General features: G+C 35.1%; 1 long non-coding RNA gene across 2 annotated transcripts; it reads right to left on the bottom strand.

The window, feature by feature from the left end:
• Window positions 1–18,775: 18,775 nt before the first annotated feature.
• On the bottom strand, window positions 18,776–23,704 carry LOC130215522 (uncharacterized). Of its 2 annotated transcripts, none has more exons than XR_008835716.1 (3): window positions 23,619–23,704; window positions 19,388–19,474; window positions 18,776–19,098 (listed from the first exon to the last, which is right to left on the bottom strand). It is a non-coding gene; the product is annotated as an uncharacterized LOC130215522 (long non-coding RNA). The 2 variants fall into 2 exon arrangements; XR_008835717.1 differs by having other exon boundaries at window positions 19,401–19,474.
• Window positions 23,705–72,089: the final 48,385 nt, after the last annotated feature.

The following is a 72,089-nucleotide window of genomic DNA, read 5'->3' as shown; positions in this document are numbered from 1 at the left end:
AAAAAAAACGTAGCTCCTGGGATGTATTTTGGCACTTTGCAGAAATGTATATAGGGGTACATTTTCAGAATCAGCCTGGGTTGCATTCTTTTCCTCTCCATATGCACCAGACACCTTCTTAGTACTCCATATACTTCGTGGAAAACATTGTGCAATACTGAGTGTGCTCCACACCGGTAAGTGGGCTTGACAAACCTCTCTGTATCTAAAATAACTGGAAAGATTTGTCCTAGAATTTATCTACTGTTGCGACTTAACCCGTGCTCCGGTTTCCCCCACAGTCTAAAGAAATGCGCTTTAGGTGAATTGGGTGAGCTAAATTGTCCGTAGTGTATGTGTGTGAGTGAATGAGAGTGTATGGTGTTTCCCAGTGTGGGTTGCAGCTGGAAGGGTAACCGCAGCGAAAAACATATGCTGGATAAGTTGGCGGTTCATTCCACGGTGGTGACCCCAGTTTAATAAAGATACTAAGCCGAAAAAAATGAAACGAACAACATTCTTAATATAATGTGAATGGGATGTATAATGTTATGAATAGCATTCTAAGGGTGGAACGGTGGCTGAGTGGTTAGCATTGTCGCCTCACAGCAAGAAGGTTGCAAGTTTGAGTCCCGGCTGGGCCAGTTGGCATTTCTGTGTGGAGTTTGCATGTTCTACCCGTGTTAGCATGGGTTTCCTCCAGGTCCTCCGGTTTCCCCCACAGTCCAAAGACATGCGCTATAGGTGAATTGAAAAAAATTAAATTAGCCGTAGTGTACGAGTGTGAATGAGTGTGTATGGGTGTTTCCCAATACTACGTTGCGGCTGGAAGTACATCCACTGTTTAAAAAATATGCTGGAATAATTGGCGGTTTATTCCACTGTGGCGACCTCAGGAAAAGAGACAAAGCCGAAGATAATGAATGAATGACATTTGGAGTACATTCATATTATAACATGACTGAAATGTCTGTGTAATGTTGTTATAACCAAAAATGAATAACATTATAACCAACAATTAACGTTAACACATCGCATTTAAAAAAATGGACATTTTCAATGTTTCGAGTATTCAAATATAACATTATATATCATTTTTGAAACTAAAATTGTTAGCTGGGTAAACATTGGTTTGCATATGATTGTGGCTGGTTTGCTTTGTGTAGTCTGATGGACAAGCGGTTATAAAATATTGAGATTTTAGTGTCTACGGAAGAGAACTGGAGAAAATTAAATCGTCCAAAAACGAAAACCTAGGCAATACATACAATGTATTTTTCTGCAGTCACCTGCTTTCTGCTCTGATCACAAGTTTTCCTATGTGCTGGCAGGTTTCTGTGTTTGTGTGCATGTGGAGCAGAATTGCCGCAAGCCACACACACAAACACATACACACACACACACACACACACAGATATGTGTTGAGAGAAAGCGAGCAGAACGGTGACATTTAGTAAGGCTGAAATCATTGTCACACTAAAGCATTCTGTCAGTTTCTGTCACACCAGCACAGGGCGAGACTGCAGAGAATAAACTGTTTTCCACAGATGGACGTTTACAAGGTTAGCCAGAACAAGAGCGTCAGAAACAAACTATACTTCATTTGACATCTTTGGTTAACAGTCACTTCTTTTGCATGAGAATTTCTGCTCGCTCTTAGTAGTGCTGCCAAAGGGGTTTGCAAACAAAATGCTAAACGTACGGTCTTAACATGTTTGTTTGCGCTTCATGAATTGTAGTGAGAAACATAAAATGCTAAATGTGTGGTTATAACAATGTTTGTGCTTTGTTTAGCGTCTCACCATGAAATCGAAACCTAAAAGGGTAAATTCTGTATATGGACAAGCGACATTTGTATTAAAAAACGAATTCTTTAATGGAGGCTGTTACAGGGTTTGTTTATGACAAATGTACAGTGTGTATCAGCTAGTGTATCACAGTAGCATTTGGTTTGCAAATGACAGTGTCTGCTAAAACAAAAACTGTTTGTTTAAAGGAAAATGATGATTAACTTTGTCTAATTTACACAAAAGGCTGCATATAGTTATAACATAGTTTTTTATTTTAAATTCTGCAAAAAAAGAAACAAAACTACAATATATTAAATAGATACTTATTATTTCAAATAGTGGTTAAAAAAAGAACAATCATAAATTGTTTAGTCTGACTTTTTTTAAATGTATTTGTTCGAAATTACAGTATGTGCATACATATTTACAAAACATTTACACATTTTTGTACTTAAAAATCATTTTAAACTTTCAAACAAAATGTTAAATAGAAAAAAAGAAAGAATTTATATATATATATATATATATATATATATATATATATATATATATATATATATATATATATATATATATATATAATCATAAACATCGTTTTATGGCAAACAAAACAATTATTCCCTAACAACATTAGTATTTTGTAAATTGTTATTGTAATATGTCATGCAGTACACTAAATATCTAAATATTTGTTTAATTTATTTGCTTCATTTATAATCAAACAGTATTTCTTTGCATTTTCAAATTTTTTAGTGAAAAGTCGAACAAACAAACACAAATTTTCCTTCAGCTAAACATTTTGTACTTCTTTATCTTAATGGCAAACGAATTGCTATAAATCAGCTATTAAATGTTATTTTACACTATTTGCAACAAAAATGGCAAGTATGTATATCAACTTTTTTTGTAGTTTTTACAAAAAACATTTGTTTAAACTATCTGTACTATCTATAAGTACTGTCTATAAGTACTGTCATTGGCGGACTTAACCAATAAGTGAGGTAAGCAGCTATTTAGGGCCCAGGGGAATTAGGGGCCCCTAACCAATCCCAACAAGCCTATTATATAGCTCTTTTATACATTTTGTTGTAAAATCTGTCTATAACTGTTAAGATTTTAACGTTAATACTTCTTTTCAAAACCGGGAGCCCCCCATGAATAATGGAACGTTCCTGCTGTATCAACCCCAATCAGACACACCTGGGCTAATTAAGCTCTTACTAGGCTTTTTAGAAACATCCATGCAGGTGTGTTGAGGCAAGTTGGAGCTAAATTCTGCAGGACACCGGCCCAAGTTTGGACACCCCTGCTGTACAGTACATAGTTTGTGAACTTATTTTTTTTTTATTTGTAAATATATTGCATTTAATTTTTACGTTAAGAAGAAAATGTTTCCTTTTAATGTTAAAATGTACTTTAAATATGTTATATACTTAAATTTATTTAAATAGCCTACTTTCAAACATGCAGATTATTTTTCAAAAATGCTAGGGCCCCATACCTGGAATTGCGTAAGGCCCCTAAATCACTAAGTCTGCCCCTGAGTACTACATGCAATTTTCAATGTAAATTAGACAGCTAACCATTATAAATGTACCTTTAGATAAGCAAATTTTACCAGCCAGTGTTATTACAAACAAAATGCAAAACAGCCTTTGTTTGTGTACTTAGTCTCCTCAACCGATTTGTTTTTCAATGCTATCATATAATACATCACTTTTTAGATAACATTTGTATTAAATGGATGTTTTGGTAACAAATTAGTCAGTTTATCAGTTTAAGTACCCTAATACATAAAAAAGCAAAAGTCCCGCAGAAATATCATTAGTATGAGAGCTCTAGTGCGGTCTTTGTGTTTGGCCGAGGCGGTTTTCCTTGTTTACCTGAGGGAAATTCATACGGTGAAATCCAGACACACTGTATGAAGCTGATGGCGACGCTACTGTCAAAACACCCTCACATAAAGCCAGACTCCCCCCTTTAACCTCCCTCTCAAACCCCTTCACACACACACACACGTTTCTGAGGTCTTAACCTGCCTCCATCAACACGCATTACAGACGGCGTGTGTGTTTTAGGCGCTGACAGATAAAGGAAAACGGGGCCGCCGCACGACACCTCTGTAAACACACATGATAATAAATGTAGATCAGATCGACCGTTTCTTCCTCCGAGTGCAACCGCAAACTATATCATATTTCTGAATGTACAATGGGCTTTACGTTGTGGCTGTGTTGTCAATGTGCATTTGTTTATTAGAGTGTATTTAACATTTTGTTTGGTAATTAGGTTGACAAGTGGAACAAAAGTGCCATTTTGTGTTTGGTTTGGTTTGTTGGCGAATTGTTGTGACAAAATAAACCATGAACAAAAAAAAAACAGATAAAAATAGTTAATTCTGATTGGAAAATGAAATACACAAACACATCCACACACATAAATAATAATGAAAAACTAAACCATCAGTCTCATGAAGAACAAAGAAACAACAAAGGCTTTTTTAGTGTTTGTTTGAAGTACAAAGATCATTATATTGGATTTATTTGTAAAGTGCAGTTAAAGCATTTTGTTTAAAAATTCAGTTTAAAAAAACATTTATATTCAGGGTTACATTGTATATTTAGGGTTTGTTTGAAAAATGCAATAACACATTGCAAATTTTAAGGGAAAATGTACCAACCCAGCAGACACACAATGTCATAACTGTGCGTACACACCGAAAGCGGTGAGAGCGTCCAAGGTCGCTATGGCCGCCCTGGCGACAACGCTGTCTACCTACAGCTCCGGCGCCGAGAGCGTCAAAATTCGCTACATTGATCTCGTATTTAAAGGAGCCGTTGCAGCATATCAGTTACATTCCTGCATAAAACATGCTTTCTAGCGTGAAAATGTTGCGCACTTCTTAAATTCATTTAACAATGGAAGATTAAGTTGCATGTGGTGTGGTTTTACTCCACTTTATTATCCAATATGTGTCCATATGTCTGAAATATCCTGAAGCAGCAATACTGTTTTGTACTGTCACGTGAGATTCCCGGTTTTTTAAAGATAAATATATATATAACATTAATGCACATCAGAAACTCGCCAGTAACTTATTTAATGCATGTTCCTGTAAGAAAACATTGTAAATTATTGAAAATCCAGCGACCGCAATAATTAAACCCCTGGGAACAACTGTGGTCGGATCTAAAGTTCACAGGTCTGTGTTCTCTAAACTCCTCTCAAGCGGTGGACTTCTTCATTCTGCCGCCGAACCGCGTCATAAAGTTGACTTGATTTCAACTCTCCTCGATGCCCACACCGGCGAAGACGCACCGCGCTGCTGCTCGCCGCTTATCGCCCCCGGCTCTCATTGAAAATGAATGACTTCCGGCTACTTTGACGCTCTCGCCGCTTTCGGTGTGAACGTACGGTAAGACGTTAATATTAAGTTAGATTTAGGTTGCCAGCATCTAAGGACAATGTTGTTTTGACGTCCAGTAACGACATGAAATGACGTTGATATTTTGTTGATTTTAGGCTCTGTTGGGATGTGACCAAAATCCACCGTCGAGCCAACATCTTAAACCAACATCATATTGACGTCAGATACTGTTGTCAAATACACTTATCGGGTATGGCAACCAAAATTCATCGTCTGATAGACATCATATTGGTAATGTCCCCACAACGTCAAGCTAACCAAAAGTAACCAAAATGCAACGTCTCTCTAACGTTGGACATTGACATCGGCTTGACGTTGGGTTCTGACATCAACTTAATTTTCATTTCCAAACAAAATGCAACGTCCCAAGATGTTGAAGTACAACGTCAATCTGATGTCATGTTGACATCCTGTGCCTGCTGGGAAGTTGAGTGCAAATGAACATTCGTTAAGTAAAATTTTGTTATTTAAAGTTTGTTTGCAAACTCGTAAAAAAAATGAACAAAACTTTAAAGTTTAAGTTTGTAAATTTGGGTATAATTTTAGAGGGCACCTTGATGTCACAGACACAAATAAATTTGATGCCAGGTGACTACCTAGATATCAAAATGACATCAAATTGATATTAAGATTTATGTCAAAAATCGATTATAGGACAAAACATGTTTTTGATACCAATGTTAGATGTCAGTGTAACGTTGACATGTCAAAATGTGCCTACTGCTATAAATTATGCTCGCATTTGAGTGCATCAAGTGACCTTAAATTTGCTAATTTAAATAAAGCTAAAAATATTATAAATAATGTTAAATTACACAGAATGATTATTTCATTTCATAAGATCTAAATCATCTAAAAAGATTTAGAGCAAGACTTAGATTGCAAAATCTAGAATATTAATAAGATTCTAAATCATCAATTGATTTTGAATTGTATGTGTTTTATGTGTATTTTCAGCGCTATCTCACGACAATTCTTAACTTTTTGATTTAGTGGCTAATTCGTATGAATTCATACAATTTCATTCTTACCATTTAGTATGATTAACTTATTTCCCAATGACGGTTGGGTTAGGGGTGGGGTTGGGTGCCACGCCTCCTTTTTAAAATTGTACATTTTCATGACTGAACTCGTCCGAATTCATACGAATTAAACTGACAAAACATAAAATAGTTACATTTCATCATGAGATCAGGCTAGTACATTTAATCTAAAAAAAATTATGATTGACTTGCATTCTACAAATCACCAAGGAATCTCAGCTAAAAAAATCTTCTTTAAAGTCTTTGTGAAATCAAAATTTACCTTTATTTTGCTGGCTATTATTATTTTTCAGATTGAACAATTAATCCACACAAGCTAATCCACCGAAAAATAAAAACAAGTTTGTTTTGGTAATTTTCAATCAAAGTCTGAGCATTTACTTAGGCGTTTGGAGTTTTGGTCTTCTCTGTTGACATCGATTTGATGGTTTCAGCCACAATATTCTTAGCCATGCCCCTCTTACTGTTAGTTTGTTACAAGGGAATGATGTGCAAAAATAAAGCCCCGCCCACTACTCAATATAGTTTCTGAAATAGTTTCAGTATGAAGTACATCAGCATACTTAAATAAAACTCCCAACAACTTCCGGTTCACACAGACTTCAATGTTCTATTAAAGAAATGGCTTGAGGGTGAGTAAATTAACTGTAACGTTTCATTTTAGGGTGAACTATGCCTTGAAGCATTTTTGATCAAAGAACAAAAAGACAAATTATTTAAAAAGTGTGTGTTTTGGGTAAATTGCGCTGACAATGAACAAGCTACAAACAGTGGATGTTCAGTACTTGCCTTGTTGTGACAGTATCAGGAAAAAAACATTCTGTCAGATGAATTGTTGTGTGCTGATAGTCCTAGACAGTAACATTTACTGAACTGGACCCTCACTGTAACTCCCGAAGACCATCGATTTAGAGTCAGTCAAGCGAGAACAACACCAGGTAAAAAAGCACGCACAAACACACACAGTTGTTTTGATGCTGTCTTTCTCTCACGCTCCATCTATCAGCATCTGTATCTGTCTGAAACAGAAGAAACACGTAAGCTTTTTGCGATTTCCTCAAAATAAAGGGCTTTTGTTGAATTTTGTAAAACAATTTTACATGCTATAATCACAATGAAACTCTAAAAGATTACAAAAGAAATCAAGTGTTCTCGAATTTTAATCTGCACCTTATATTTGATTATATTCTATATACAGAACTTAAAGTGATAATTCACCCAAAAATGAAAATTGGGTTCTTGTTCCAAACCTGCTTCTTTCTTCTGTTGAACACAAAAGAAGATATTTTGAAGAATGTTGGAAGCCTGTAATCATTGACTTCCATAGTATTTGTTTGTCCTACTATGTTTGGTCAATGGCTACCGCTTATTAACATACTTTAAAATATCTGTGCCCAACAGACAAACTAAACCAAAACAATTCCACTTGAGGGCGAGTAAATAGTGAATACATTTTTAATTTTGTGTGAACTGCCCCTTTGAGAGCATACATGTGACCCTGCGAAATCAACAAAAAAAAAGCATCAGAAAACATTCATAAGTGTCCAAGCTTTTGGAAATTGAGATTTCTACATCATTTGAAGGCTAAATGAGCATTCCATTGATGTGTACTTAGGACTGGACAATATTGGGAAAAATCTGGAATGTGAGGGAGTTAAAAAAAAAATCTAAATATTGGAAAAAATCGCTTGTAAAGTTATAAATATGTCATGAATTTTATAACTCCTTCATTAATTTTTTTTGTTTCTCAAAAAAAAAACTTCAACTACAGTGGTACAAGCTGAATTTCTGATTAAAATGGCATTAAATATGAATTAATACAAATTATTTGATCGAGTATTGACTTTTAATCAGGCATTTTAACGACAAATACAGTTTGTTCCACTGAAAACGAGTTTAGAAAAATATTCATGATGTAATTATAATGCTTTATGATAATCATGTTTATGACAGATTTATGACAAGTTATGTTATTTTGGTAATGCCAAGTTGTTGTGACAAAAATGAAGACTGGTTGTGATTTATTTGTTTATATCAAGTCAAAAACTGAAACAATTTCATCTTTGCATTTAAAACTAGACAACTGAGCAAATGACACTTAATAACAGCGATCATAAGCATGCATAAAATCTTATTCACATTCATCCCATGATTATAAAGGTTTCATGACAGTCTTATAAACACCCCTTCAAGTAAAGTGTTACCCATAGGACTAATAAAAAACTAAGTTTTTACATATTTACAGCTGAACATTTACAAAATATCATGATCTTTATGTAATATTCAAATGATTTTTGACATAAAAGGAAAATCAATAATTTAGACCCATACAATGTATTTTGGCTATTGCACATACATAGAAGAGCCAAGCTGCTATTCTCTGCTCCCAGCTCTTTAAACGCATCCGAAATATTTTTGTTGTGGAAAACATTTGTTAAAAGTATACATACCACTTGGTTACACTTGGTTATGATTAAACTAGTGTTTCCAAACCCTGTTCCTGGAGACACACCAACAGTACATATTTTGGATGTCTTCCTTATCTGACCCATTCATGTCAGGTATTGGAGTAACTTCTGATGTTCTGATGTGTGGCTTCAGGTGTGTTTGAGTAGTAAAAGGTTGAAAATGTGTACTGCTGGTGTTCCTTCAGGAACAAGGTAAGGAAAAAACTTTGTATTTACCTGATTAAAGTCAAAATGGAGCTCATTTGTTCCTACAACACCTTCATCACTACTTGTAAGTTCAACTTAAAACTGAATTATTAAAATGGAACTTTTAATTCTAAGTATTTACCCAAGAAGAATTAATAGAGAGGTATGCACTGATGACATTGATGATGTTTACAGGGTGTTGACAGAACTGAGTGAGTTGCAAAGGCATTAAAATGCATAAAGTGGATGTAAAAGGAGAAAGGCTCAGTGAATTGCGGTGTGTTTGCTGGCAGACAGTCAGACAGTGGGTGTCCTGGGGCTGATGTCGAGGTACAAACATTGACCTTTATTGTCCAGATGAGAGGAAATATTAGATTATCACTGACCTGATTCGGCTGCTGACTCGTATCACCTGAAATTAACATCACGAGGATTAAACTAAACAAACAAACATGGAGCATACAAAAGCTCATGTTAAATCTTTAATCATGTTAATCTTTAACAACAATATATATATATATATATATATATATATATATATATATACACACACACAGTTGAAATCAGAATTATTAGACCCCTTTTGATTTTTTTCATTTTTAAAAACATTTCCTTTTTAAAATTATGTTTTACAGAGCAAGGAAATTTTCACAGTATGTCTGATAATATTTTATCTTCTGGAGAATGTCTTATTTGTTTTAATTCAGCTAGAATAAAAGCAGTTTTTAATTTTTTAAAATCCATTTTAAGGTCAATATTATTAGCCCCTTTAAGCAAAATTTTTTTTTCGATAGTCTACAGAACAAACCATCGTTATACAATAACTTGCCTAATTACCCTAACCTGCCTAGTTAACCTAATTAACCTAGTTAAGCCTTTAAACGTCACTTTAAGCTGTATAGAAGTGTCTTGAAAAATATCTAGTCTAATATTATTTACTGTCATCATGGCAAAGATTAATTAAAGATTTATTAAAAATATTATGTTTAGAAATGTGTTGCAAAAAATACTTCTCTCTGTTAAGCAGAAATTGGGGGGAAATAAACAGGAGGGCTAATAATTCTGACTTCAACTGTATATATATATGCATTACATTTGGCCAGCGGAGAAATTAAAATGGTCGTGCCCAACTGAGCCTGGTTTCTCTCAAGGTTTTTTTTTCTTCACTTCTGCCATTAGTGAAGTTTTTTTTCCCTCTCCGCTGTCGCCACTGGCTTGCATGGTTCGGGATCTGTAGAGCTGCGCATCGTTGGATTTGCTCTTCAATATTTGGACTCTCAGTAGTGATTATTAAACCACACTGAACTGAGCTAAACTGAACTGAACTTAAACACTACAAACTGAACTACACTGTTCCTATTTACTGTGACCTTTTATGTGAAGCTGCTTTGACACAATCTACATTGTATAAGCGCTATACAAATAAAGGTGAATTGAATTGAATTTTTAAATCAACAATTGAATACAAGATTTGTTTGATTTTTTTAAAGTCTATTTTAACATTTTATAAAAAATTATAACAAACTGTAAAATGGTTTGCATTTAGATGAATAAATGCTTGATTTTGCCCTTAAAGTCTGAAAGTATAAAAATACCAGTTTCAGTTTTTTTAAATCAGTTTTTAAAGTAAATTATGATTTTACATAATAATAATTTTTTTCATTTTAGTAGATTTAAAGTATAAATAATTTTGCAGTTTTTTTGTCTAATATTGTCTAATATTTTGTGTTATGTCTCTATTTTAGATTTACTGGTTGTTTTATTGTGTAGCTTTAATTGTCAATTTTAATAATTTTTTGTGTGCTGTCTATTTTTAGTTTTTACGGTTTAGTTGTTCATTTTTTTTAAAGTTTAAGTAATTTATTTTTATGAATTATTTTACTTATAATTGACTTATTCTTCATTATTTAAAGCTTAATGTGTGATATATACGTTTCAAACATTTATAGATTTTTAAGTTTTAATCCTTTGTTAACGCTTTAATAGTTTTGCTGTGAGTTTCAGTCATTTTAATACATTTTTTCAACTTTTTTCAGTTACACATTTTAAACTTTACCCTTACAATGATGCAATTTATTTAAATTGATTTATATTTAAAGTTAAAGTTTTAGTCATTTTGTTGTATGTTTCTGTCATTTTATGTGTTTTGTTGTGATATTTATACACTACCTGACAAAAGTCTTATCGAGGATCCCAGTTGTAAGAGTAACAAATAATAACTTGACTTCTAGTTGATCATTTAGAAAAGTGGCAGAAGGTAGATTTTTCTGATGAATCATCTGTTAAACTGCATCTCAATCATCACTAATACTGCAGAAGACCTACTCGAACCTGTATGGACCCCAGATTCTCACAGAAATCAGTCAAGTTTGGTGAAGGAAAAATCATAATGTGGGGTTACATTCAGTATGGGGGCATGCGAGAGATCTGCAGAGTGGATGGCAACATCAACAGCCTGAGGTATTAAGACATTTGTGCTGCCCATTATATTACAAACACAGGAGAGGGCAAATTCTTCAGCAGGATAGCACTCCTCATATTTCAGCCTCCACATCAAAGTTGCTGAAAGCAAAGAAGGTCAATGTACTGAAAGGTCAAGATTGGCCAGCCCAGTCACCAGACATGAACATTATTGAGTATGAAGGAGGAGGCATTGAAGAAAAATCAAAAAACTCTTGATGAACTCTGGGAGTCCTGCAGGAACTTTAATTTCCTTTCCCTTAAATACATTTTTACATAAATTTCTAGTCACTCATTTATTTTAGTACTTAACTATTTTAAACTAAAACAAATATTTCAAATAATTAACCTATTTCTTTCATAAAGGCACACTAAAAACACACACATAAAAAGAAAACATTAATTTAACTAGACGAACTGCTCATTATAGCAAGATATGAGAGCGTATTTAACGTGAGAAAGCTTTACGTGCAGCGTCACAGGAGTCTGTCTGTTGTCAAAGCACATCTACATGTCGAGCTTGAACCTTCAGCACTGAAAGCCAAGCAGTTAATGAACGTGTTGGAGAGAAACAGAGCGAGAGTGGAGCCAGAGGACAGAAACGGAGACTGATTAAATGTGAAAAGCCTCGTCTAATTGCAAAGAAGCTGATCTGACAAATGGATCTGCTTGGTGTTATGATGATCTACATGAGGCTTCAGGGTGAAAGACTTACTCTCTGCTGCGGCACTGATAGACTGGTGAAGAAAACACTGCAGGACTGGTGCGCTCTAACAAACTCCAGCTGAAACAAACAAATGAGCAAAAATACATCATGACCGAATGATTGGACTTAGAGTTAATGGACCCTATCATATACAGCAGAGGTCAAAATGATTAGCCTTCCTGTGATTTTTGTTTTTGTCTTATTCAAATATTTCCCGAATGATGTTTAACAGAGCAAGGAATTTTTCACAGTATTTCCTATAATATTTTTTCTTCTCAAGAAACTCTTATTTGTTTTATTATGGCTAGAATAAAAGCAGTATTTAATTTAAAAAAATAATTTTAAGGTCAAAATTATTAGCCTCCTTAAGCAATTTGTTTGTTTGATTGTCTACAGAAAAAAAACATCGTTATACAATGACTTGTCTAATTAACCTAATTAAGCCTTTAAATTGCACTTTAAGCTGAATACTAGTATCTTGAAAAATATCGAGTAAAATATCATGTAGTGTCATCATCGCAAAGTTAATGAAATCAGTTATTAGAAATTAATTAGTTATTAGACCCTTTTCACTACCCAGTGCCGGGGCGTGAAAGAGTTGCCACCAGGAAGCAAGAATGCAAATTTGTCAAATTCAATAAACTCAATGCCATATCGTTTCATTAAGCCAGCAAGAACATATGATTCACACCAAATAGAAATTTAAGTATTCGTACAAGTATATAACATACAAAGTCAATGAAAGCTTGGTGTCGCGAATGACGCGGAATGTGTGATGCCTTATCGCGAAACACGCAGAATTTGCTTTAATCGTGTGTTTAAAATTTACATCATTCAAAAAAGCATCCCGCGGGTAGCTAATCTAGAGTGAGTGACGCGGTGTTTTAAGTAAGAAAGTAATGGATTACAATATTGAGTTACTTCCCAAAAAATTAACTAGTTGCATTACTTAGTCACTTTTTATGGTAAGTAATACATTACGGTACTGTTGCATTACTTTTTCTGACCTGGCTGAGGCTTAATCTCTTTCAAAACTTGCAGGGTTTTTTTCTTCTTCTTTTTTTGCTTTTTAAAATTTTTTTAATAGAGGAGCTCTGCAATTGACAACATATTGTATAACCTTTATTTACCTTAAAAAAACACAAACACAAAAAAGAATGGATAATGTTATCTTTGGAGAATTAACTAAGCTAAAAAGTAACTTGCATTACATTTTTTAAAAAGTAAATATTTTTACTTTTAATAATATTTTACCCAAATATTATTACTTAATTTTTAAAAGTAATGCGTTACTCGTTATTTAGAACGTAACTCATGTCTTACGTACTTATGTCTATATGTACGCTGTTTGAATTGTCACAGTGATTTAATCATAATATTTTTAATATCTTTAGTAATAATTTGTTCCTTTATGCCAAATTTGACCAAATTTATTTAAACATCAAAATTTTGAATTGTCACCATAATTTACCAACCAAATGCTTAATACCCAATTTAGTGATGTTTATTAGTCATTTTTATTCCTAATTTGCGGAAGAGAAACACTTAAAGTTTTCTTTGCCAATGTCTGTTTGTTTTTTGTTAAAACCGTCACCAAAATTTACAATCAAAACACTATAGCTGTACATTTTACAGCTGTATTTTGTTTATTAGTTTAACTATAGAAAAATACGACTTATGATCACACTTTTACGTTTGATTTTATGCTCATTACTGATAGCAAACGCCACTGTTTATTTGTTTTCACATGATTTTCAATAAAAACATTCTTTAACAATATCTGTTTGTATCTTTGTGTTAATCGTCACCAAAGCCTACCAATAAAATCTCCAAACATCCAATCTAGCGATATTCGTTTCGTACATTTTGCCATCATTTGAAAGAAAACAAATAATACAAAAGTACTTTACTGATAATTGTTTACACTTTACATTTTAATATTTCATCTCTGCTAACCTTAAGTTGAAATTCAAATATCTTTATTGTAATGTCGGTTTCAGGTAGTAAACAATGCAGCTTTACCGAACCAAACTCATTAGTCTCCTATAGATCTCGTAACACCCAAAGGACGCAGATTAAAGGGCATAAATGAGTAGACAGTTCAGCTGGACTCATTTAAAAGGCATTATTCAATCCTCACAGGCGTTACACGATAGAGATTCACTGGTCTAGTTTCCTACTGTGAACACCAGAACAAAACATTACTGCCATTTCTGTCTTAATATCCTCAAGCGAACCGCGAAACCATCATGTTTCCAATCAAACGCGTGATGTTTGGGATGAGATTGTTTTTATAGGTGACTGCACACACACACACACACACACACACACACACGCACACACACACACACACACACACACACACACACACTGTATGTACTGTATATCTAAACAACAAGGTGAAGACTAGTGGAGGTTAAACGTAGAGGTTACGACGCCTTTCAGTTTTCCATTAAGAGAGATTGAGGCTACAGAGAAAAGCAAGGCCGCCGTGAAAACTCTTTTTTTCTGATGTGGACGGACCTGCTTAATAAAACACAGTCTGCTGCTCTTTCAAGAAAAACCATTTGATCCTGATGGAAAATAAAGGGCTTTTCTTTTCTGATCTGTCAAAATGAATTTATTTTCTCAATTCGGCTCTTGTGTAAAGCTGCCAGCATTTACACGCTTCACAGAGAAACTCATACTAATGCTTTTCTCTTATTTGTTGACTTGTTTAGTTGTAAAACTGGTGCTTCATTTTTTAAATCATTCAACTGTATTTTTGATCTATTTCATGCTGTAAACTATGCAACAATGAATCCCTCAAAAAGCAGTTTGATGCTAACTAAATGAATGCTAATTACTGATAAACATGACATACTGTACAAACAGCATACAAAACTGCAGCTCGATTTTGTAAATCACTGCATTGTGCAAAATTACTTCATAATTTAACAACAAACTGTCAAAGATATTGCTGCAAACTTATTTTCATATCGTGCGGTCTGCATAGCAAGCTGTAAAGTAAATTTTTTTTTTGTCAAATTTATTTAGCTACGTGGTATATTAGTTACAAAGTATGTAAATTGTTGTAAAGTTTATAACGTAAAGACATTTGCCATATTTTGTTTATATATTATGGAAATTAAGTTTAGTATCTAAAACCATTTTGCATATTTTGTTTATACTGTATATTAAAGGGGGTGTTTATAATATACAAATCAATGTGTGCTCATGCTTCATTTGTAAAAAATCACGTTGTTTTTTCATATATCTTACTTTGACTATATGAAGCTACTCAGCTAACATGAAAACGACTGTCATATTTTTGTTTTCCTCCAAAAGCCCAGCTCTCAAGTGACTCTGATTGGTCAGCTAACACAATGTGCTGTGATTCGTGGATCGGCTCCACGTCACCCGGAAAAGTGTCACGCCTCTACTAGCAGCACGAGCTGTACTGTGTAAATACTGTCAGTCAGTGTAGCCGTGTCAGTGTGAGCCTGAATTAGACAGAAAATGAAAACAGCTGAACCTCACTCCTGCTCTCTAAAATAACATCTGACAAGTGTCTTTCATATATATTTGGGTTATAAGCATGTGTAAGTAATATGAAAATTTCTTATATCTTTTGCTAGTTTGTTATTTGAGATGTAGAACGTAGGGAAAGCGGCTGCATAAAGAGACACTGCAGCGCTGCTGAAGATTGGGGGTGTTTACAGCGGTTTGACTGATAAATATGAATTTGTAGCCAAATTGTTAGCCGTGCCAAACAGCATTTCCCATTGTTTACATCCTTGTTTAAGTCCTCGCTACAACATACTGGTAACGCTAGACATTATGCATGTAATAGATCAATTTTAACAAATAAAATACTTACAGGTTCTGTCTCACAAACCACAGCTTCTTATAGTTGAAGCTGCTTCTTTGAGGAGTTTTCAGCCGAATCCAGCACTGAACTGGGAGAGAATATGGAAGCTCTCCTTTGTCAAATGCTAGTTATATATTTTTATAGTTCTCTGGAACATAATTATAAATAAATTGTAAGCACTTGTCTCTTTGTGTCGTATCCTTTGAAAGCCCAAATACAGAAACAGAAGAAGCTCTGTGGAAATAGCAGTGTTTGGACGGCATTTTAGCTTTCTCTGCTATAACATTACAGCACCTCTGGCCACGCCTCTTTGCTGCACGGGGTGTGTGCAAGTGGTAAATGCACATAACCTGAAGCACTTGTGATCTCATTAACCCGGATGTATTTTTTTTGTAGTCCCCAAACTTCGTTCGTTGTAGGATTTGCTAAGCTAACTCTGTAAAAGCCAATGTTTCCCTTTTGCATTGAACTTTGAGCGTATTACATTTAGAAATGTTGTTTATGTTCACACAGCTACATTACACATCGACTAAAGTTTGAAATATGGTATCATAGTGGACCACCCCTTTAGTGAATTTGTTCTAAAGTTCACAATGTCAATGCAATTAGCATATTTTGCTTAAATGTTATGTAAATTGTTCTTGTTTACAATGTTAAGCCATTTCGCATGTTTTGTTTATAAAGTATGTGATTTGTTCTAAAGTTTACAATGTCAAGCCAAATTGCAAATTATGTTTATTTATTATGTAATCAGCTCCAAAGTTTACGATGTTGTCAATTAGCATATTTTGCTTATATATTATGTAATTAGTTACAAACTTTAAAATGTCTAGGCATTTTGCATATTTTGGTTATAAGCTAAGTGATTATTTCTTGCAACTGCAAGGGCATCCACCACATAGAACATATGCCAGAGTAATTGGCGGTTTATTCCACTGTGCCGACCCCTGATAAATCAGAGACTTAGCCAAAGGATAGTGAGTGATTTGTTCTAAAGTTTACAAAGTCAAGCCATTTTGCCTATTATGCTTATATATTATGTAATTAGCTCTAAAGTTTACGATGTTGTCAATTAGAATATTTTGCTTATATATTATATAATTAGCTCTACAGTTTACAATGTTGTCAAATAGCATATTTTGCTTATATATTATGTAATTAGCTCTAAAGTTTACGATGTTGTCAATTAGAATATTTTGCTTATATATTATGTAATTAGCTCTAAAGTTTACGATGTTGTCAATTAGCATATTTTGCTTATATATTATGTAATTAGCTGTAAAGTTTACGATGTTGTCAATTAGCATATTTTGCTTATATATTATGTAATTAGCTCTAAAGGTTACGATGTTGTCAATTAGCAAATTTTGCTTATATATTATGTAATTAGCTCTAAAGTTTACGATGTTGTCAATTTGCATATTTTGCTTATATATTATGTAATTAGCTCTAAAGTTTACGATGTTGTCAGTTAGAATATTTTGCTTATATATTATGTAATTAGCTCTAAAGTTTACGATGTTGTCAATTAGCATATTTTGCTTATATATTATGTAATTAGCTCTAAAGTTTACGATGTTGTCAATTAGAATATTTTGCTTATATATTATGTAATTAGCTCTAAAGTTTACGATGTTGTCAATTAGAATATTTTGCTTATATATTATGTAATTAGCTCTAAAGTTTACGATGTTGTCAATTAGCATATTTTGCTTATATATTATGTAATTAGTTACAAACTTTAAAATGTCAATCCATTTAGCATATTTTGGTTATATGCTAAGTGATTATTTCTTGCAACTGAAAGGGCATCCACCACATAGAACATACATGAACAAAACATGCAAATTAGCTTGACATTGTAAACTTTAGAACAAATTACATACTTTATAAACAGAACATGCAAAATGGCTTGACATCGTAAACTTTAGAACAAATCACTCACTATATTTGGCTAAGTCTCTGATTTATCAGGGGTTGGCACAGCAGAATGAACCGTCAAATACTCTGGCATACTGTATATTATGTAAATTGTTCTTGTTTACAATGTTAAGCCATTTTGCATGTTTTGTTTATAAAGTATGTGATTTGTTCTAAAGTTTACAATGTCAAGCCATTTTGCATATTATGCTTATATATTATGTAATTAGCTCTAAAATGTATGATGTTGTCAATTAGCATATTTTGCTTATATATTATGTAATTAGCTCCAAAGATTAAAATGTCAATCCATTTAGCATATTTTGGTTATATGCCAAGTGATTATTTCTTGCAACTGGAAGGGCATCCACCACATAGAACATATGCCAGAGTAATTGGCGGTTCATTCTGCTGTGCCGGCTGCTGATAAATCAGAGACTTAGCCATTGAGTCATTTGTTCTAAAGTTTACAATGTCAAGCCATTTTGCATATTTTGTTCATATATTATGTAATTAGTTCTAATTTACAATGTCAAGCCCATTTGCATATTTTGCTTATATATTATGTAACTGGTCCTAAAGTTTACAATGTTAAAACATTTTGCATGCTTTGTGTACATAGCATGTTAATTGTTGGAAATTTTATAATATCAAGCCATTTTGCTAATATTTTTTTATATATATTATGTAATTTGGTCAAAATTTCATGATGTAAAGCCACTTTGTTTATACACCATTTTGCTTTTATTATAGTTCATATTCTATGACAATAAACATATCTTGTGCAATCAAGTAAATTGCCAACCTTTATATTTAAATACTACTTTTGGATATACACAGTAAAAACAGCTTAACATTGTAAACCGTAATGTTTACAACATGTTTAACAACCAATTTTACATGATGATCAGCAAACGTTTTACAACATTAAAGACTGTAGTATAAAAACAATTGTAAACTGCTATTTTACAGCTATATAAATTGTAAAATATGCCTATACAGTTTTTTCAGTGTTTCCTCCAGTGTTCTGTGCTGTATGTGTATTTTGCTCCTCAGTATTGACTTGAGGTTTATTGGAGTTAATTGTGTTGTGCAGGGAAATGGTTTAATCCTCAGCTGATGTTGAGCGAGTGAAGCGCAGGTCATTGATCGTCCTCCAGGGTCACGGATCTTCTGGCTGCCAGATCGATGTCCGTTTCAAGGGCGAAGGTGGGACTCGATAACGGTTTTCTCCTAAATCCACAGTCTGCTGGTCTCCATCAACAAGTGCTGATAAACAGATAGATTCAGAAGAGGGATTTGCAAGGTCAAATTTGCAGAAAAGTTTTGCAAACAAAAGGTTTCAGATCCATATTGGTTTGCATTTGTAATCATGACACCATGACTTATGGTCAATATGTAAAGTTTACAAATAATAAGTAAAATTTATTGCCAATTTATATATTTCACATTAATGATTGAGCAAAATATTTCTATAAAAATATTTTAAAAATGTATTTAAATGTTTTTATTACATTTTTTACTTAATATTTGATGTAACACAACGTGTGTACTGTACAATTTGTCTTCACCGCTTCTGTCATCATGAATGTTTGTTTTCCACATCCTCTGACTTTTGTCCTGGTCTCTTTGTGCTTCCTTGAGCCTGTGAATAAGGGGGAAAAAGAAAGATCTACATTAGGCTGATTTTGTTTGCACAGGTGTCGTTGACTTTTGTTAAGTGATTCACATGTTTGTACAAATGAAACAGGTGTGCTCACAATGCCAATGTGGCCGTTTATGGGAAGTTCGACAAAAGGAAAGCATGCAAATGGCGTTAAAGCAACAAGAACGTTTATATTACTGTAGCAAAAAAATCCCATGTAAACAATCAGCCAATAGTTTTGTTTCCATTTCAGTACTTTAAATTATGCACATTTTGAGTAGATGGAAAATGGTGCGTAAAAATGACCAAGTCTCTCTCTCTCTCTCTCTCTCTATCCATCCATCCATCCATCCATCCATCCATCCATCCATCCATCCATCTATCTATCTATATCACAATTTGGACTTTTCAAGAATTGCGTCTGCAAATTATAACTTTTAAATTGCGATAAAGAAAACTGGTATATCACAAATCTGAGTTTCTCTCTGGCAATTAAATTGTTTTGCTTTATCACAACGTTATATCTTGCCGTTTGAAATTGAAAACTAGCATTTTGGAGTTTTTTTTTTTATTTCTCTCTATAACTCTTGAGATAAAAAAGTTAAAATAGCAAATTAAAAACAATTGGGATTTTTATTTTCCAAGTCTAAGACAAAAGTTATAACTGCGAGATATAAAATTCGCAATTCTGAATTTAAATTGGGTTTATATCTCACAATTCTTACATACATTTGCGACTATATCTTGTGATTTTTAACTGAACAAAACGTTTTTCTTGCAATTCCAAGTTTACGTCTTGCGATTTTTACTTTGTCAAAATGACAATTTTATATCTCGCAACTTCAACTGATAAATTCGCAAGGTGCAAGGTAAAGAAAGGATTATGATAAATAAAATTGTGAAAATAAAGCAGCAATTTAGAGGAAAAAAAAGAACTCTATCTTGCGATTTTTGACCGATATTTTGACTGAAAAACTTTGTGAGTTTATATATTTAAGTATATTCTAAGACAATGGTTACCCAGCAAACAATTTCATGTTTAATAGATGTCTAGTAGACAGTGTAAACAAAGGCTAAACTTGGGCAGTCAGTGAAAATCTAATAGATATCTAAGAATAGCCCAAAAATAGACTAGTCCTCAAATAGACAGATCAGACATACAGTAATTTATATGTGTAGTCATTTATTTCTGTTTATTTTTTTCACTAGTCTCGTTTTGGCCTATTCTTAGGCATCTATTAGATTTTTACTGACAACTCAAATTTAGCCTTGTTTTAGTCAAGACGACTATGTTTAGATGTTTTGATTAGATATCTATACAAGGTTTCCACTCTTTCATGAACAGCAGATTCAAGGACTTTTTAAAGCACCATTAATTTTAAATCAAGCACATTTGTATTTCATACCCCCAGCATATAGTGCCATGAAAGTCCTTACTATACTTAAAATTCCACTTACACTTAATATGTACATTAAAATGTCATAGTAATGATAAACAGTCATGTTCAAAGAACTTCAATACATTTAGTTAAATTCTATACTGATAATATTCAAATATGATCTCTGAAATATTGATAAAATGTGCATTATGTGTCATGATTCTTGTGCAAGGTTTAAATTTAAGTCTTTTTAATTAAGAATTTCTCAGCTTTTTGATTCAGTTTCTGAAAACAGAACAGTACAATTGTTGAAATATCACTATAAACTTTAAATTCAAGCACTTTTCACTTTGTGTTTGTTTTTTTAATAACTTCCCAGGCATTAAGTTCATGTGTCTAAAATTCAAGCATTTTCAAGTACTTTCAAGAAGTGTGGGAACCCTGTCTATTAGACATCTTTTAAAAACAAAAATACTTGCTGGGTAGAATTATGAGATACGAACTTTGAAATGTAAGTTTAAATCATGAGATACAATTTTCTTTAGTTTATATCATACAGTAAGAATTGCAATTCTTTTCTCCTTGAACCGAACTCAACTGAAATGCATTCTTATTATTTTGAGTTAATAATTCAAAACATATTGGGGCAAAAATCCATTTTGTGAGATTTTTTCTAAAATACGCTGCCCAGATTTATAGAATTCATTGAATAAATTCATTGAACTGCAATAAAAAAATTGGAAAACTGGACTAACCAGAGGACCAGTCATATCGACATCGCACATGACATATCAAGGACCAGTCATGTGCGACATTGTTTAAGTGTCACATTGTTTAAGTGTTTTAAAAATGACTAACCAAAGTCTGAAACCTAAATAATTAACGACATTTCCTCTGGAAACTGAATTACACAGTAGTGTGTCCTAAACATAAAGCTAACCTAAACACATTTATAATGGAGAAGAATAGAGCTACAGCGGTTTCCCTGGTTGCAGCAATCCAGATCCATTGTTACGACTGCTAATTTATGCCAGTTTCTCAAAAAAACTGTGCTTTATCATAAACTATTTCCACAGTATTCCACATAAAATTTATTACATCCATTTTACACTACTATTTCCAGTTTACTACAGTCCAACTAAAAGAGTCTACTGGGATGCAAAACTCATGATTCCAATAACACCAAAATTGCCTCCTTTTATTCACCCACAGTAATTGCAGAGAGAAAAAAGCAAATCAAGTCAGTCCACACATCCGTGCACTAACATGCAATTATTTTGAGTCTCAGAAGAGCTCTCCAGTTTCCATTTCTCTAATTGTCAGCCGTGTGTTTGTCCTGCGCAGCGGTGCATTTGGGAGCGGTTAGTAGACAGGTGAAAGACTCTCTGAGGGATGAAGAACAAGACACGGCTTGGGACGCGGAGATGAAGCAGAGGGTCAAGGACTTGAAGATGAAGATGATGATGATGGAGAATGAGAGAAAACACTTTTAATGATGAGGCAGATACTGGAAAAAACCTGCTGTGATCTAGTCATATTTTGAAGTCTCTGAAATAAGATGGCAATACGAGGCCATGTTTTGAACTTATTATAAATATGTGAAAACAGCTAAAAAAATAAGAAAAGAAAAGCAAAAACCCCAAAGTGGCTCAATAACATTTAGATCTGGTGGCTGTGCAGGCCATGGGAGATGTTCAACTTTCATGTTCATCAAACTACTCTGTCTCCATTATCATGTTCATTATCATCTTAATATCCAGCACCGCCTTCAGGATACAAACTTTGAATCATTGGGTGCGCATGGTCCACCAGAATGGTCCGGTAGTCCATGGCCATCTAACACAAGTATTGGGCATAGTAAATGCCATGATATTGCAGCCCAAACCATCACTGATCCACCCTCATGCTTTACTCTGGGCATCAACAGTCTGGGTGACACACTTCTTTGGGGCTTCTCCACACCGTAACTCTCCCAGATGTGGGAAAGTCAGTGAAGGTGGACTCATCAGAGAACAATACATGTTTCACATTTGAAACAGCCCAAGATTTTCACTGCTGCACCATTGAAAAAGACGTTTGGCACTGGCACAAGCGACCAAATATTGGCTATATCACCTGTTGATCGGTCTGTGCAAGAAACTGAACATTATTTACATTATTAATACTTTAAATCCTTGAAAAATAATCATGCGCATTATGAGCAAATGAATTTTTTGAAGTATATATGCCTAAATAAAATAAATTAATTAAGTAAAAGCTTAAATATATCCTTGTCTTGTATTAAATGTGTCAGTTTTCTCTTTCTTTGAGTACAAAAAGGACCTCACACAATAAAATCACACAAGTATGAAACTGTGTTTACCTTCGGGCTCTGTGATGACCTTGTCCAATACAGACGTGACTCTTGCTCACGCTGTCCATTTGAGGCATCTTGGGACATCTCTGTGTGTGTGTGTGTGTGTAAAACCTTTTATTCCTAACATTGTGGGCACCAAATGTCCCCTCAAGTATAGCAATAACAGTCCATTTTGACCTTGTAGGGACATTTTGTGGTCCCCATAAATAAAACAGATCATAAATAACACAACGAAGAAATTCGAAACTGTAAAGATGCATATTGTTTCCTGTGAGAACTAGATAAGGGGTAAGGTAGGGGATAGAATATACAGTGTGTACGGTATAAAATGTATTATGTCTACGGGAAGTCTCCATAAAGATATATGTACACGTGTGTTTGTGTGTGTTCAGGCGTTCTCCTCACTCACCTGTCTACTGAAATAACTGTGTGTGATGTCTGTGGTCACTGAAGGCACTCAGACTCGTCCTGCGTCAAACCCTGCAGACTGCTGCCATCAGAAAAAACTGCCCTGTCGACACAATAACACACAAACACAAACTGAATTAAACATCTCCACAGTCTACAGTCTTGTGCAGTTCTAAAGTATTATGATGGTAATGCTGAAGCATAGTACCTTAATTAATCACAAGGTGCTTAAATTCACCATACTATGATATTTCCAGTACATACTTGTACAGTTTACAGTACTTACTGTACAAAAACACCATAGCATGTCTATTCATTCATTAATTTTCCTTCAGCTTAGTCCATGATTGGGGTTGCCACAGAGGAATGAACCACCAATTATTCCAGCAAATGTTTTACGCAGCGACTCCCCTTCCAGTACTGGGAAACACCCATACACTCTCGCATTCACACACAAACTCATACACTACGGCCAATTTTGTTTACCCAATTCACCTGTACCGCATGTCTTTAGACTGTGGGGGAAACTGGAGCACCCGGGGGAAACCCCCGTGAACACAGGGAGAACATGCAAACGCCACAAACATATGCCAACTGGCCCGGCCAGGACTCGAACCAGCAACTTTCTTGAGACCGTGCCACCCATAGTATGTTCATATGTTTAAAAATTCTAAATCTAATATTATTGTTCTAATTTGTATGCTATTATAATGACATAGCAAAATACACTCACCAGCCACTTTATTAGGTACACCTTACTAGTACCGAGTTGGACCTCCTTTTGCCTTCAGGACTGCCTTAATCCTTCATGGCATAGATTCAACAAGGTACTAGAAATATTCCTCAGAGATTTTGGTCCATATTGACATAATATCATTATGCAGTTGCTGCAGATTTGTCGGCTGCACATCCATCATGTGAATCTCCCATTCCACCACATCCCAAAGGTGCTCTATTGGATTGAGGTCTGGTGACTGTGGAGGCCATTTGAGTCCTGTGAACTCATTGTCATGTTCAAGAAATCAGTCTGATATGATTCACGCTTTACTACATGGCGCGAATTGTAGCCTCAGTTTCCTGTTCTGAGCTGACAGGAGTGGCACCTGGTGTGGTCTTCTGCTGCTGTAGCCCATCTGCCTCAAGATAGTCTTCTGCAAACCTCAGTTGTAACGTGAGGTTATTTGTCTACATGCCTAAATGCATTGAGTTGCTGCCATGTGATTGGTTGATTAGAAATTTGAGTTTACGAGCAGTTGGATACTTAAATAACTACTCGTTACAACCGAGGTATGCAAAAGAGCATCTCTGAACGCACAACACACTACTGATGGCTACTTCCAGCAGGATAACATGTTATGTCATAAAGCTCGAATCCTCTCAGACTGGTTTCTTGAACATGAGTTCACTGTACTCAACTGGCCTCCACAGTCACCAGATCTCAATCCAATAGAGCACCTTTGGGATGTGGTGGAACGGGAGATCTGCATAATGGATGTGCAGCTGACAAATCTGCAGCAACTGCGTGATGCTATCATGTCAATATGGACCAAAATCTCTGAGGAATATTTCCAGTACCTTGTTGAATCTATGCCACGAAGGATTAAGGCAGTTCTAAAGGCAAATGGGGGTCCAACCTGGTACTTGTAATACTACTAGTACCTGATAAAGTGGCCGGTGAGACTATTTAAAATATGTCCTGATGTTTCTTTGTAAATAATTTCAAAATTATAGCCTATTTAGCCTTTTCTTTTTCAAAGTGTTCATCTAATTGAGTTTTGTTTACATTTTTTACTGCAGACTAAAGAGTATAGTCATTTTTGAGTCATTATATTTTAACTTTCACTTTCATTTGAATCTTTTTCTCAATATTTAAATAAATAACAATAAATAGAAGAAAACAAAGTAAGACTAACCTTATTAAATATTTTATTTCTGTAAATGTTAGTTTTTTTCCAGGTACCAAAACTTTACTTTTCTTTTTCATGATTTTAGTTTTGCACACTAATCCCCGATGCTTAAAAATATACAGTGCTAGCATTAGCCTATTAATATTATTCTGCCTTATCATTAGCATAGATTAGCATTCACCTAAAGCACACGTTATACGAAAAAGAAACAGTTATGTTGATTTTAAATTTACAATCGATAAACCAATCGGCTGAAGAATGATTCGTTCGTAAGCCTTCGTTTGTCGTTCCATTAAATAGCACTTTTGTCATTATTGGTACCTGTAGCATTAAAGCATTGTGTGACTTTTCGCCTCAGGCCGGCCCTTTACTCTTCTAGTTTGTTTTCTCACATCTTGAAAATGGGATTAAGCTTCATTTAATCCTTCATTGAAACCTCCAACCATTCAAAACCCTCGAATTAAATGGCACACAAACTGGAAAAGCTGCTCGCGCTTGATCAAACACAAATGACTTTGACTAGCACGAGTTTCAGATGGCAATTCATTTATTACCTCGTATCTCTCTTTTTTATGAGGTAATTTGGTTTCTGTTGTATATAGAGCGAATAATTTGACAGGCAGGCGACTGTCTTTCGATATTGCAGGGACGTTTACATTGTGAGATGTGTTTTAGCCACGGATAATTTCCATTTGAGTCCATTAAGTCACGGACCGGCGCGCAAACCCCTGCTGTCAGAGCGGCTGTTGGAGATGAAAACATATCCTCTGTATCCTTAATGAAACGCATTTAAATGAGTCATTTATCAGGGCAGAAACACAGCTGTTCACCACCACCAGCACCAAGATCTTCATCTCACATCTAAATTGAAAAAAGAGAAACGATTTTTGTGTTATTTGTTCAGTTTGCGGTTGTTTCATTGCAAAATGGGGTTAATTATGAAGCTATAGCTAATGTGTTGGAATGTCATGGTATTTGTAGAGTAAAATTAATTTATTACTTAATGAACGAGTTATAACAAAGAGTTTTGGTCTTGGATGCTAATTGGTTGGTTAAACAATACATAATGGTTAAATCACTTTTGCCAGATTTTCCCCCTGATAATCCATTAAATACCGTTCACTTAACATGCTAGTTAAGGGTTCAATTTCTATTATTTATAATCTGATGATAAATCAGACATCATCCCCATGGATAACATTAAAAAAGCCTGGGAGGAGGACCTTGGTAGTCCACTTTCAGATGATATGTGGAATGGCGTTCTCAGTCAGGTTCGCTCATCTTTAGGGCGATATTACAGCTTCATACTCCACTACTCTACATTAAAATTTACACTGGTAGCAAAATCTAATGGGTAGCATATTTCGTCATCAAAATGCGCTATCTACTTTTTGAGACAGAACACCAACAGAATTGATTTGTGACATTGAAGCCACTTGTGACATTATTTGGAATCGCTCTAAGACTCATGTTTATGTCAAAGTGTAAGATCCATGCCTTCACTACTTTAGCGCGCAGAGCAATTCTGCTTCACTTTTATTCAATAGACCAGAGAGATAATGTCTTGTCTTTACCTTGAAAAAACTAAATACACTTTAAGAGGATCGTGTAAACAGCTCTATAAGATATGGCCCCCTTTTATTAATTATGTTGACCACATTAAGTAATACCCTAAAATATATATATGTATATTTATATTATTTATATTTATAATATATAATAATTATTATTATTATCATTATTAACAGTGCTATGTTTCTCCAAATACTTGTAATTTTAGACTGAAGTAATTGACAGCTATATTTTGTTCTATTCTTGGTAAGGGTTATAGGGTTTGTGAATCGATATATTTGAAAATTAATAAAACATATTCAAACACAAACAATACATAATAAGAGGATTTATTATGTGAAATAGAATATTGATTTGATTAAAAATTGTGTTTGTACTGTAGCAAATGTTATATGTACTACATGTACGAATATATATGCACATATATAATACACATATACAATGATCAGGGTAATGCTTATTTAACCAATAGTGAGGTAAAACTGATAAATACCTATGAATATAAATCATACCCATAAATTATACATCATAATCTTCTATCATATTTTGTATGGTGAGGGTCTTACAAAGAAAATTTAGAGATAATTATTACATCAATGCAAATTTGTCCCCGGAGCGGTCCAGCAGTCAAATCAGGTGAATATTTAGTTTTAAAAATGAAATAGTGTCTTATTTATTTTTAGTTGTAAATTCATTTTAAGCAAACAAATCTTTTAAATATGTAACAATTGCTTTACGATAAATTGTAGCAAATGAGATTGAGTGATTATGATTTTTCCCATAATCGAGCAGCCCTAATATATATATATATATAGCCCATATATATATATATATATATATATATATATATATATATATATATATATATATATATATATATTAGGGCTGCTCGATTATGGGAAAAATCAAATCGTGATTACAATTATGACCAAAATAATTGTGATTATGATTTTCCCATAATCGAGCAGCCCTAATATATATATATAGCCCTAATCTATATATATATATATATATATATATATATATATATATATATATATATAAATCACGATTATTTTGGTCATAATTGTAATCACGATTATTCAAAATGATTATCAGTTAAAGTAAAAATTATTCACCCTCCTGTGAATTTTTTTATATATATATATTTGCCAAATGATGTTTAACAGAGGAATTTTTCACAGTATTTTCTTTAATATTTTTTCTTCTGGAGAAAGGCTTATTTTTTTTTTCAGATAGAATAAAAGCAGGTTTAAATATTTTGAAACCTATTTTAATAGCTCAATATTATTAGCCCCTTTAAGCAACATATATATTTTTGATTGTCTGCAGAAGAAACTACTGTTATACAATGACTTGCCTAATTACACTAATTAAGCTTTTGAATGTCACTTTAAGCTTTTACTAGTATCATGAAAAATATCTGGTAAAATATAATGTACTGTCATGCAAACGTTACATTACAGTACATGCTTTTAATCATTTTCACGTGGAACTGAGCTTTGCAGAGCAACAAATGTGTTCAACTGGAAAGGGGCGGTATATGATGCAATAATCGTTTATCTCGATTAATGGCTTTTCATAATCGTTAGAAGCCAAAATCGAAATCGAAATTTCGATTAATTGCACAGCCCTAATATATATATATATATATATATATATATATATATATATATATATATATATATATATATATATATATATATATATATATATATATATATATATATATATATAAAATAGTACAAAGGGTGCATTTTTGGACTGTTGGGCCCCAGGCTGGAATTGCTTAGGGCCCCCAAATCACTAAATCCGCCCCTGACAATGACATCACCTTTTTACTATTTAACTCTAGACAAACTATGCTTATATAAAATACCTTTAATAATAATAATAATAATACAGTAATTCCTTACATTTATATAGAACTTTTCTGAACACTCAAATCACTTTACACATTTTTTAGAGGGAATCTCCTCACCCACCGATCCACGTGGATGATGCAACGGCAGCCATATTGCGCCAGATCGCACACCACACACCAGATGATTGGTAAAGAGGAGACAAAATCATATGGGGATGGTTAGTAGGCCATGATGGACAGAGGCCAGTGGGCAAATTTGGCCAGGATGCCGGGTTTAAACCTGGGATTTTTTACGAAAGAGTCAAGATCCCAGTTTAACGCCTCATCTGAAAGACGGCGCTCACTGAGCAGTATCGAGTCCCCATCAATATACTGAGGCGTTAGGACCTACACAGACCATAGGTTGAGTGCCCCCTGCCAGCCTCACTAACACCACTTCCGGCAGCAACCTAGCTTTCCCATGTGGTCCCCCATCCAGGTATGGGCGCAGCCCTGCTTAGCTTCAGTGGGCGACCATGTGAGAGCGTTGCAGAGAGCTAGCTGCCGACAACTTTAACTTTAACTGTTAAAAGCTATTAGTTACTTGTTAATTAGTTAAAGTTATTAGTAACTAATAATATAATGAACTGTAAAAAATCCTGGTTGCCTTAAATTTTTTCACTGAATCAAATTACCTATAGAACATATATTATGTTGAATTGACTTAAAACAGCTTGCGTAACTTACAAAATTAAGTTAGAACATGATTACCTTAATAGTTTAATAAGGTTAAAATGACCTAAAACATATGCTGTCAGGACTAATTGATCATATAATCTTTTCCAGCAACTATTAACCTTAACTTTTCTGATTTTGATTGTAATGCAATAATGTGCGCCTTCTGTAAAGCTGCTTCGAATAATTATTGTGAAATGTGCTATGTAAATAAACTTGAATTGAATATATAATACAGTATTCACATGTACATACATTTTACAACACTTTATAAATCACAAAAAACATAAATACATATAAATAATAGATAGTAAAATCAAGATATAATATCAGTCCTAAAATATATATATATATCAATAAACTAAATATCCACAATTTGATTAGATTTTTCTTTAAGCTTGATTTATATTATAATAATTGATCAGTGTAGCAGAGCGTGTCTTTGAGCACAGATCTTGTTATTGTTGTAGTTATCAGTTAAATTCCAGTCACACTCGGCTGCTGTGTTTCTCACCTCAGGCGGTTTCTGCACTGAGAGCAACTCTGGACGAACCGACCTGCGGGTTTGATCTCTACAGATCTGCCACATACTGTTTGACATCATGTGACACCTGCTGAACCACTGACAGGTGTGTGCGTGTCTGCAGGTGTGTGTGTGTGTGTGTGTGTGTGCGTGCTTGTGTGCATGTGCGTGGTTGTAGGTGTATGTTTGTGTGTGTGTGTATCTTTGTGTTAGACACACACAGTGCATGTGTATCTGCACGTGTGCCTGTGTGTTTTTGTCTGTGTGTGTTTGTTTATGTGTTTGTTTGTGAATGTGTGTCTCTTTTTAGTGTGTGTGTGAGCATGTGTGTACTTGCATATGTGTGTGTGCATGCTTGTGTGTGTGTCTGTGTGCGCGCACAATCGAATGCATCTGTGTTCCTTTGTGTGTAAACGTGTGTATCTGCTTGTGTGTTTCTTCTGTTTGTGTGTGTGTGTGCGCATGTATGTTTATTTGTTGTTTGTGTGTTTGATGTATGTGTGTTTGTGTGTGTTTTATCTGTGTGCATGTGTGTACTTGTGTATGTACGCACAAACGAACGTGTTTCTGTGTGTGTGTGTATCTGCATGTGTTTGTCTGTGTGGATGTGTAACTGTGTGTGAGTTTCTTTGTTTTTGTGTCTTTCTGTTCATGTGTGTGTTTGTGTACATATTTGCATGTGTGTACTTTTAAGTGAGTGTGTGTCTGTAATGTATGTACGTGTGTGTGTTTGTCTGTTGTTTGTGTGTGCATGCTTGTGTTTGTGTGTCTCTTTGTCTGTATGCATTTGTGTGTACGTGTGTGCATGTGTTTGTGTAGGCATGTGTTAATTTGTGTGCTGTGTGTGTGTGTGTGTGTGTGTGTGTGTGCGTGCATGACCTATAAACCTCCGCATCTCTGCCTGTGTTGTGATGTTGAAGGTCAGGTTGGGGTGCGAGTGTGTTAATGATGTGTGTGTTCATGTCTTCATGCCCTGAGGATTGACTCTCACTTCTCTCTCAGCTTTTTGATCTCTGCTTTGGGTTTCAGGTCAAAAAAGAAAAAATACTGAAATGTGTGCAAATAGATGTAAAGCCCTGTGCATTTGTAGACGCAACAAAAAACAACATCAGACAAAACAAAAACAAACCCAACAGGGCTGATTCACTCAGATTGTGTTAGTAAATATTCAGCTCTGTGATCTTGGTTTCATTTGACAGAATCTGCATAGATGAACTACAGCCAACACACAAATGTAAATGTTTCTCTATGGTAAAAATGTATGTGGCAGTGATGTTTTTAGTATGTAGTTAATTTTCTATTTACATATGCACTCACCGGCCACTTTAACGAGCAGTTGGATATGTGTACCTAATAAATTGGCCGGTGGCAGTAAAATCTATATTAAAGGTGCAGTAGGTGATTGTCTTCAGAAACATTTTTTGTCGTTCTGCTCGAAAGTCTCTTCACATTCCAATAGTACTGATTAAAGTAAATGATCTAAATGTATTTCTATGCATTTTTATATTCTGGGTAAGGCATGAAACTAAAAAAGTGTTCATCCAATTAAAATAGTGTCGGGCCAATTCCCTAAATTCTGATACATAGCTCAAACTGTCTGTCAGCAAATGCAGATTTGAACTACTGAGCACCTGTTTGTATGCGGCTCTACCGTTTGTGCATACACATGCTGCACATTCACGAGAGAGAGAGAGAGAGAGAGAGAGAGAGAGAGAGAGAGAGAGAGAACGAGCACGAGAGCGGTAAAAACATGCTGAATCTAAACTTTTTAAAATCCTGAATCAGTATTGGAGTTACTTATGCACACTGGAGGAAGGACGACACCATGGCTAAAGTATTTCTTTTAGACAGGTAATGTTATGTTTTAAAACTATTTTAGTCACGCAGAGCTGATGTAGATTTTGTTGTTTTACGAATGGGTTATATGCACAGAAGTGTTGTTCAGCCACTGAAATCTCCTGCCGAAAGATTGATGTGACTATTTTCTGTTTCATAAGGGCCTTTTACAGCATCAATAATGTAGATTTTATTTAGTTTAACAACAAAACACAAGTAAATAGCCTGCTTTACTGAGCTGTAGAATATATTTATATTCACATTGGTTCATTTTTGAACAATGACAATCTGTGACGCGTTCCCTATATTGTTTATCGCTGCTCTGAATATTCGGTCAGAAATAGCATGTAAGTATGTCTTAGAAATGAGTGTAATAATGAGTGTAATTCCTGCACGCCGCCGGCCAAGCTTTAGCTCAACACATGAGAGAGGGTTCTGCTGTCATCTTTAAGGTGCACGCGCTTGTGTTTTCAGGAGGCGTGGCTTTGGACGGCAGGGGTATTTCAGAGATTTATGCTAACAGGCTAGCATTGTGGCAGATCACCTACTGCACCTTTAAATATAGATATATTGAGGAAACCATGACTGACATAGGTACACAGACAAATATAGCTATATTAAATATAGGCCCTGGGTGGAATTTTGATGTTTATCTTGTCACAACATGAAGAAAAATACTTTAAAAACGTAAACACTATCATTTAGCTACTGAAACTAAGCACGGACGCAAATTAATGGTTAAATTTATATTTTTTCTATTGAATTTATAATTTGGCTTATAGCTATAGGCTAAATATAAATAGTAGGCATATCTAATATTTACAGTGACTGCACTGTAAAACATTGTAAATTGTCTATCTTTGGGTGTGAATCTACAAAACAAGTGTTAGCATTAGCATTTCTATTACGATATTCATACAGCACCTTCAAAGGCTCAATAACGCATTGCCGTGTGTTCTTGTAATTCAGCAGCTGAATTTCCATAATGTGAGGTGAATTATGGTCATAACCGAGTCGTCTTGAAGAACCGAGTAACATTTCAAAGGGCATTTATTAACCAGTTCTCGATAGCCGGCAGCTATTTCATATAGAAAATACCGCTTATCACCCCAACGCAGACCTGGCCACTCTTGCACATGCACTTATACCGCTGCTAGACGCCCCGGAGAAAATGTAAATGTACCCGTCTTAATTTAATCTGCAGCAGCATGTGGCATTTATTCTGAAAACAAAGCAAACTGAAAGGGGGAAATGCTCTGATTTTATTAAAGCGAGACACTACAGGCAAAAACAATGTGTTTTTTGTTTCTGTGCATCTGTCAATTTTGAGATTCTAGGCATTTTGGCTAATTTTTTCACACTAATGTAAGGAAAACATCACTTAAACACATAATTTACAGTTTTATTCATATCTGTATATATTACTAAGGGATTTTACAAAGAGATTAGTTCAGAAATACCTAAGTTTCCCATAAATTACACAGTAATAAAAAGAGATTCCCAAAATACTCTTCTGTAAAAATCTTTGACTCTGACATGTCAAAAAAAATGACCTTGACTTCATTTAGTGTTTTTTCTTTTTGGTAAGAAATATATGCAAATAAGCAGATATTAAATTAATTATTGTGTAACAAAAATTAATTAATACAAATAATAATTTTAAGGTAATTTCTAAATTAGGGTATATTTACTGTAATAGATGATAAAATGATTCAGAATAATGACTTGCACTTTCCGTGGACAGGTGCAATCCAAAATGTTATTTCTTAAATTATTAAACAAATACAAAATGTAAACATTAAATTTTGAGTCGTAAAATTTTTTTTATTTCTGTTTGGAACAGAAAGTGTTATAAATATTTTAAGACCGTTTTAAGATTTTTACATAGTTGTATGCAAATTAGAACATATTTACTTAATACGTCATTTGCATATTTATAGTAACATTCTACTAAACTTTCAATACAAATAAAATGTTTGTAATTTTAATATAATTAAGGTCACACTTTAAGTGTCAGTTAAATGTCTGTTGAAGGAGCAGTATCAACAGATATTAAGCAGACAGTCTACTAATACTCCAATGGACCATCAAAATAAAGTGTTACCATAATTAATCATTGGGCAATATGGCAAAAGTGCAATCTCGATAAATCTTTTCCATATTGAACGATAATAATATATATTTCGATACAAGTTGTTAATGCTTCCAGATTTAAAAGACTACCCCAAAAATTACAGAAGCAATAAAAATTAGAGGGTCTATTAAATGGCATAACATATTTTCGGCTGATAAATTTATAACTAAATATCTGTATAAATAACTAAGGGATTTTAGAAAGGGATTAGTTCATAAATAGCTAGGTTGGCTTCTTATTTACAACATTTTGACATTTTTCCCTAAATTACATAGTAAAATAAAGAGATTCCTAAAAAAAAAAAAGAAAAGACAAAGCCATTGAGCTCGACTTCATTCAATGTTCAGATTTTTGTGTAAGAAATATATGAAAATGAGCGGTTATTAAATGATTATTTTGTAACAGAAAACAAAAAGAAACGGCTTAAAATAATAGATTTAATAGATAAAATAATCCAAATAATTTCTATTTGGAACAGAGTATTATAAATAGTTTTAAAGGTTGTTTTCAGATTTTTGCGATAGTTGTATGCAAACTAGAACATATTTACTTAAACAATGCCTCATTTGCATATTTCAATATAGCACTCAACTAAACTTTCAATTCAAAAAATGCTTGTAATTCCTAATACAATTATTGAACTGATTGTATAAATAACCCCAACCCTTGTCTTAGTCTGCATGAACCAAAAGTTGTTGCAGATATTTATCATTTCAGTATGTTGCCACATTTCCAACTGAAACGGAATATTGAGTAGGGGGTGGAGTTTTACTTCTGTGCTCCTCCTCTCATCTTTCACTTACAGCAAACTAACGTTTGAAGGGGTGTGGCTAAGCATATTTCGCCCAAGCTATCAAACTGACATGATCAGAGAAGAACTGATGTTCAAAATCAGAGACAAATGATCAGATTTGATCAAAGATTACTAAAAACAAACTTATTCAGTGTATTAACTTGCAGAGAGTAATAGCTCACTTTAAATCTAATGACATGCTCTAGCAAAATAAACATTGTAAATTCTGATTTCATGCCATCTTTTAAGTCTGGTCTAACTCCCAGCTTTAAGAAATTACGATCAATGTTCTGCAGCGCTAGCACATTTTACGAGACGTTTGGATGAAATAAAACAACCCGCCAGAGGATGTAAACATATATTTAATCTATATTTTTTTTCCAAATCCATCACCTCACATCTTTCACCAACCACTGTCCAACCTTGTGTGTGTGTATGTGTGTGTGTTTGCCTTTGCACAAACCCCATGAGCCTCCAGCTGTCGCATCCATCTCTGTCAGGACTAATTATTGGCCCGCACTTTTCTGCAAACACACAGCTAGCTTCAGTCTCTCTCTCCCCCTGAGATCGTTCTGTCCCGTTTTGAGGTCACAGCGGGCATCTTTAGTTTTAACAGCCCCTCTCTTTATGTCTTGTGACCTTCAGGGGTCATGAGGATGCATTTATAGACCTGTACAGTATTTCACACCATTTAAGTGCACTTCCGATGTCAGTCAAGGTTTCCTCGGACAAATATTGTCATCGTTCAGTTTCATGTGACGGTTTCCTGAATAAATAAAGGTCTGATATGATTCATCAAGGTAAATTTATCAAGACCCTTAAATAATAATAATAATAATAATAATAATAATAATTGTTATTATTATTATAGAAAAACTTTACTGTTAATTATTATTGTTATTGTCACTATTATTTTAGACATGAATAAACAAACACTTTATTAAACTTTATTAAAATTATTCCACACTATACAAAACAATTAACATAAATATATATTAATTTTCACAGTTATTAAAAAATTATTCATGTTTAGTGGTAAATTTTTTTTAAATTGATATTTTATTCTGTATATTAAACAAATATCCACAATTAATAGTATTGCTTCAAGGCTGCTGTAATAATAAAATATCAAATATATAGATATATAAATATAAATTATATTTATTATTATTAATATTATTGGCCTATTTGCCTTTATTAAGTTGATAGGACAGTATTTCAGACAGGAAGCGAAGTAGGAGAGAGAGAGAGAGAGGGTAGGGACGGGAAATGTCCTCAAGCTGGGATTCGAACTTGGGACACCCTGAAGTGCTACTGCACCATATGTCAACACATTAACCACTAGGCTATTGCACCAACATATTTATTATCAATAATATGTTATCATTATTTATAATTATGTACAATTTATAATTTTTATTTTTATTATTTTTTTAAATATAAAAGTACTCTCATGTCTAAAATTAAGTTATAGTATACTTTAGCATGTTATTAGCAGGGTTTCTGCAGGTTTCACAAAGTCAGATTTAAGACGTTTTAAGGGTGCTTTCACATTTGTGGTTTGGTTCATTTGGTCCGGACCAAGAACAGCAAATGATACATGGTAACGTTTTTCTGCCGTTTTGGGTCCTTTTTCACACCACTAAACAGACCGGCAGACACAAAATGGTGCTTTTTACTATGGAGGAATGACTGCGCTGGCTGATTGTATCCCTGGTCATAGGATAATATATAGTTTGTATACGTCACTTTAGACAAACTATACATTTCGAGAATGAAGCACTGCTGCAAGACGATATTTCAGTGAATTTAAGACTTTTTAAGGCCTAAAATTTAGTTTTTGAAATTTAAGGCTTTTTAAGACCCTGCAGAAACCCTGTATTAGCTGCACTTTAAATGTATAATATGTGTACTTGCCTAAGAGAGTGCCTAGGAAATTACTTTTTTATAAAAAGTAACTGCAGGGGTTATTAGTTTGTGTGATGACTATATGCGAAACAGGACTGTAAAACAAAATGCTACCAATATCTTAAAGTACGAGAGCACCTACCAGGAAAAAATGTATAATAATGTAGTCACAGTATGTTTCTGTAAAAGCTTTTTCTCTGCAACACTTATTGCATTTCCTTTATATTCCTTCACTTTTATAACACTTTGTATTTCTGTTTTATTAAGTTGTCAGCTGCGCCAGGAGAAACTCAACCTGCATTTCGATCTCAGCTAATAAACTTTCTTATTTTACAGGTCTAAAGTTCTCAGAGGTCCGCAAGGAACGGCTCTGTCCGCTCTGGAATCGATTCAAGTCTTCTGGAGTCCGGCCTGCGCTGTATTGATTCCCCGTTAATGTCGTAATGACCGTTTTGGCAGCGGATTTGAAGCTGTGAAGCGGTGCTTTGGGACGGCGGTCATTAAAAAACACGTTGTTTGATTAAAATCAGGAAATGTTATTTGGTTTCAGACTCCATAGCAGAGTGAGATACGATAGAAATGATCTCCACACAAACACGCACACACACAGAAACAAACATTTCCGCCACCGCTGAGGTGCGATATCATGATGGCAGTGAGTTTGTCACGACGGGGTGCAGGTAAGTGTGAGGTTTGTGTTGTGCTAACACATTAGCTCTGGCCCAAAACCTAACAAGCAGTTTTGCTCTTCAGAGAATACAATTGTAGTATATACAAGAGACAACTCGTCACCTTATATTATAAGGTTCTATCTGACATTTTTGTCAAAATTGAGTTAATCACATATTCTTATTAAATGACAACTTATTTACATTATAGTATGTTTTTTATAAGTTGTTTACAATTTAAGTCTTTTTATTTAAAAAACAAATGTTACACACATACTGTCTGTTGTGTGGAATGCAAAAACTTTGAGGTTCAATATATCAAAATCATTCAAAACGCATATAGAACCATATAATTCCAAGGTGACGAACTGTTTGAGAAGCTAAACTACTCCTGAGATAGCTATGGTACATACTAATAGTGTAATTTAAGGTAAAAGGTTAGCAGTAAGCATCTAAATAGCATTTGCTCTGCTGGCACAGGACACTATTGAAGTCTTTCAATTATAGGAGGGCATTTTTGAGACAATAAAATCTTGTGTCAGAATTGAAAGCTATGCTAAATGCTACAGTCTACTAATACAAGCTTAATAAAACATGCTAACTATAGCTAAATCTTGCAACTTGTAACTCTTGCAACAAAATATACAGTAAAAAGTTGTAAACTGTATTTCAGTCGCAAAGTTTCAGTAACAAACCTTACAATTTGTTTATTTTTATTTGTTTATTTTTACAAACAAAAATTATAATCTAGTAGATGTTTCAGTAGCTATAGTGCTAACCAGCTATAGATAAAGATATAGAGAAAAAACTCAAATTGTTCATGAAAAAGAAATTACCTTTACTTAAGTTAAGTTACAGCAGTACTATTTTAGCTAACTTGTATAATGCTCCATGCTATATGTTTGTAAATCGCAAAACTGCTAACAATTAGCTTTAATCTAATTAATAATAATTGTCATTCATTGGTAAGAGAAACTTTCAACCTATTTACTGTAAGTATTGGATTAAAATAAGTTTAGCTAGCTGGTTAAATAAATAATTTCTGGTGGTTAGCTGTTAGCATATTGCTAAGCTACCAAAGCAATAATACTCAACGTTTTAAACATTAAAAATACACACAAAGAAAAAACTCAATTAATTTGTTTGTATTTTGTTCTTAGACAATGTGGGTATGTATGATTGTTACAGCTAATTTCAGTGTAGTAAGGAACTGCTTCAAAAATGTTGAACGCTAATTCGGGGTGCAAGTGTGTGGTGGCCCACAACCTAGCAAGCAATTTTGCTCCTCACAAAATACAACTGTAGTACATAGAGGGAGACAACTGTTTGGCAAGCTAGTCGAGATATGGCTATAGAACACACTACTACTGTAGTGTTAGCTATTAGCATCTAAACAGCATTTGCTCTGCTAGCAGAGGACACCATTAAAGCCTTTTTTAAACTAGCTTTGATCATAGGAGGTCATTTTTGAGCCAGTAAATTAAAATATTGTGTCAGAATAGAAAGCTATGCTAAATGCTACAGTCTACTAATATGAGCATAATTAAACACTGTAACTATAGCTAAATCTTACAACGTTTAAAGCTTACAACAAAATGTACAGTAAAAAGTTGTAAACGGTTATTCAGTCTCAGACTTTCAGTAACAAACCTTACTTTTTTCATTTTAACAAACAAATTATAATCCGGTAGATGTTTAAGTAGCTACAATGCTAACTAGCTTACTAGCTTTTTTTTAACTAGCTTTTTTTTTTTTTATATATATTTATTATCTGTTTTTTGTCCTGTCTCTGTTATACTGTTGCACTGTAGAAGCTCTGTCACGAAAACAAATTCCTCGTATGTGTGAACATACCTGGCAATAAAGCTCTTTCTGATTCTGAGCTACAGATAAAGCTATAGAGAAAAAAAACTCAAATTATTCATGTAAAAGAAATTACATTTACTTAAGTTACTTTTATTAAAGTTGATCTAAATCTTCCAACAGAAGTACTATTTTAACTAGCATAATGTAAATTGCAAAACTGCTAACAATTAGCATAATCAAATTAATAATAATTACTAATTAGCATTGGCAGGTACAACTTTTAGCCTATTTACTGTAAGTATCGGCTAACAAAAGTTTTTGCTAGCTGGTTCAACATATTATTTCTGGTGGTGTTGGAATATTGCTAAGCTAACAATGGAATAATTCTCAACTTTTTTTAAGCATTAAAAATACAAACACAGGAATAAACTTCATTAATTTGCTTGTATTTTGTTCTCAGACAAAGTGGATATATGATTTTTACAGCTGGTTTCAGCGTAGGAAAGGATTGCTTCAAAACGTTTTGGAACAGCGCTATTGTGTTAGCAAAAATGCAAAAAAAAAAAAGCAGGTCAGATGGACAGAACCAGAGGCAAACATTCAGAGTTGTCTGACACCAGGAAAAACCAAGGACGATTTGTCTGACAACGGGAGTCAGATTACTGACACGCTCACTCATACAGCGCGCGCGGGTGTGAAGAATGTGTGTTGTGTCAGTGCGTTTACCGCCTGTGTCTCTATTTGTGCTTGATTACACACAGCAGGCCCTCTGAGGCCATTGCCACTTCTGCATTTGCACACAAACACAGAGGCCTTTTCTTCACGTTCGTCACTGTATTCCTTTCTAGTCTGACAGAGAATAATGTTGCGAAAATTGCACATAAGACGGCGTCATTATATCAGCTGCGGCTGGTAATGATATATCACGGCGCGTAAAGTGTCTTCCCATCTCCTGTGGTGCTATCAGAGCATTTCAATTCACACAATCCCAGCTCATCACTGCGAAAGCGGCGAGGTAATACTTAGTGCATATACTTTCCCTGTCAGTTATGCTATCAGAGCTACAAAAAATAAACTGGGGACAAATATGTGCATATGCTGACTGAGCTAACGCTCTTTCCAAATGTTTTTATGTGGTAATTGTCAGATTTGTACCTGTAAGGTTTGAAATCGTAGGCAGAGTAGGCTGATAAATCATTATTAGGATGATAAGAGTAACATCACTAGCATTATTGCTTTTATTTATGGGCTTACATTTGTTTCTCTTGTTCTGCAGATTAAGCTAAATATGTCAAATATAGCATGCTAAGCTACTGTTTTCATCACAGCCAGCAAGCTAAGACTAACATTGCTATAGTACTGCTAAGATTTATAGTTTTAGAATATTTATGGGTGTAAGCCTGTTTGTCTTGTTCTGCACTGTTCATTCTAAATACGGTATGTGTGAAATATAGGTCATAGTGTTATGATTTTCACTTGGCATGACGTTAGGACTGGTCTTAAAATTCTCATTTATGTTACAAAGACTTTAGACTCTTTGGACTTTAAAAATATCCAACAACGTGTCGATTAGGTACTTTTTATTTTTATTGATGTAAACGTCAAAAATAAAACCATAAGTGATAATAAAAGTTGACTATATGGATCATATTTCTGTATTTCTCTTCCTTAGTGAGAAGCCATTGTCAACCAAACTGAGCTAGTCACATTTACAGTTCTGTTAAACTAAAAACAGAATGACATGACTGGGAGAAAGCAAGTTACAATTTGAAATCAAAATGTAGAGGAATCATCTACCAGTTGAGAGAGTGTGGTCAGTCTGTGTGGCTGAATGGTTGAGCTTCAGAAAACTAGTAATGATGTGCTTTTAACAGTTAGAGATTTGAAAAACAAAAGGCGGGAAATAAAGAACACAAAACTCCAAACTTCAGGATACACGTAGAACTCTTAAAGCTTAAAAATGTTTTATTGTAGTTTCATGTTTGTTTTCAACATAGGTTCATTCTGAAAACGTAGCCCTACGTATATACGTTTCTGGAGATCGCGAACTATGTAGCCAGAAGTACGTATGGCTGCACTTCGTCTTTAAAACGAACACTATAGGGCGGTATGATGCCTTTTCGCACTTGCCAGCCGACAGCTTACCTCCAATTGGACGGCTTTCCCGATGTTACCAGTTTGTACAGGTAGCTCGCCATGTACGATGGTTGGCATGAGATGCACAGAAGTTGACCATGATGACAGGGTTCGAGTCCAGTGAAGAATGGTTCCAGAAAGCGGCTAAGAGAAAAACAGAACCCAAAAAATAAAATAAACAAGTAAAAAACAGTGTGAGAATGTGGTAAGATCTGAAAATGTGGAAAAAATTAGGCTAGGGCTTTTCTTTTTCTGGATTGCTTTTTATAACTGATGGTTGGGTTTAGGGAAGTAGTTTGGCAAGTCAATCGGTGCTTTTGAAAACACTATTGGTTGGGTTTAGGGAAGGAGAAGGGTGGATAAGTCGGTCAGTCAGTCAGTCATTCAGTAAGTCAAATGGTCAGTCAGCAGTGGCCTCTGGTTGATTTATGTGAGAAGAGCAGGCGCGAATGGCGCTAGCAAGAGAAATTTGAGATCTGAAAAAGCATACACAGCGGGCTTTGGTGGATTCGCGAAAACAAAAACTGCAAAAACACCATACCTCCTGGGACGTACTTGGTGCTCTCCAGAAATGTCTATAGAGATGCGTTTTCAGAATGAGCCTGGGTCATTTGTTTTCGTAGTTACAAGTGTCTTTTACCATATTGCTTTTGCTGCTATTTTATAAAATCTCCACTTTCCATTGTGCTAAGCAACATTACCATTCAACAATGCCTGAAGTTTCTACTACCTGCTAGTTTAGGCTTTTAGAACAAAGTTATTTGAACAATTACCAGTTGAGAGAGTGTTGTCAGTCTTAATGGTTGAATGGTTGATCTCCAGAAAATCAATACTGAAGTGCTTCAACAGTTAGAGATTCGAAAAAAGAGGCGGGAAATAAAAAACCTTAACTTGAGCCCCTAAAAAAACATTTTAGCATAAAAGTATTCATCAGGATGGCATGGTTCTGGAATAGAACTCTTACTATCTGTAAACAACCTTTAGAGAATCATTGAAGAACCATTAAAAAAGTTTTGTGTAACTGCTTTGACAGTTAGGGATTTGAAAAACAAAAAGGCGGGAAATTAAGAATCCACACTCTAACACATCATATATGCTTTAACGCCCTTTAAAAAACTGTAAAACTGTAAAAGATAATTTTGTAAAATTGCAACTAAGACTGAGTTAAATGCTCAATTATTAGCAATATTAGGTATCATATAAATGGCAACATATAAATGAACCACGGTCCTCTCATAGCAAACTCACGGTTTCTGACACACTCTAAATACGCCTCAGGCAAAGTGGCACCATCCTGCACACATAAGTATCACAACCTCGACAAGCCGCAGAGAGAAATACGGACGCTGATGATGTCTGACATTACCGAACTCTTAACAGCGCCGCTAATTACATGCTAATGCAGATCACCGCAGGCCTGTTTAACCCTGTGGCTATTATAGCTTTGGCCAGAAAAACAACAAATTCATTTAAGTCCTGGGGAATTGTATCTAACATGGACACGGATGATGAGGATATATCAATTTAGCAGGCGACTAATGATCTAAATCTGCTAGCAAGTGGCTAATTACGCACATATGCTTCGAGAAATGCGTATTAATTAAGCTGATGGAGTTATAAGCAGGATACTTCAGCGTCTGTCAGAAGTCGTGTGACTTTTTTTAGCCATTAAATTTGTGCATTCACTTGAATGCTTGCTGATATACGCATTTGTGTGTGCGAATGTGTGTTTCTATTGGCATATAATCAACTGCAAAGGCAGCCGTGCAATTAAAGTGACAAATTAGCCGTGGGCATAAAAAATCTTCCTTGTTCATATTCTCCAGAGCCAACTACACACGTGAGAGCGCACACACACATACATACACACACATCATCTGAATGGCTGTGTGTTTAATTGGGTAGCCATGCTAATTGCAGACAGTACATCATTTTCACCGCGTCCTTTCAAGGGCCCGAGGCCTCGCAGAACATTAGCGGGTGGAGACCATGACAACAGGATCACACATCAGGAATTACCACCTTCACTCTTTATATAATCCTTTATTTACTTATTTATAGGGCCAGGGGAGATGTTTATTTATTTATAAGGAGGACAGAGCAGAACAATACCCAGCACACCTGGATCAATGCAGAGAGGCGAGCGAGAGATGTTAAATGTATTGAAGAGGGAAGATTTACGTAGTAAAATTTTAATAAAAGAAATAAAATAAATGAAAGATTATTTGTATAATAATATTGAATATTGTAATTTATAATTTTTTATAACTATTTTGAGAGACAATACGTGAAATGAAGTCTAAAACTGATTATTATGAGAGAAGACTGGTGTATTAGGCAATAAAATAAAACAAAACTGGCACAAAGGAACACTATTTTTGTAATAGTATATAATATTGTAATATTATATTTAATATAATTTTATATAACAATTAATTTGAGAGACAATAAGTGAAATAAAGTCTAAAACTGATTCTTAGGAGAGAAGATTGGTTTAAGGAGCAATAAAATAAAATTTTATTAAATTAAACGCGGGAAAGGAACATTATTTTTATAATAATATATAATAAATATACATAATTTTATATAAATAATTTGAGAGACAATACGTGAAATGAAGTCTAAAACTGATTATTATGAGAGAAGACTGGTGTATTAAGCAATAAAAAAAAGAAAACCGTGAGAAAGGAAGATTATTTTTATAATAATATATAATATTGTAATATTATATATAATTTAATTTAATTATTTTGAGAGATTTTATTATTTTAATTTAATTATTTCAAGCAATAAAATAAAAAAATTAAATTAAACGGGGGAAAGGAATATTATTTTTATAATAATGTATAATATCGTAATTTGGGGTCGCCACAGCAGAATGAACCGCTAACTTATCCAGCATATGTTTTACACAGGGGATGCCCTTCCAGCTGCAACCCATCACTGGAAAACACTCACACACACTCATTCACACACATACACTACGGACAATTTGCATACCCAATTCACCTGTACCACATGTCTTTGGGCTTGTGGGGGAAACCAGAGCACCCGGTGGAAACCCATGCGAACACGGGGAAAACATGCAAACTCCACACAGAAATGCCAGCTGACCCAGCCGATGCTCGAACCAGTGACCTTCTTGCTCTGAGACGAACATGCCACCCACTGCGCCACCGTGCAGTGTAATATTATATATAATTTTAAATCATTATTTTGTGAGACAAATAGAGAAATAAAGTCTAAAACTGATTATTATGAGAGATGACAATAAATTAGGCAATAAAAACAAATAATATAAAATAAAATCAAGATCTTGGGACACAGGAAACAATTGTATAAATAGCCCTACATACTAAAATTAATGTGCTACCTAATAAATAATTTAAGAGAAGACATGATCAATAAAAAAAAATGCTTAAATAAAAATGCAATTTAATACAGCATGAGAAATAAATAATATAAAAAAATGATGAGTGATAAACAATAATAATAAATTTATAATAATAATAATTAATTTGAGAGGCAATTAATGTAATATAATTATCCAAGATAAATAATAAAATATCATTAAATATTTATATAGAAATAATTATACTTAAAAAACTACAACTAACAGTTTTAATACAATATTAATGCAATAAACTATAAACAGTATTTTCTTAAATATGTTGGGCCAAACAAGCATCGATTTATCTAATTTAGTCATAATAATCTTCTACAGTGTTTGTTTTGCTTGTAGACACACACACACAAACACACACACACACACACTGTACAATAGGTTTGTACGTACCATAATACGATCAATTTCTTGAATTTACTCCACAAGTAAAAGCCTGTAGTCTCAACATTAGCGATTAGCTTCTACAGTACAGCTCTATTGAGAGGAGCTTCTATCCTTTCTGCAAGAGTAAATTGGTTTGAATAGTGCCTAGTTCCTATTTTAGACCAAATAAAGTCTTTAGAAAGAAACAGTGTGTCTGTCTGCATTCTTGAATCCTGTGAATGGCTGAACGGATTATAAATCAACTCTATTCTGATGCATTTGCACACAGCACCAGATCTGTTTTTCGCTCATTTCCCGCCGTCATATTGAAAGGAGAACATCATAATAACAGCTCTATTTTTGTCTCTCTTGAGTTAATTCTTTCACAAATGTACATCGTTTCACAATCATATTGCTGTCCCTATTTTCCCTCCACAGCTTCTGTAATTGTTCATAAATTTGGAATGCAGCACTGTTTACATGTACACACATACACACAGAGAGAGAGAGAGAGAGAGGTTTTATTTATTTACTAATGCCTCAGATTCAGGCATGAACAAAGCAGCTTTTACTCTCAAAAAGATTTTAATTGCTTTATTGGATTATTTATTTCTTTACTTAAATTGTGTAGTGGAAATCCATTATTCTCAATATGTGAAGAGATGATATTCTTTGTACCATTCTTACAGTAAAAATATTATATTATTGTAGCTAAGTTTAAGGATGTCTGGAATGTTTTTGCAAGTGGTTGTACTGCAGGATTCCACACAATTCATTCATGTTGTCCCAACACAAATCCAATAAAAGAGCCCCTATTATTGGTTTTTGAAAATCAGTGTGGAACACGGCTCTAAGTGAAGTGAAATATCCAGCTGAGATTTAAATCTGAAAGTGTACCGTGTTTATAAACATTGCTTTTTAAATAAAAGATTAGACTCGGAGTCATTTAAATGATTCGTCATTTATCCGGATCTCTTACCTGTTTATATCGATGTTGACATGAAACAATACCAAATATGAAGTGAAGATTGTGGCTGTTTGCAGCGGTTTGACTGATAAATATGAATTTGTAGCTAAATTGTTAGCCATGCCAAACAGCATTTCCCATTGTTTACATCCTTGTTTATATCCATGCTACAACATACCATTAACGCTAGAAACTGCATGTAATTGATAAATTTAACAAATAAAAATACTTACAGGTTGTGTCTCACAGCTTCGTCTGTTGGAGGAGTTTTAACCAAATCCAGCACTGAACTGGGAGAGATTCTGGAAGCTCTCCTTTGTCAAATGCTAGAGCTATATGTTTGTTATATAATTCTCTGGAACATAAATAAAATTAAACTGTAAGCACTTCTGTATTTGTGTCGTGTCCTTTAGAAGCCTAATACAGAAACAGAAGAAGCTCTGTGGAAATAGCAGCGTTTGGACGGCATTTTAGCTTTCTATGCTTTAACATTACAGCGCCTCTGGCCAAGACTCTTCGCTGTGCAGGGTGTGTGTGCGAGGTGAATGCACATAACCGGAAGCCCTTGTGATCTCACTAGCCCGGATGTATTTTTTTGTATTGCCTAAATTTGTTCGCTGTAGGCTTTGCTATGCTAACTCTGTAAAAGCCAATATCTCCCTTTGCATTGAACTTTGAGTATATTGCATTCAGAGATGTTGTTTATGTTTACACAGTTACATTGCACATCAACTAATGTTTAAAATATGATATCAGAGTAGACCACCCCCTTAACGAGTTAACGTTCTGGTGATTAATGCAATAATCTACCCTGCAACGGGGGATTTGTCGGCTCTTGGTTAAAGGAAGGATGAGAAAAGACTATTGATGGATGGGACTTTATCAGTACACAGGTCATGGTCCAGTTTCTTCCTCCATTTCACAAGTGTAGGTAAGTGTGATTAAAATGGTTGCCTCCTTGTTTTCACTAGCTTGCAAAATATTTATTTAATATATATTTATGTTTTGTTACTTGTAACCGCTTCACGTGGCTTGTACTGTATCTGGATAACTCTTTATATTCACATATCGCTTCTAAAGCCATGTTGAAAACGCGATGCGTGTCGCTTTATTTATGGATTTAAATGTGTTTTGTGCTCGCAATCCACTGCCCTTTGTCATTGCTGTGGCCACCGTCAGCTGTTCCTACACACATACGGCAGTCAAGGTTCAAAATAGTTCAACTTTTGCTGCTGTGTGTGCTGCTGAATGTGTGTCGTTGTTTTTACTTATGGTTAAGAATAGAGCAATATGCTGGTGTTTAACTGCACTGTTTTAATGCACTCCTGCATTGGGCTCGCACATATACTCTGCATGCACTCTGGCTACTTCAACAATGTTGATAAGCCGTGGTGGGCGTTTCTCTCTGTCTTGCGCTGAACCCAGTCGACCAATCGCAACATCCGACCAATCAGCACCGATTAGCATTGTGTTAAGGAGGGGTTTAGGAACAAATAAATCGCTGAACGAATCATATGGAAGTCGTTGGGATAATTAGGTAAAAACAAACGAATATTATAAGGCAATGAAAGTATTTTTGACCTTGCATGCATATTAGACTGTTGTTGGAGATCTCCAAACCAAAATACAACATTTTTTAAAGCATAATAGTGGCTCTTTAAGTTAACTATTAACGATTAAGTGGATTGAGTTAAGTCGTGCCAAAATTATCTCAAGAATTGTGCTGTTTCAGCTCATAAGTAATTTGAACAAGCAGCAAAAATCTGTTTTGAGTAAATGTGCCACATGTATTTATGTATATATGAACTTATTGATAACTTAATTTTGTTAATTGTAATAAAATGTGTTTTGCAAATTCAATTACCCTTCTCCAACCATAATTAGCATCTACCAAACTTAATCTATACTGGGCAAAGATGAAACACAAATCAATGTAAAGTTGGTTTTATATACGCACATTCATTCAGTAACATCTTGTTATACGCTCCCTATATTGTTTACCATGGTACTTTGAATATTCAATTTGAAAATCACATGTAAGTATGAATTGAAAAAACATTAGCATTATTTATTTGACAGTAAACCATGTTGTAGCCTAGCTTCGATAGCCATTGACTGCTAATATGATTTCACTATTTAGAATTTGCAAAGAACACTTTTCTGAAATTATATTATTAAGTACAAACCAACTTTACCTCAGTAAAATACCAAAAGGTTTCTGTCAACATGCTAGGTTAGCTGGAGCACAACAGGAATTTCATGCTCTACTTGGAGAAAAACAAAATTGTTTATTACGAGGGTGAATGAAATGACTCATTTGCTACACATTTTCCAATTTCGGAAGAGTATTTCAATGAATCGTTTAAAGTTCCAAACAAACACTAGCGCTAAACCGAACTATGTAAACAACTTATCGGAAAATCTCAAAACAACTCGCTCGTGCTATTCATAGCAGATCTAATCAAATTATAATGTTAAAACAAACCAGCGACTACGTAAACAACTTATCGTAAATTCTCAAAACAACTTGTTCATGCTTTTCAGAGCGGATCTAATCAAATTGTGATGCTAAAACAAGCCAAGCCAAAAGAACGAAAGTATTTACACAACGCATTTTTAACGGATACGCCGGTCCACGGATAGAATGGGGCGCGGATAAAACGGGCCACGAATACTCCCCGGTGGCGTGCATGTTTATGATGTGATGTTTCCTGAGAAAGGGGGTATTTTTAGAGGAGATCTGTGTGTGTCATCCGAGATTCACAGCGTGTCCTCTGCAGCTGGTGTCAGACGCTCAAGCCTTTGAGGAAACACTGGATGTATTTCAAGATTTTCAGACACTTGTATAAACTTGTTGGATTAAGTTTTTATTTTATAAATGGGTAATTGCCAAAACCTTATTTCTTTCATCATTTAACCCCCCCTTGTATTTATTCTACCCCTTATGATAATTAACTATGGTATTATTATAGTAACAGTGTAGTAATCATGTTTTTTGGGTGTATTGGAGCACAGATTTAGGACATGATTAGCGTTTCAAAACCATGGCTAATTTGGGGTTACTATGGTTTAACTACACTTTCTTTTTTATAAGAGGGTACTTGAAGTTCGTAAAGCATTCTATTCTTTTCATATTAAAGTAAAAATAAGTTCTATATGTTTATATATGTCTATATGGGTCTATATGGGTCAATATGGGTCAATATGTGTGCATCCTATGTATTTTAAGTCCTCTGAAGTCATTAGCTGTGTTTTCATCTATCTATTTTTATGCACATTTTGTAATATTGCATAAAAAGATGCTTAATGGAAAAGCCAAATTTAATGAATAAATTCCAGTCTAACATAGCTAGTGACAATGACAGTTTCTCTAATACAGTACAATTAACCCTTGTGTACTGGTCAAATGTACTACCCTTTCATTATGTTGGTGGCTGTTTTTGCCCCTTTGACTTCTATTATAATCAAGTTTTTTGATTGTGAAGCTATGACAGCATGTAATTATGCATTCCTGATTGTTGGTGGTTTTCCCTGTAGGGAAGAGGTTAAAATGTGTAATTTTTACACTTGATCATCTGTTGGAAGCATTAGCCCTTTAGATAGGTCTGTGCGAAAAAATTCTGGCTTTTAATTGTGGAGTTCTATGGAGTAAAACAGCAGATTATAGTGTGTACATTAATACACTTATTATGTTCATTGTGTTCTGAGAGCTGAAGTGCTTATTTTCTCGGACATATCAAGATAAGTGAGCTAAGGTCTCTCTCTCGCTCACACTGTCACATACATACACCATCCTCCATATAGAAGGCTGAAACTAAGCTTTTTTTCACTGAAACTGATGATCATCAGTAAAAATTTAACAGGGAAAACCAGCAACAATCAAAAATGCATGATTATATGGTGTCATGACTTTGCAAAAAAAGTCATTATAATGGAAGTCAATGGGGCAAAAACAGCCACAAACATAACGAAATTTGAGTATATTGTTGAATTTTTGGAAATTTTCAATATATTTTCCCAAAATATGTGTCAAAATAAGATTTGGCACCAAAAATCATCCCATTTGCTGAAACACAGAGAAGGTTGTGGCCAAATTAAGTCTCAAAAATCATCCTAGAGTGAATGAAAACATCCCCAACAGCACACAAGGGTTAAAAACAACCCATGTTGACCAATGTGCTCAACAATAACTAACCTTGCAAACAAGAAAAAGACAAAAACAACAAATAAAAAATTCATTTAAATTAGAAAGAGTAAAAAGAAAAAATGTCTATGTGATAAAAACAGTAACATACTAAAGACATGTTTAAAGTAAATGCTTTGTCAAACAGGACCATTTGTAACTTAGGAATAGGGTTAGATAAAAACAAAGATGATGCCAATCTATTCGAAACGGACAAATCAATCCAAAATCCTGGAGCAGCTACAGAGAAAGCACGATCACTCCAACATTTTAACCTAGACTTGGAAACCAACAAAAGTCTCTGATTTGTGGAGCGATGTGTGACTAAAATACAGAACACAAGTCACATTTTCCCTCTTAAATCCAATAATGTCTTGCTCCGTCTGTAAAGAAGACAGTCACTGGATAAAACACACTTTATACAGCCTATTACATATTACAAGCATTAAAAGTGATTTATGGAATGACTAAGCCTCTGGGCTGATATCAGACAGGCTACTCAGTCGCTGGTACTCAGCTGAATTTCTTAGTGCTAAGATGTTAGTTTTATTATCCTCCTATCTATCATATGATTATGTAATAATGTAGTTTAGTTTGTAAAACTGCATGTTGTAAAGTCAAAATGCAGTAAAACTGGGATCAAACAATATAAACAACATATATGTGTGCTAGGTGGTGTCAAGTGTCTGTCTTTTAGCGATTCAATTGATTCGTTCAAAATTGCTGATTTATTTAGGAATGAAAAAATAAGCAAGTCATTGAATCAGTGTTGTAAGAATTTGAATTACTTATAACTATTTGTTCAAAAACTCATTTTGAGTATGGAGGACCAGGAGTGCTGGTTAGAAATAAAATGAAGAATCAAATGATCCGTTTAATAACTGAATCATTAAAAGGTGTTTAAATAAACCACAATTTAAATGGACAATTAATGGACAAATAAATAGACATTTAAATGTGTTTATTTAAATTGTATTTTTAAATGTCATTTAATAAAGCAATAAATCAATGCATTTCAAAAATAACTTTTAAATGTATAAATAAATAGACAATTTTATAAATGTTTATTTAATTCGTGTTTTAAAATGCTGATTATTCAAACAATGAAAACGTAAATTTATAGATCATTTAAAATGCATTTAATGCACAATTTCAATAGCTTTTTAATAGGCATATGGCAAATGCTTTTCTCTCTCGATTTGCCACTTGCTTTTCTTTTCCTTTTGCTACATTCTTTTCTCGAGTTGAAAATAAATTGAGTTAAAAAATGCTATAAGACAGTCCACACGTGGGAGCAACTAATCAACTTTCGCTTCAAGTCGACCTAAACCCTCTTTTGCTTGTAAATGAAATGCGCAGTCTGTCATTGGACAGAGAGAAAACCATAGCTCATTTTAGCGGAAGTTTAAAGATCAGCAAACCGACTCAAATGTAGGGATTTATTAGCTTTAGCCGATTTCTGTTGAAGAAATTATCATCTGAATTATCTGGATTAAGAAAAGCACCAAAATAACAGAATTTATTTATATACCTTTTAATGATTCCATTATTAAACTGATAATTTGATTCTTCATTTTATTTCTAACCGGCACTCCTGGTCCTCCATAATTGAGATGAAAAGTGTCATTAATCAAAAGTGTCATTAATTCAAACAGTTCACCGGATGCGTGATGGTTAATTGGACCCTGCCAGGAATTTTTTTTTTTTTTTTTTTTACAAAGGACAAACAATTTAACACAGTTTAAAACGTACCTTTCAGTTAAATGTAATATATTCTCTTCTTCTGTCCCTGCAGGAGATTTGTTCACTCAACTTGAACAAGCAAACTGAAGTGTTTTTACGTGTGCACACACATGCTGCCATTCAAGTCCTCTAGGAATGTTTGTACTTATGATTTAACAAGTCATAGTTATGACGTTCAAGGCATGTGCGTTCAAGTCACTTCCCTCAGCACAGGGAGGTGTACCTTCTTTTGATAAATTACAAGAACTTACAGTAGGGTTTGTTAACTCTGCTTCTAGAAAATGAAGAGCAAAGAATGCACATCAGGTTTGATTTGAGTTTTTAGATTTTTTAAAAATGATTAAAAAATAAATGAAGCCATGTTAAAGTCTGCATGAAACGAAAGTTGCAGCAGAATTTTATTTCAGTGTTGCAACAGGCTCATTCTGAAAACGTAGCCCTATATGCATTTCTGGAGATCGCGAATTATGTAGCCAGAAGTACGTTTTATCTTTGAAACAAATGCTACAGGGCGGTATGACGCCGTTCCTTTTCGTGCTAGCAGCTGACCGCTTAACTCTCCGTTTGGACAGCTGTCCTGCTATAACCAGTTTGTCCAGTAGCTTGCCATGTACATTGGCGCACTTGAGACGTAGAGAGTTCACCGTGAATCCGCCGTAGAACGGTTCCAGAATGCAGGTAAGACAAAAACAAAAGCCAAAAAATAAAATAAGTAAATAACAGGGTAAGAATGTGGTAAAATCTGAAAATGTAGTAAAAAAATCAGTGGGCTTTTCTTTTTCTGGATTGCTTTTCAAAACACTGTCGGTTGGGTTTAGGAAAGTAGGTGGGCGCTGGTCAATTGGTGCTTTTTAAAACACTATTGGTTGGGTTTAGGAAAGGGGTTGGTTGGGTTTATGGGTCGATTGGTCAGTTAGTCAGTCAGTCGATAGCGGCCTCTGGTGGATTTACATGAGAAGAGCAGGGGCAAATGGCACTCGTGAGAGAAATTTGAGATCTCAAAATTGCGTACACTGTGGCTTCTGGGGGATTCGCAAAAAACAAAAACTGCAAAAAATGTAGCTCCTGGAGCATATTTGTCACTCTCCAGAAATGTATACAGAGGTACGTTTTCAGAATGAGCCTGGGTCACAGTTTTATGAAGTATTTTCAACTGAAATGGAATATTGAATAGGAAACGGGGTTTTATATTTTTGAGCTCCTCCTCTCATCCTTCACTCGCAGCAAACGTAAGGTCGGAGGGGGCGTGGCTAAGCATATTTCACCTAAGCTGTCAAACTGATGTCATTGTCATCATCCTGAGCACAGGAAAATGGTCAGATTTTGATTTAAAGGTTACCAAAACAAATGGATTAACTTGCACATATTAATTATTAGTGTGCTAACTACACGCGACAAGATTCAGTGACAAGCAATTTGGCGGTCCACACCAATCATGGCGCGAAACAACAAAAACATTATAATACTATACATTAAAATATTATTATAATCCCAATGAAATTGTAAGGATTATAATCTAATTAACACTTATTAAACCTACTTATCATTATTAAAAGTACATGCTGTGTGACTGATGTTGCTGAGTCACAGTTTTGACTTTTATTTTCAAACCGTTTGATAGTTATTTTATTTTCAAGATCTGGGGTAAACTATCTGCGGCTCCTTTCAATAGTTTGGCAATAAATGTCAGGTAAAATGGTGTTCAAACCCACTGAACAATAAATAAAGCCCATAATCAGTACCTGAGGTAACAATTGTCATAGTAGTTTATGCTGTTGTTTTGCTGCGGTGTCGGAAATATAAATATAAATATAAATATAGGTTCTAAATATAGATGGAAATATTTTTAGAATAGAAATTTTGTGCGTCACTGTTGTGAATGATTAGGACAAAAACTTATTTAAACATAGAAAAGATACCTTTTATCACGTTGCGGCACATGTTGCTAAGACAAGGTGTAATACTAACAATGTGTGCTAAGCTAGCAAAATAAACATTAAAAATTTTGATTTTATGGTATATTTTGAGTTTCCCACCCAACTAAATGATTTTATTGACGTGTTCTTGTGTGTTCGACTCATAAATATGATGTATCTGACATGACTTAAATGCACCAACAGACACGAACGTCTGCACAAACTGCGCTAATAAACACCCTGTGATAAGAGTCACAGCATGCAGACCTGCAGGCTTTTGACAGGGTGATTAAGAACACTGTGTACATGCTCACGTTTGCTTCTACACACACACACACACGCACGCACACACACACACACACACACACACACACACACACACACACACACACACACACACACACACACACACACACACACACGGCATACACAGCATAAATACATACTTTCCTCCAGGAGAGCTTAAGAAATAAGCTGCGCCTCAAGACTTTCTGCTGTTGCAAAACGTTACTGCAAATCAAATAGGCAACGAGTATAGGCTACTAGGCATACTGAATGAACATATTTCAAAAATAACATGTAGTTCTTACCGCCAACCTGATTTCACCAAGTAGGACATGATCCTGAATTAACATCTTTGTTGATCCTAGAACAACATTGCAATCAGCCAATCAGAATTAAGGGATATGTTTACAGTTTATGTTAGGTTTAGGCTTACGGTTAGGTTTATGCACTTCTACATGATTGTTATCTAGCTATCATTCCCCTCTGATTTTGGGAATAATTTACAGTTATGGTTGGGTTTATAGGTAAGGAATGGGTGATGGGTAGGGACAAAAATTATGTTCCAGGATCAACATAGATGTTAATCCAGGATCGCATTGTACTTGGCAAAGTCATTACGTGCTAGTTCATACAGTATATCAACATTTAAAATGAATGAAATAGGAAATAAAAATTTAATTACAATACAGGATTTAAATGTGTTGCTCGCGGATGCCATTTTATGTTGTTTTTGCATTATACAGTGAGTCTTTAACATATTAAAGATTTAACATTTGGTTGATGAGATAATGAAATTTAGCTAATTCATATTTATATTATTTATATATCTTATATTTTGAACAATATTTATAATATTTGTTGAATAAACTACAGTGCAAATAGTGTATTTTCTGTATAAAAGTGTGGTGTTAGCATAAGATTAACTAATTATAGATTAAAATAAAAACAGTGAAACATGTTTAATTACTACAGTGTCCAGAAAGAATTTATAGCGCTTCACTTTTTCCAAATTTTGCTGCACAGATGGTTGTCCTTCTCTAAGGTTCTCCTCTCTCCACAGAAGAACGCTGGAGCTCAGACAGAGTGACCATCGGGTTATTGATCACCTCCCTGATTAAGGCCCTTCTTCCCCGATCACACAGCTTAGATGGCCGGCCAGCTCTAGGAAGAGTCCTGGTGGTTCCAAACATCTCCCACTTATGGATGATGGAGGCAACTGTGGTCATTGGAACTTTCCAGCCTTATGACTCGAGACAATTCCTTTGTCTTCATGCTTGGTTTGTGCTTTGGCATGCACTTTCAACCCTGGGACCTTATGTATGCCAGACAGGTGTATGCCTTTTCAAATCATGTCTAATCAACTGAATTTACCACAGCTGAACTACAGTTAAGCTGCTGAAACATCTCAAAAATGATCAGTGGAAACAGAATGTACCAGAGCTCAATTTATAGCTGTACGGCAAAGGCTGTGAATACTTATGTAGATGTGATTTTTCAGGTGTTTAATTTTTAATAAATTTGCAACAAATTAAAAAAATCTTTTTTCACATTGTCATTATGAGCTATTCTGTGTAGAATTTTGAGGAAATAAATGAATTTAATCATTTTTGGAATAAGGCTGTAACATAAAAATTGTGTAAAAAAGTTAAGCTCTATGAATACTTTCTGGATGCACTGTACATTATTTTATATCAGTCTACATAGGTTAAATGCTTGCAAATGCCGTTTTATGTTGTCTCTTTTACATTTTTTAAACTCGTAGTGTTAAAAAGTGGTAATCTTATTGTTAAGTAAACTTTAAAAGTTATTATATTATTATATGTATTATATTAAATTATTTATTTTAACATTATTAGAGTGTTTAGTGTCTTGCTTCCTAAAATTATGAATAATAAAAAAAAAATAAATAAATAAATTGGGAAATGCAAAACAAAGTATACAACATAGTCTGGAAAAAATGTTAAGATTAAGTGTGATGTTGTTGACCCACAAAACGACTTACGCTGACCCAGACGGTACCAAACGGTTCCCAGCTGGCACAGTGGGACAAAACGCCACAATGAACCACATGAAAGTGAAAATCCTAAAAATCCTACACCTATCAAAAGCAGACTTTGATCCAGACTCACTGTTAATGGTCGAAGGCAGCGTCTGTAAAACACGCACAGCTCCTCTGGCCACACAGGTAGATAAAGAGACCCACTACGAGCAGTTAAATGTGCCATGTGAGAGCAGTTTACGTGACAAAGCTTTTATGAGAAACCTCAAATACTCAGAAAAGAGTGCAGGATAAAGAACGAATGCCAAGCCTGACCTAAAAAAAAAACTTGAAACAGTCCAAGCTGGTCAACAAGGTACAATACAGCAAGGAAAATAAGTATTGAACACGTGATGTTTTTTTCCTGGGAATACTATTTCTAAAGGAGCTGTTGACATGGAATTGAACCAGATTTTGGAAACAATACAAACATAAAAATGAAACAAAACTAAACAAGTTTGTTAAATTAGTTATGTAATAACACTGGAATGACAAGGAGAAAGTACTGAACTACTGAAATGTAATTAATACTTTTTATCAAAGGTTTTTCTGCTGATGACAGCTTAAAGATGCCTCTCACATGAAGAATGAAGTCACATGCATCACTCATATCTGAGTTTTTCACAGACTTCAACAGAGTGTAAAAATCTTGATGGTTCTGTGTTTTTCATCTATAAATCTGATCTTTAATTTGTATTTTCTATTGGATTCAGATCAGGTTATTGGCTGGGCCATTCTACAGCTTGGTTTTCTTTCTCTGAAAGCATTTGAGAGTTTTCTTGGCAGTGTTTTGAATCATTGTCTTTCTGAAATGTGCACTCTCGTTTCGTCTTCATCCTCCTGATAATGTAGATGTTGGACTAAAGCAGCTGATATTCATTTACAATGAGGAAGGACAGAGGGTTGGTGAATAACTGCTGAGAGATTTCAGCTGCTGTCTGGGCTTTCACTGCATCTACACCTCCCTTTCTTCATGTGTTCAATACCTTTTGCTTGTGTCATTTCATTGTATTACATATAACTTAATTTGTAAACTAATTAGTTATTTTTTTTGCATATATGGATTTTTTTGGTTGTTACCAACATCCGGGGAAAATTTCAAGTCAACGGCACCTTTAGAAATATGTTTTCTGAGAAAAATGATACTTATTTTCCCTGCTGTATATATGCGTCTATAGTTAGAGACTAATTTTTGCATTTCAAAAAAATTAGATCTATCTTATTGAAAACAAACATATTTGATTTACACACAATTCACTTCCTTTTTTTTACTTTAAATGAAGAAAAAAATATATTGTTAGTAATATTTGTCGACAATAACAAAGTTGACCATTTTTTAAGTTTTTATATCACTTGCTAGCATAAATGCTAAGAGCACATGGCAGTAACGAAATCACAATAAAAAGATGATTAAAGGAGTCACAGAGTGATTGGTGAATAATTTGGGACTTGTGGAGCTGCGCATTGATGGATTTGCTCTTCAGTGTTTGGACTTTCAGCAGTGAAATTTAAACCACTGAACTGAACTAAACTGAACTTCAACTCTGAAAACTGGACTGTCAGTTTAAGTTTAATAGTTGTTATATTATATATTATATAATAGCTATGTTAAGCTGCTTTGACACAATCTATATTGTATAAGTACTATAGAAATAAAGATGAATTGAATTTAATTTGGTTAAACTTTTAATAAAGTGGGAACGGTTTTGACGTTTTACTAAATAAGTCAGTGCAAGAAATGTTCAGGTGAAAATATTTTCTCAGGAGCACAAAGGCAATTTGGTGCTTCAGATCTTATCAGTGAGGGGGAAATAACATCATTTCCTGTTGTCGTACATAGTTGTCGGAGATAAAGCCATCAATTTAAAGGCAAAGTATGGAATGGTAACAAAGTTGACATGGTATTTAGACACATTTTATAAGGTAAATGTAATTTTTAAACAATGTAATGTTGTCAATATCAGAAAAAGGGCTTTTAAATATGAAATAAACAAAACGTATGATGGAAAAATACACGAATAAGAACAAGAAATCATAGTTTTCAATTTATATGGGCTGAATTTAAACAAATTAAATTTAGTAATTTAGTAAGTGTTTGTTTAAATTCAGCCTAAATAAATTGTTTACAACCACTAACCTTAAAAAAATAGTAAATCCAATCAATCATCTTTAAATCTTTTTTTTTTTTTACTGCGGTAAAGGACTAATCTGTTGTGGTAATTCCATATTCCTATGGTTATACAACAACTATAGTAACAATAAGGGTTTGTTCCGATACCCATACTAATATCGGAAATATTCACCAATACTGCAAAAATTCTGGCATCAGTATCGGTGAGTATTTGAAACCATAAAACGATCCGATACCATCTTTTTAAATGAGACATACAGTATGCTAGTAGGGATGCTCATACTGACATTTAACCACATTAACAACGTCAGTATGAGCATCCCTACTAGTGGACATACTGTATGTCTCATTTAAAAAGATGGTATCGGATCGTTTTATGGTTTCAAATACTCACTGATACTTATATATAAGAAATTACCCAGTAGTAAGCATTCTATGGCTATTTATTTAAAATGAGCTGCAACAACACAATTGTTGAGTTTTTTGGGGGACAACTTAAAGTGAAAGTTTACTACTGTATTTATTATAGTTTGTTAGCGTCACTACTGTTATTACTACAGCATACTATAGTATGCATTCACTAACAACCAGTTGTAAATACTATGATACATACTGCACATAATACACTTAGCTATAGTATGTATATAAAACCTGTATTACCCCTAGTATGTAGTCCAGTATGAGTATGTAGTCAGTGGATATTATTGAGGGTTTTACGCTGAGGGGGCCATTTCACATTGAAAGCAAAACAGCTAGCGAAAGGCTTTACAGCTGGTTTGGAGACATAAATATCTCTCTCTCACTCTCTCTCTCTCTCTCTCTCTCTCTCTCTCATTCTTGTATTGCCTGTAGTTAATCACGTGCAGTTCTGCCGACAGCTGGCCGAAAGCCAGACTGCCAGACCTCGGGGAAATGTGCAAGTAACCGGATCTACTTTACAACGTGTGTATATTCACATCTGTATATATGTGTGTGTGTTTGAGTGTGTGTGTGTGTGTGCGCGAATGGACCGACCCAAGGTCAGATTTCACATGTCGGCCAGGGACGGTTGTAACGCTCTCGGCTGATCCAGGTAAACACAGGCACAGTTTTTCTCCATCTGGTTCCAGTAAAGCTGACGCCGGCACTACAATGAATGATTACACCTCCATCGAGGGCACCAGTCCAAACACAACCTTTCGACAACACGGAGGAGAGCGAAAAACATGACGTAAAGCACATGTTTGCAATCAGGCCTTTCTTTCAAAGTTCGCTTTTCCCAGAGGAAATCACTTTAATTGCGTTTTACAGGTAATTCAAAAGACCGTCTGGATCAAAAGCGGCTGTTTTTCGCTAAATAAAATTGGAAAAAACACATTACCTACTGTTTTTCGGCTAACGACATTATCTGAGAAATCTAATACGGTCTTGATTGTTTATGATTTTAGCATCGTAGGCTCTGTTTTCCAGCGTTCTGGGATTAAGATGTATCAAATGCATCTCTTGGGACCACTTGTGTTGAGATTTCATCAAAACCCTTCAATCTATTTCCACCTCTGCATCACTTTAACAAGAGCGCTAAGTGCGACGCATAAGCACTTTTGAATGCACAAACCCATGTTGCAAGGCTTAGAGGTAATCAGAAACTAAAAGTGGCTTGAGGAAAGGCAGCCACAAACTGGTTCATCAATGCATGAAGGCAACGAAGTCTATATGGTCCAAGCCAATGGAGAATGTACTGACAAAAGCAGACTGGGGCAATGTTTTCCAACCCTATTACTGAAGGCACACCAACAGTACATATTTTTAACCTTTTACTATTCAAACACACCTGAATCAAATCATCAGAACATTAGAAGAGACTCCAAAACCTCAAATGAACGGGTCAGATAAGGGAGACATCCGAAATATGTACTGTTGGTGTGCCTCCAGGAACAGGGTTGGGAAACACTGGACTAGGGGGTGTACTAAAGTGTCTCATATTAGGTCTTTATTTAAGATATGATAGATTAAATTAGTAATTTAAGTAATTTGGGAAAAATATATACTATCCAGTAAAATTGTATTCGGAAATCTGAAATTGTGTCATCAAGTTCGACCATCCACTCTCGGGTCTGTTATCAAGCAACCAACACTGCTCGAGCTGTGTTAGCCAAAACAAAAGAATTAAAGAAAACGAGTGCGCTTTTAACTTCAGTGCTGCATTGGCCTGTATATTGAGAGCATGATAACCCTTTTGGTAGACCTACTCTGCCTCATGTTCGCCCCTAGAGACCTCAATTGGAAAGAGAAAGCCATCCACTCCTATAACGGTGCATGAGGAAAGCCAAGAGAATCACCAGCGACTCCAGCCACCCATGCCACAGACTTTTCTCTCTGCCACCCTCAGGCAGACGGTTCCGCAGCATCCGGTCACGCAAGAACCGACTGAACGAAAGTTTCTTCCCTCAGACTATCAGGCTGATGAACACTTAACACACCCCATACAAACTCTTCCACACCCCTCACTGCACACCATCAATATGTAGCATGCACTGCACTTTAACCAATCCATACTTAAAAACTATACTGCCTACAGCTATGTGTACACCTATTCATTGTACATATTGCTGTCAACACTGCCAATTTTACATTGTCCTGTTTTTTTATAAGTATGCTGTTGTATTTTGTCTGGAGCCAGCACCTAAGCTTTTCACTTATCACAGCACACGTGCTGCTGATGATGTGACAATAAAAGTGATTTGATTTGATTTGACTCCAGGCATTCTTCACGTTCAGAAAAAAAATTCGGTCTTGACTGTTGAACAGTTGGAAATTTTAATGTAGGTTGGTGCTAAAGCCACTTCTTCAGGGTCCTCTACGAGTCTTTCCACCATTACATCTAATCAGTCATCAAGAAATTGTTAGACATTGCAATTGTAGCTTTCAATAATAATATTAAATAGCAGTCATCATTTTGAATTTAGGACAGTTGTATGGTTGTAAAGTTAGGATGTTTTAGTACTTCCTATCTCATCTGATTGGTCACACAGGTGCTTTTAACCTGACACAGCAGCTAAAAAACATGGTGTTCATTTAAATATCCACGGTGCTTTAAAACATGCTAGACGCAAGTGTAACGGTCGCACACAACGTCAATCATTCATTTTCCTTCGGCTTAGTCCTTTTATTCGTCAGCGGTAGCCAGAGCGGAATGAACCGCCAATTTATCCAGCATATGTTTTAAACAGCGGATGCCCTTCCAGCTGCAACCCAGTACTAGGAAACATCCATACACACTCATACACTACGGCCAATTTAGTTTATTCAATTCACCTATAGCGGATGTCTTTGGACTGTGAGGGAAACCGGAGCACCCAGAGAAAACCCACACAACACGTGGAGAACATGCAAACTCCCTGCAGAAATGCCAACTGATCCAGCCGGGACTCAAACCAGCGACCTTATTGCTGTGAGGCAACAGTGCTAACCACTGAGCCAAAATGTATTGTAAAGCAAAAAAACTGTGCATTGGAAAGGAAAAATGCATTTTGTGTGAACAACCCCTTACGTTTTCCACACAAGTTTGCTAGTTAACAGTACCTGATGGGAAGTGATGTATTTGCTATGTGGACAGAAGTTCCGTCACACTGGAAGAAATGGCATCCATTTTAAAGACATGTCATCGCCACTAATTTACTTATATATAATATTGGTGAAGTAAAATCACACTCTCATACTACCGCGTACTCGGCCTTTATAGTTTATGGTTGTTCGCGCTTATTAGTTTTTCAAATCAACATGTATTGAGCATATCCGCTGCGTATTACGCATGCGCATAACATTAAAATTTCAAACATTCCTCTATTGGGTGTTGACAGAAACCATAACAGCAGCAGTTTAAAACATGTGCCTTATGACACCTGTTTTCAAAATTATGCTTGTTCAGTTGTCGCGTATATATGAACAGGCAAACGCTTTTGGCAAAAAAAACGTTAAATTATAAACGACTCTTAAAATGCTAGCTTAAATTGAAAACGCATTGGTGTTAACTGGGGTGTGGTGAGAAGAGACGAGATTGGGTCCACGAGAACGAGACGAGATTATTCGAGTACTTTTTAAGAAATCTTGCAGCTAAAAGTAGCAAAATGCAGCTAAAAGTCCTACACAGCGGTAATAGTTTGATTATGTTGTTTACATGTCTGTACTGCACTTCAATATTGCAAGTGAAATGGGAATACTCCACATGTCTTAATTCGATTTTGTTTTCGATCATTATGGCTTTAAGCATATCTAAAGTGCTATTCCAGCGTATGTTATGAGCCATGGTTAATCCGCGTGGCTGCAGTTGTCGCAGCCACTGCTTTTTCAACGTGGCAACCCTTGAACTTAACGCAACTCTGAGGCCAGCCGGTCAGGTGTGTGCAAAGCACCTGATGTGCGGTTCTAATCCAATCCTGCCTCCAATCTTCAGTGCTAAATTCACCCTCATGCTCCACCATAACATCACAATTTCCAAGATAACTTTTCACCTTGACGAGAAATCTTGTCATGTTTTAGTCTCGTGAGATCTTGTAGCCCGAGATTTCATCACATTCCAAGTGTTAACGCAACCTAAATGTACTGTAATGCCGTACAGTGTCGTATGACTCTGCGAAAAGGGGTGAGATTAAACAAGACAATTAGACATTTAATAAAGCTAGCAATTGGTCTATATTTAAAATTTCTGTACAGACAGGTCATGTTTTGATCTTTGATTGGTCTCATGCAGTCATGTGATGGGATTTTGCAGGTCAGAGTTCACTAAGCTTGAATTTCGCAATGCATTGAACTGCGAAACTTGTTGCATGAGCTTGCATTTCCGGTCTGTCTAATGGAAGTCTATTGGGCGAAAAGTGCAGTGTGACCGCGGCTTAATGAGTTGCTGTCGTGTGATTGGCTGATTAGATATTAGCATTAACAAGCAGTAGAACAGGTCTACCTAATAAAACGGCTGGTGAGTGTATACACAGTATCTGCGTAGCAGCAGATGAACCAATTTCCAAAAAAACATTTTTCAATCAAAGCACATGTTGCTATATGACAATGCAGAGCAATCATTATCATCTCAATTTCATTATCATAACTCCCAGGCTATAGTAAACCCTAGCAGGGAACACACTCATGAATACACACCCTCTAACTTTCTACAAATGCAAATCTATAAGCACGCAAACCATTTCATTAGATGTTTATGCTTATTTTATTCATGATATGTCCATAAATTTACATGAAATGCATAAAAAGCCCATAAAAAGGATGAAAATGGTGCTAAATATGTGTCATTATCCTACAAAATTTAACCTCTTTTGATTTGGGGTGAGAAACGACCCAAACATAGCAGGTTCTGTGCGATCCCCCCTACATAATTCAGCATAAATCACACATCCAATGGAGTTCTCAAAGAAAGAAGGTCAACCGTTGATGCCTCTGATGTTCAGAGATGTCACACAATAGACAAGTCACTTTTTTTTTCAGGGCATAAAGTGGTGACATTCTAGCCTGTAAAGACCCAGATATGTCACAAATGTGATATTTTAAAGAAAATGTCATCTCTTAACTCAATCCAGTTCCACTTCAGTGGCTGCGGGTTGCTTCCAGATTGGTTTTCTATAGAAGATTCTGTCAGTCCGAGTAAATGTTATGAAGAATGTGTGACGCCCCTGAGCCAGAGCTGCATTGACTTTGAGCGGGTTTATGGTGGAACTCTGGATTTCTCGTTGGTTAAGAGATGAGGAATTTGGAGGAATTCTGACCCGCTATTGGCTGACGAGTTGAATACTGAGAAATTGTTGCGTGCAAAGCCACAGGCACATGCTGTTGTCATACAGTACAGTTTAGAATGTGGTCTGTATATTCTCAAACATAAACATGTGTCATTGACAGAATTTTCTTTTGCATAAAATACCAAAAAAAAAATTTATATTGAATTTTTATATTAAAATTAAGACAAAAATATACAATTTTTTAACGTCAAAAGAGTTAAGAAAGCTAAATTTGGTGGACTAACCCTATTTTCAAAAACAAATATATTTTTGTGTATATATTTGTATAGCAAGGAAATTTTCACCGTATATATGATATTATTTTTTCTTCTGGAGAAAGTCGTATTTGTTTTATTTCGGCTAGAATAAAAGCAGTTTAAAAATTTTTTTAAACCATTTTAAGGTCAATATTATTAGCCTCTTTAAGCTATATTTTTACCCGATAGTCTACAGAACATACAATAGTTATACAATAACTTGCCTAATTACCCTAACCTGACTGGTAAACGTAATTAACCTAGTTAAGCCTTTAAATGTCACTTTAAAGTGTCTTGAAAAATATCTAGTCAAATATTATTTACTGTCATCATGGCAAAGATAAAATAAATCAGTTATCAGAAATGAGTTATCCAGATTTACAAAAATTCAGCAACTGCACTTATTCCTGCTATTAAGATGTGTTTTTATGAATCCATTCAGAATTGAATGATCACATGTTTATTTTCGCCCCCAGCACTGCCAATTTCCTTCCCTCACTCAAGCAGTTGTTTGCCATTTAACCAATTTGGCACACACTTGTTTTGTTTGCGCTCTGAAAAAGGCGTCTGCTGACACGCGGATTATGCAAAGTCACATCAGCGCATGCTAATATTGCCCGAATGCTTTATGATACAGATGGGGGGGAGAGAATTGCACATTTCTTTCTTTCATCTTCTAAAGCTGAGGTGCTTGTCAGCAGTGCTGAGCAGAGGATTGTGGGTTGGATTGTATAATGCAGTGGTGATAGGGAAAAGGCTTATGGAAAATCGCTCAGCCTCTCGTTCAGGCCTCGTTCTGTCCATCAGGTGTAAAGAATGACAAGAAAACCAACAGAGTGTCAAACCGCTAAATCTAGCTTGTAAACAAACAGATGGTAAATATTTATAATGGATAACAAACACCACAAATGTCACTCATGGGTGTTAACATACTGGAACTGAAAAGTAGTTTCAAATGATGTAATTTGCATATTGCATATTGTAAACGTTTTTGACAATATGTCAGATTTTGATTGGATTGTAAAGTAACGCAAGCCTTATTATTGTGTAGTGTAATATTTCCTAATTTTCACGTTTTGGTGAATTAGTTGCTAATTTGTACGTTTTATTTGTGCGTTTTTTGTCGTATCAGTGTAACATATCAGTGACTTTAATGTTTAGTAGGCGGAGTTAGGGGTGGGGCCTCATTTTTTTGTAAACACTAACATTTATTTTTATGAATTATTAGTGTCACGCTGCGAACCTAGCTTGTAAACAAACAGATGGTAAATATTTATAATGGATAACAAACACCACGAATGTCACTCATGGGTGTTAACATACTGAAACTGAAAATAAAACTGGTTTAAGGTCATGGAATTCACAACTTTTTCCGATTGATAGGCTATATTGTAAACGTTTTTGACAATGTGTCAGATTTTGACTCGATCATAAAGTAAGGTAAGCTATACTGTTTAATGTAATATATCCTAATTTGTACGTTTTGGTGGATTAGTTGCTAATTTGTACGTTTTTATTTGTATGTTTTTGTCATATCAGTATAACGTATCAGTGACTTTAATGTTTAGGAGGCGGAGTTAGGGGTGGGGCCTCACGTTTTTTGAAAAATGTTACATAATTACAAAAAGTATCATTATAATTAACTATTAAGAATTCATTTGTGTCGGTGCCAGTGGTGTAGTGGTTAGTGCGTTGACACATGCACTCACGGCGACCCAAGTTCGATTCCTGCTTCCTATGCCGATCCTTCCCCTCTCTCTGCTATCTATGCTTTCCTGTCAATACTCTACTGTCCTATCCATTAAAGGTGAAAACCCCCCAAAAAATAATAATTAAAAAATAATAATAATTCATTGGTATAATTAATAACAAAAAATTAAATTGTATATCTGAAAATTGTATTTTTTTCAAACGTAACTTTTTTCAGTGTGTATGAATTCTGAGATTATCAACAACAGACGTCAAGAACATCAACCAGCACTGGAGCTCACTTTTATGGCACTAGAAAAAGAGCAGCACAAACACAGGCATTCTTCAGAAATTCTTTCAGTATGTTGGACAGCAGGAAGTCAGTCACAGGTGTGGAGCGTCACGAGGGTGAGGGGTTAGCTTTACCTTCAACAAACTCCTGAGATGAATGTGTCCTCCAGAGAACCGCTTGAACTTCACAGTCTAACCAGTGTTTTTGATATGAGATCACAGGCAACCTCACCGTCTCCATATGTGCAGCAGGAAGCCCCGAGTTGAGTTTCTATGTAACTATGGACACACACACACACATATTCATTCTATTTATTCTAAATCGGGACATAATACATCGATTTCTATTGTTTTTAAACATTTTATAACCTACACCTAACTCTAAATATAAACCAAACCCTAATTTTTGGAGATTTTTACATTTTCCAAAACATTTTGTTTAATTTTTATAATAGTTTTACAATTGAGAAAGAAGAGACAAAGGGAGGTTTTTGGATAATTTGAAAGTTTTTGCTCTCTTTGGGAACACATTTGTACCCCCACTTACACACACACACATACACACACACCTCACACATGTTTTATGAGGTGTTGGAAGAAATGAGTCGAGGCTTTTGGCTTCTCCAACACCACTCAAATGAAGGAAAAAGGTCATTTCCTTTAGGTGTCTCCAGAAGTCATCAACATTCCAGCTCTTTTCAGGAAAATCCATGTTAGGACTCTTGAGTCACTAATAATAAAGTAATTACCTTATATCACTCTTAATGTTGACTTGGCGCAGATGTAGGAACTTTCTAGACACATTCAATCCAGACACCACTCTGTCGGTTCACATTATCCTGTTGAATACAAAGAGTTTGGTTATTTACAGTAATGACGATCACTTTCACATTATTGAGCCAATGAATTGTACCAAGAAGATTTATATAATACACAAGACATGTCACTCGTATAATTTTGAATGAGGAAAAGTGTCAATATGGCAAATGAAGCCCTGCCTTCTAGTATTGGAGCCAATCATCAATCGACATAGACTGATGAGTCTCCAGGGGACGGGCTCAAACCAGACGTGTGTTTTTACGAGTTTCTGCAGATTTTGTGTGAATTTTGTTGGCGAATGTTTTCGTTAGCTTGGGAAGCAATTTTGGAGAATTTGATGTTTCCCCAATCAAACAGAATGCCCGGGCATACTTACTTGCCTTAAAGGCATAGATGTGTACACTAGATAATGCATACGGACCCTGAGCATGCGTCAACACCACATTTGTACAGGGCTCACAAGACAAACGTCATTCAACCACATTTAGTCAAGACCAAAGCCATCCTGAAGATGCTGGACTTTTTGCTCTGCGTACGGGTGTAGTAACAGGCAAGCAAAGAAAACAAAGCATAAAGGCTGAACATTTCATAGATAAGATTTCGTTTTTTACGATTTTGTATGTTACGAACTTTTGTGCTCAACAAGTAATGTTGTAGATGATAATAGAGTCACCTACTGCACTGACCATGAGGCAAAGTAGAACCAACTTGCACTAAATACTAGGCTTATGCTTGTTTTGTTGAATAAAATCAGCAAACAATGTAAATGAAATATGACAACAAGACACTGCAGTGGCAGAAACGTCTATTATTGTTGGCTAAGTGAAATAATGGCTAGTTTTTGAAGTAACTTATAAGGGTGCCTGATAACATAATGAACCTTTTCGATCAGAAAGGTGGGTGTGCACATTGAGACGCAGGGTTATCGATGGTTCACACGAGTCGTTCATAACGAAGATTCATTCACAAACGAATCGCTCCCTCTGTTAGAATGAGAAGTGGAAGCAGGAGAGGGGGTGTGTTTCAGGACATGGATTAAATTAAATTTAACAGGGAGGGAGGATAATACATTTCCACGCACACAAACACATGTTTTTGTCGGCAACGCCTGTGCGATCACTTATCCATCGATGTAGAAAAGTGATGTAAAATTATAATTTTCGTAATTTGAAAAAATATTTGCATACTGACAGGCCCGGATTAAGAATTCAGAGGCCAATGTCTTGTAGCCCCCCGATAAATTAGTATAATATAATATTTTAAAAATAAAATTAATCTATAATGTATTGCCTGCATTTTTAAAATAAATATAAATTAAATCTTTGTAGACTAGAAATATATGCACAGTATATCATGTAACGCATTTAAAGCATACTTGGAAAAAATTAAATACTAATACAACTAGTGAAAATGAATGGATATTAATATACTTGTTCAAGTTCTCAGAAGTAGTACTAATATAGTAATATTTATTTAAGGGTATTTTTAATGTATAACTTCTACAAGCTTATAACGCATATGATTTAGATGCGACACCTTTCCAATCCAGTTCTATGAATCTGAATCCTCAATAATACAGTCACTTATAAATAATTCCTACTTGTCTTCCTCGTGATGAAGAGTAGGCAAAATCTAATATGTGGTGCCTTCCAGACGCACCACGCAATGAATTCCGCAAGCGCGCCACAAGTAGCGTGACAACAATTGACCGATCAGCTTCAGCTTGTATGGAATATATACATTTCGGTAGACTAATTATCTCAGACAAACACAGAACATCTAAACACTGCAGTGCAGTGTATCAGAGCTGCAGCAATGAGAAAAAAATGATGGACTGTTGGATCCTATGGCTGGAATTGCTTAAATCACAAAATCCACCCCTGAAAAGGACGAAAACCTGATGGGTTGATGTTCGTTGTTGTAAGATGCTAAAACACTCCAGCTGCCTACAGCAATTTGTAGGCACATATTAATATTTTTGAGAATGTATGCGGCCTGCGTTTGTCGTTTGTGAATCTGTCAAAAAATTCTGGGTTTGCAAAAAAAAAAAGACATTTTGAAATGAAGTTTCTCGGAAACTTGCGAAAACGATTTAGAACAAACAATTCGATATGCCGCGAAAAAGAGCCAAAGCATGTGTGTAAAGACGGGGTGTAACTCCATGACTTCATCAGAGCCGACAGAGGCCAAAGATTTAGGTCAAAACATTGGCAAGACGAGGTGGAGCCCAGCAAACGCATCCAAATAAAAGATTCTCACACACACACAGGCACACACACATCTAAACACAGTCCAGCTGGAATGCCAAAACCCAGAATAAAACAGCTTGTCGATTTCTGTGTGGTAATTGAGCCTGCTGGTTTTGATTATTGACCTGTTAAATCATGACACGTACAGCCCATCAAGAAGAAAAACAATTAGAGATGACGTGACCCTTCGGCGGCAATGCACGCATAGTCTCTCGCTCCCGCTCATTTTGCTAGAAATTGTATATATCCTGTCAGTAAATTCTGAACCACTCTTTATTAGCCCACTATGAATACGACAGTGGTCAAAGACAGCCGGAAAAGAGAGAGTGAACAATCGCCAATAAAGAAGAAATTCAAAGATTCCATCATCTCCAGAGAGGATCTCGACATTGCTATTGCTAACGGCATCAAGCTAGCGCTTACGGAACAGCAACGTTCTCTCGATTCGGTAGTGGCCTCGACCGTAAGAGAAGCGATAGACTCTGTACTGACACCTGCACTTCGTGATCTACATTTAGATATACAAACAACAAACGATTCTGTAAAAGAGCTAAAAACAGAAGTTGAAAAGCTAACCGTCGCGGCCAAACAGACACGTGACCGGGTTGATTCCGTTCAAGCAGCTGCACGTGAGGATAGGAGGACTGTCACAAACTTAAGAAATCAACTGGAACAACTCACCGAAAAAATGACGGACATGGAGGACAGAAACAGAAGAAATAATATACGACTGGTGGGGTTGCCGGAGGGGGCGGAAGGCTCCGATGCAGCTGGCTTCCTCAAATCCAATCTTCCAAAGTGGATCCCTTCACTAAAAGGCCGTGACATAGAGATCGACCGGGCCCATCGCGTGTATGACGGAAGGAAAAATTCTGATCGGCCGCGCACTCTCATTTTCCGTGCTCTGAGATGGCATGACAGATCAGCGATCCTAAAAGGTGCTCGGCAGGCATACCCGGTGAAATATATACAAGACAAAGTCACGCTACTATTTTTTCCTGACTTCAGTTCAGCCACGACTACCAAGAGAAAGAGCTTTAATCCAGTCTTGAAGAAGATGACAGCACTTGGTCTCAAGCCCTTCCTCACCTATCCCGCAGTAATTAAACTACGGCATAAAGGTGAGCATATGATATTCGACTCTCCTCAGAAGGCAGAGGATTTTATTACTTCATTGCCACTGAAGACATACTCTGCAGCGCTACAAAGCAAAGAGAAGACAACAGCTACCGTCTCTATCTCCTCAGTGCAACGAGAGAAAATTAACGACGAGGTCGGCGGCGATCATTGTAACTGCACTGAAGAGGACAATAACAAGATGCCCATGGAAACTTATTAATTTCCCTTTGGGATCTTTCTCTTGCACGCTCATCTGCGGACTGGTAAATAATAATGTTTATGTATGTGTATGTATGTATATAGATATGTATATATGTATGTATGTATGTATGTATATGTGTATATATATATATATATATGCATATTTCTTTTTTATTTTATTTGAAATTATTTTTATTTTCGGGCTAATGAAGAGCAGGGTCAACCATTATGTTTCTGGCTTGGTGGGCCTTTTGGGGACATGTTTTGCGTTGAAGTGGACTGGTCACGCATTAATAGGTGTTTTTGTTGTTCACGCAGACCTACACTCTCTGTAATGTGCGGTCTGTTTTGGTTGTTCACAGTTGGTTGTTGTTTCTTGTTCTCGTTTTTTTCTATGTCCTGCAACAGACATCAATACTTTTATTTATCTAGCTTTTATTTTAAAAGAATTATACATTTAGAGGGATTGGTATCTAGGGTACATACTAATGTTTACAAGTCACTAGAAATAAGTCAAAGTGTTTGTTTTTCTTCAGCTAGGCAGACTCATGGTATTACAAGCTCAGAATGTATGCTCTGAATATTTTATCACTAAATGTGAATGGCCTAAACTCTCCTGTTAAGCGTACCCGAATATTAGAATATTTGCACCGTAAATCAATCTCTTGTGCCCTGATACAAGAGTCCCATTTAAAACAATGCGATGTGGCACGTTTCCAAAATAAGTTTTACAAATTGGCAGCCTACTCTTGTGCACATAATAAAACTAAGGGGGTGCTCATCTTAGTTCATAGGAAGTTACAGTTAACCATTGAACATACTGGGAATGATGAGGAAGGTAGATTTGTCTTTATACGCTGTAAAATACATAATGACAGATTAGCACTGGTCTCTATCTATGGTCCGAATGAAGCAGACAGTAAATTTTTTACAGATATTTCCAATATATTACTTGAGCAGATTGATTGTCCTTTAGTGATGGGCGGTGATTTTAATGCTGTCTTAAATCCTGCACTGGATAAATCTCACCCTGATACTGCAGCTTATACATCCTCTAAGTTACTGAATAAATTTATCACTGAACTTAACGTGATCGATCTTTGGAGAATCCAAAATGCCAAATCTAAGGACTTCACTTTTTTTTCTAATAGACATAAAACCTTCTCTAGGATAGATTACATATTTCTCAGCC

The sequence above is a fragment of the Danio aesculapii genome, chromosome 22, assembly GCF_903798145.1.
Source record: "Danio aesculapii chromosome 22, fDanAes4.1, whole genome shotgun sequence".
NCBI lineage: Eukaryota > Metazoa > Chordata > Actinopteri > Cypriniformes > Danionidae > Danio > Danio aesculapii.
The sequence above is the reverse complement of the archived record's forward strand: the minus strand, read 5'-3'. Positions and strand labels throughout refer to the sequence as shown.